At 38.1% G+C, this 72,089-nt stretch overlaps 1 protein-coding gene across 1 annotated transcript; it reads left to right on the top strand.

Moving 5' to 3' along the window:
* The first annotated feature begins 36,459 nt into the window (after positions 1-36,459).
* On the top strand, positions 36,460-44,417 carry CENPW (centromere protein W). Its single transcript, XM_074820733.1, has 3 exons — positions 36,460-36,677; positions 41,648-41,761; positions 43,465-44,417. Exons 1-3 carry the CDS (start codon positions 36,588-36,590, stop codon positions 43,489-43,491), a joined length of 231 nt encoding a protein of 76 aa, XP_074676834.1. The 5' UTR covers positions 36,460-36,587; the 3' UTR covers positions 43,492-44,417.
* The last annotated feature ends 27,672 nt before the right edge of the window (positions 44,418-72,089 follow it).

Here is a 72,089-nt window from a genome sequence, read left to right as displayed (position 1 = left end):
GCCCTTGCCCTCCTCAGCAGTAGCAGAGGTTCAGATCAGATCTGTCACTGACAGGATCACCTGGACCGGAAAAGCGCAGGCAGGATTTCAACACACTCGGTCCCTTGTTTGCCACCCCTCCACGCCTGCTCCCCACTGCCAGGACCGCGCTTCACCACCCACGGCAGCACTGCAGCTGCCTCCTCCAGCTCCATCAAGGTTATGGTCAATGAAAGTCAAAAGGAAACAAAAAAAAGACAAGACACCCTCCTCTGACAAAAGGGCCTCTCACAATGAACAGATCCTGTTTCAGAACAGGTGAGAAAAAATAAGAGGAGCTCCTTTATCAGTCAGCTTAGCCTGGAGAGATGGAGAATGAAAGCAACCTCATGAGGCAGGAGGCAGAATTCGTGAGAACACTTCTAGCACAACTTGCACCCTCCTCCTTGCCATGATGTTGTTTGGAGGTGCTCTGGGGTACCCGAAGCTAGATGGTCTCTACCTGATCACAGCTTTGGCTGTCAAAGGCAACAGGCAGGGGCACGATGAGCTCTTGGGAGAAAGATGCAGCTTGCCCCGCATTGCCTTGCTGGGCTGTACCTCTGATTTCAAGGTCATCTCACATGCGGAGCTTGGTCTCCTGGGTTTCACCTGCCTGGGCCTGAGAAGCAGACCACCTGTTTCTGCTCATTTCCCCCATTCCCTGTGCATTCAGGTTTCTGTCAGAAGTGAAGCAACAAGTCCTCCTGACAGAAATATCCAAACCTGCCTTCAAACAGCTGACTGGAAGGCTGCATTCCTCTATCTGCCAGGATTTTCTTTTTCTTTCCATGAGCTAACACTGTAAATCCCACAGCAAGGCATGAATAAACAAAAACTAGGAAGGATTAGGACATACTATTTAGCGAATCATAACTAACACAGCTCTGAAAGTGTGCCACAAAAGTTCAACAAATATTATTGTGAAATGAACCACAAAGTCTTTACACACTTTAGAAATGGCATCTTCACCCATTTTCCCTGGCAACAAACAAGTGGATTCCGTTTCTAGCTGATGGGAAAATCTCTAAATTTAAAACACTTGATAATTGACACAAGACTGGAGTTTTTCAATTCTTTTCCTCCCTCCTACACCCTTCCTGTATGGCAAATATAATTTAGCAGAAGATTCCAAAAGCCAGAGGGTTTTAATCAAGATGGCAGGCTACTTGCTTTGCCTTTTGCTAAGAAAACACTCAGCAATGAGTCCTTGAAGTGAAAGATTTAGAAGTATTACTGGGACACTCGCCTCTTGTGCGCACAGTTGCTGTAGATGTCAGGGGAAAGAAGTGTATATAAGGAGGTGTTTTCTGGTGCACAAGAATGGGGAAAGAAGAAATACTTCCTTGTTGTAATGTGACCTGAGGTGTTATGAGTGTTTGTGTGCTTATATGTGTATGATGTTCTTCTTAGACATAGACATATCTATAGTTTTGAGACTCTGACCATAAGCAAGTTTGTTTTAAAAAGTAATTGTCATAGTCACTAGGCTTGGGATAGATTAAAAGACCCATTTGTAAAAGAGGTCAGAGAAAATGCTGGAAGGGGATGACAGCCTACGGTTCTAAAATTGTTCATTACGGTATTATTTGTAAACATTTGTTATAAGACTATTTTAAAAACAAAATCCCCTAGAAAATACAGACAGATCCATACCCATGTACATAAATCTAAATAAAGGCAGAAGGAAAGAAAGAGCAAGCACACCTGGTATTGCCTCAAATCTAATTCCTTTTAGTAATGTGGGTCCTATAATTCCATTCCCCTGGCAGCTATGGACACTTTCCAGCTCCATGAAAAGCAATCATAGGATTTTAGCATCTTCAAAAATATGTCCGTGAGTGTCATGATCTTTCAATACTGGGGAAACATGCGTAGGATTTTTGGGCTTGCCCAGATATTGCCTACACTGCAGATGAGTAATTTTTTTATCAAACATGGGATCAATTCCTTTGTGCTAACCCACTCCCATTCCTTGTTCCCTGGCTTAGCATCTCCCCCCAAAATTCTTGTGTCTGCAAGAACCAGATTTTGCAGAGGATAATCCTGTAGAACTGGAAAGGAAATATTAGAAACAAGTGCTAAGAGTGGTGTAGAATAAAAGTTCTGTTTAAGCAACCATTCTTACTGGAGTTTCAACTCTTCCAAACTTCAGAGCCTTACTTCAGACTTTTATTTCCTCTTTATATGTGGAGAAACGTTGTCCTTTCTTTCCACAAAAGGTATTCAGTAATTGTCTTCAAGATCCATTTAACAGTAGCCCTTTTCCGTGCTAAGGAAAGTCATCCCCTGTTCACAACTCAAGAGATCCTGGGGACGTTTTTTATTCTGATGACTCTGTTTTAAGTACAAACAGAATGAAAGACTGAAACAGATGACAATTTATTTGTCTCTAAAGTTTGCAACTATGTTCAATGACATTTTTATGAGACTTTAAAGATTCTTCTTTTCCTGACAACAGTAATCTGAAATTGCTTTTTCAAATACAATGAATCTGTTTGACTCTCAGTGATGTTGGAGTGTGAGAAGATAGCTGCCCTTTCTTCATAGTTTTGCCGTGCTAACATGACTTCTTTCTCTGTATATTTTTTAAGACTACTATACACTTTGATACTCGAGGGTTAGACCTCAGCATAGATTCATACAGTGGTTTAATGAAGTTTTCATTTTCTCCTCTATTCCTTGTGTCTGAAACACAGAGTGGACACGTCTGCAAAGCTGTGTGCATGCTCACTAATTACTTTGAAGAAATATTTAATATTTGAGCTGTGACTTCCAGCCAGAAAAGCAGTTTTGACTCTTCCTTACTAAATCAAATCTTTTCACGTGGCTACTAATTCTAGGTTTTATTACAGTTCCCACAGTTTCCCCTATATGGAAGTGAGACTTATTGATCTATAGTTCCTCAAATCCTCCCTGAGAGCTTAAAAATGGTGTCACATTTGTTGTTTTCTGTTTCTCTAGGAATGAGATTGATTTTAAGTAACAGATTACACATAACATTTTCACATTGCTACGTGCATTCCTTCAGAAAGCATGTGTGAACACCATATGGTCCTTCTGATTTCCTACTTCTCATTTTATAAATTTTATTCAAAAATCTCTTCTGACACTGCAATTTGAAACAGCCCATTGGACTTAGCCCTCTGTAAAGAAAGGCCATGGTGGAAAACTCCCTTACTAAGTAAAGATTTAATTTAGTTTTTCTTTAATGGCCGTATTTTTCTGGAGATCTTCTTTTACAGCTGAATCTGTTGACTCTACAGACTCTTTGACATGCTTCTTGTTTCTGATGCATTTGAAACCTTGTTAATTTTTTTTCACTCCTGCCTCTATTTCATAAGAATTCTTCATGTTTTGAATGCTCCCATGAAACTGTAGAACTTATGCTAAGTATGCAGCAAAACATTGCAATTATGACTAGACAAGCTAAAAAAAGTACATGATTTAAAAAAAGAATATGCTAATGCCTTCTCTTTAAATCAGTGGACTAAATCAACAGCTTGTTCAAAAATCAGTGTTAATAAAGTTTCTACTGAGAAACTGCTAAAAATATTCTTCACAAACAAAAAAATCACAAGATTTGTTTGCTAAAAATATTCTTCACAAACAAAGAATCCTTTGGCTAATCCTTTGGCTAACAAAACCAAAGGATTACAGATATCACTGTGTTTCATACTCTATAAATGAAACTGTTCCTTTCCATATGCACTGCACATTACATTAGTGCTGCAATTCATAGACGAAAACTTTCTTGTTTGGCATTAGATCACATATACACCCAGACACGCAGGCAGAAAGCTTGGATATAAATACACAGCTTTGTCCCTTTCCAAGTGCAAATGCTTGAGGCTCTTTCAGCATCCATTGCAGTCAGCTCCAAAAGCAAGTGTCCTAGTTCATGGAGCTCAATTTATCATGAAATAAAATACTGGAGACTGTCATGGGTGAGTGCTGTTATAGGAAGCTAATCTGACTTGGACAGGAGAGAAACCGAGTATGAACTTTTTGGTGAGAGGGAAGAAGGAAAACATACAGCTTATGTTATTCCACTGTGAGGTCTTCCTCATTAACTCTGCTTTATCACAGATGTACCTCTAGACCAGAAAGATGAACTGCCAGGAACTCTATTTGAAGGCCACATGCAGGCTCCCAGAAGGAGCTGGATCATGGCAGCCATACACACACACACAGAGATTTATGAGCCTTCACTTCTGGTTTTATTGATTTAGCAGGTTTAGGGCCACTCTGACAATGTTACTGGCTGGAGTTCACATTTCCATCTTGCCCTGTAGCCTATAACTAGGCCTAGACTTACTGACAAAGGAGATACCAGACAGAAGATTAACTGGTAAAAATCAATTTAAATATCAGTCACTCATTGTAGAATGGCTCCCAGAGGATTTTGCGATCAGTAACAAAAGTAGATAAAAGCACAGATATGGAGCTGCGTATTTTCTTCCTACCTTTCCTCAGGTCATGAAGCTAAAAACAGATAACCATGCATTATACCTCTGTGTCCTGCTACAGCAATGTGGCTCTGCTCACAGAAAGCGTTGGTGTTTCTTAGACACGCTCTCTGCTATGTCAGCTGAGGACATCTGGATTTGGTCCTTTTAAGTTGCATAACTAAACTGCATACATAATACACACACAAAATAAAAGCCTGGTTACCTGAGTTTTTTAATTACACCTTTACTGAAAAATAGCTCCTGGATTTAATAAGGGCCCATGTGTAAACTATAGAATCTAAATACTCTATCAGTACTATCTCCAAGCATCGCTACAAAGTAAGCTTTCCCGTGAAATAGGCTTATTAACAGCTTTTAGCATAGAACTGATTGTTCTCCTGTTAATATCAAGGACTGATGTGGGTAGATCCAGGAAATGTCAAGTACAATAAGATGTCTCAGCTATAGGTTTGCACATTTAATTTCAGTTTTCCAAAAGCAGCAATGATGTTTTCTTTATGTGTGAGATGCCTGCATCTCACCAATCCCACTCACCCTGCCTCCGCCATCATTCCCTGTGTCCTTCTCTCCCTCCAAATGGCCATAAAGGAAAAAATCCCTTCCTGGTTCAACACAAACCTTTTTTTCTACTCTGACCTTTCATATCTCATCCACCTAATACCCCTCTGACACAGATGTTTTAACAGGACTTTCCTCTACGAACATTCCCTAGACAGAAGTTAGAACTCCAAAGAAAATCAAGAGCCAAAGCAAAATTTTTCATATTATTTTTTGTCTCTGGAAAAAATTATTTTTGCATGACAATGGCCAAGCATTGCTTTGCTTTCCGAGACTAATCAATTTGTGGAAAAAAAAATGTCTGGATTTTTGTTTGTAAAAGTTAAGAATTAGGAAGGAAGCTGAAAACAAACACAAAAGAAGCCAGTTAATATTCAACCAGTTATCTATCATAATCTCCAAACATTTTTAGTAGACTCCTTGTTGAGGATAAAGTGAGTCCTAAAAAGATGTACTAGGTTTTCCCCAAGCTTTTCATTTACCTATGCTGAACAAAATAACACTGATCTGAACCCTACTTACCAAATGGTCCACGTCTGTTTCCTTTCCAATATTTATATATATTTCCAGTATTTGTGTTATTTAGACATTGTATAAATAATGATTTAAGGTTTTCTCCTGGCTCATTGATAAAAGCTGTTTACATTACAGGGCCATGAACTGATTTCTGTGGCCAGGGATGGCTCTTGCTATTTCAGTGCAGAAAATGAAATAAATTTTACTGTCCACTTCTGCATATTCACAGGAATTCAGACCTGGGGAAATTAGTTTGTTTTACCTATGCTGTAATACTCTAATGAAGATGTAAATCAATTAAAAGGTCACTTTTACATTTGGAATTGATCTAAGAAGAGTGATCTTTTCAAAATTAATGACATAATAGCAACAACTTTATGCACTATAGGAAGAAGAGACTTAGGGGAAGGCAATCTAGTGATAAGTAGCCACACCAAGCACTTAGAAGTCATGACTGAAGTTCGGAAGCCTCATTTCTACATTTATTTTAATGGGTAATGAACATCTCATTCTTCAAAACAAAGTCACTTGACTGGGGTCTTGGAGAAGAATGAATCAGATTAAAAAAACCCCTATGTTAACTTTGTCCTATCAATTTCTAGCAACATTCTGCAAAGATGAAACCCACAGTTGTTTACATTGTCAAAGAAATATCAACACATAAATGGTGATCAGTTATATAATATTTCATTTCCTTTTCTGTCATCCTAGGTAGCTATGTAGTCTGCCCCTGTGACACACCATCTTTTCCTGAGGGACCTCTGGACCGTCACCTCCCCTGCATTGCTTCCTACTTTGAAATTTCACTTGAGGGTCTATTACCCAGTAATTAGTGCATTTAACTTGACCTGTATGTTTCATATGCTGTAGTGTCTCAGTCAAAATGTTCCACAGTACTCAATCAAATATCCCACCATGGAAATTATCTTAACACTATTACCTTTATCAAAAAACCCCATACCCTTATTTTTAAAAGTAGTTTGATACAGGTTCCTGGGAAAAGGCTATGTAAATAAGAATTCATTGGACAGCACCTTCTTTTAATCAAATCCAGTATTGGTCACATCATTTTGATTAGGACTGAAGGTAGTTTGCCAGGCCTGCAGATTACTTCATCACCTGGTTTACCCTTTTGAGTAAGCCCATCAGATGGCACTGTTGCACATAGTCTTGTAAATTCTCTCCCAGCCTATTTGAGCAAAATTTTAGTCCTGTGACAAAAGGGTTTTATTCAGTCTTTTTTTCACCAGATATATGTCCTCTGTGGGATCCATAAGAAGCAGTCACTGCTTTTTTTTTTGGACGTTCTGCCATAGAAAGGCTTTCACCAGATAGAGCTATCTGACCTTGAGAATCAGGCACAGGTATTTTAACAGTGGTCCTCAAAAGTAGAAAGAAATTCCTAGAGTGGTGTGTAGGTGTATTATAAAACTAGTTGCATTAAGACAGGACTGGTATATCGTTGGTAACAGTGGCAAGGTTGCAGAGCCATGGTGAGAAGGAAAGTCATTCTCCCTCTTCCCACTTCCTCTCTTGCCTGCTGTGCCAGGGGGTCTCTGCCATACTTTCCCACTGGCCAGCCTCCTCTCTCCAGCTTCTGGGGATGCGGCCTCCCTGGGTCAGGGGAGGGGTTAGGGTCTTCATTCAAGACAAACATGGAATATTAGAAGAAACAATTGGGGGAGGAAAAAGCAAGGTGAAGCTCAGGAAAAGCCTGATTTGTTCTACATGGCTTCAGCAGTTCCCTTGTCTGCCTTAAACCAGCTGGTGTCACACACATGTTCATTTTGTATGTGTTCTTTACACTTGCTTTGTTACTTGAGGGAAGAGGCATTAAAAGTTGATTAAAAAGTGCTCTATTAGCCACTGAGGGACCTATGTACTGCAGCAGAAATACCCTTAAGAAAATATAAAACTTCAAACAAACCAGACAAGTGAGCAGCTGTGTCCTTGCCTACAGTATTCAAGAATTTTATTTTGTTAGAAATTCAAGAGAAAGTTAGTAAATAGTCAATTTGACCAAGGCAGTCCTATTACCTGCTAGCAACATCTCCTTCTTATGCTAGCTGTTCTTAGTTTCTTCGCCTCATGAAAGCAAACAGGCTTGAATCATAACTAACAAAGATTCCAAATGTCCTACAAATTGAGTTCCTTTCCTAATATAGTATTACATTGTTATGGTTATAATAGAACATTCTCTGTGGCAGATATTCAGCATCTGAAGAAAAAGCCCAATCATGCAAGATCCTAAAATAAAACTGAGGAAATTATGTATGTGTATGTGTATGCGTGTGCACTGGGAGGACATAGATCATCTTTTGCCTGAAAGCTGTGTTTTAAAATATCCATTATTTATTAATCCAACCATAAGGTCAGTGATTTACTTCTCTTTCATATTTATTCCCAGGAAAAATGCCGTGCTAGTCAGAGAAAGCACAAGAAATAACCCATACAGAAATGATTTATCCAGTCATTGGAGGCTCCAATATTCTTTAAGTGAAGACCCCAACTAATTTTGATGATGAATGACAGAGAAATTAAAGTTGCAAATACTGGGCCAGACCTTCACCAAGCAGAGTCAGTGTAATGATATGAATATAACCTGGGAAAGAGCTGATTTGCAGAATATATGACATACATCCAAAATTGGCTTAATTGAGTGCAATAGGTCAGACAGTAATATTAGCATGGGTTTAGATAAAACACAACTCAGAAGCCTCCCAGTTCCATTGGCTTTAGCCTGACTTTAACCATCACCTTCATCCATTTGTTTCAACTGAATAAATTCTGGTTTACACCAGTGTGGCAGTAGGAACAGGTCCCTTGCTGTGGCCAGACACTTCAGCAGTGAACTCAGTGATGGATCACAGAGTTATTCTTATGCAAGAAAACATTTATAAACTGTTTGTGAGCCATTTGTTTTGTCTGTAGTCTTGAATTTAAATTAATTCCATGCTCTTTTGTGAAACACTCATTGACCAGGAAGAGAAGTTTGAACTTTAAAATAATCCCATAGCTACCCATTTCTGCATGGGAATTGCATTACTTGTAGCTTGAGGAGAATGACTTGCTGTAGCTAATTCCTTTTTCTTGACCCTGAGTTTAACAAAGATCTTTCCACGTTGCCACTTTCACAGGCCAGCATGGATTTCATTATGCCTTCTTTGAAATAGAACCAGGGTCTGAAAAGTCCCCTTGGAAATAAGAACGTGTCCTGCCATGTGCTCCACAGGGAAGGAGGAACACCAGGGAGATTGATGGAGGTTTTGGGTCCTAATGTAAAGGTATGGGCTTTCTGCAACGGGGAACAGAGGACGGGGCTCTTTTCCCATATGTGGTCTATTAGAAAACATTGGTTATAGTCTCACGGTAAACCTGGATTGCCCTCTTCCCACCACCCCCCTCCCACCACCTCACTCAAGACAGTGAATGCAGCAAATGACCCACTGCACAGGAGTTAATGTTTTAGCAGTCTCACAGATGGGCCCTGCAAGAATGTGAGCTCTGCACAGGACAGGCACAACATAGCCATCTCTGAGGGTTCAGCTGAGCACATGGTATCCTGGCCCCAGTACCAATCATTTTAAACTGACTGTGACCTGAAGATACGAGATGCTCATTAGAGGCCTTAGTAGCCTAATATCAACAGTAGATTGAACAAAGCTGTTCTAGTCTTTGCCAGCACAAACATTAATAAAAAGGACCATGTCAATAAAAGTTTCCAAGATGAACCCATAGAATGAGGCACTTATAGACTATTATAAACAATTTGCCCCTTGGTGGTTGTCCGTTATCAGGCCCAGTCAAAGCCTTGATAAGCCTTGCCTCTTCAGGAATCATTAATTACCTTGGAAATTTAAACAGCTGTCACTTGTGATATTCTTCAGGTGTACATGTGGGAAAGATTAGCTAGTGTTTATAATCCAATCTGTTCATTAAGTGCCTGCCCATGTGGAACCTCCTTCGCAGGCTGAGAGTCGGGCTTGCAAATCTCCCACAGATAATTGGAGGCAACCATGAATTATGCGAATGAGCTGTCGACAACAGGGATTGTAAGGCCTTACTCGTATCAGCTGGTCTCAGTACAACATTTAATGATTTCTTGCAAATGGGAGTTGGCCTCTCTGGACACATATGCTTAGTCCTTATGAACAAGGAGAGCCAGGCTGATGGCTTGCGCTTCCTGTTTGGGCTGGTGTCCTTCCGGCTTGCCCCTGCTCTCTGACACGACATCTTTCTATAACACAGTGAAATGCCTCATGCTAGAGTTAGGGCCATGCGAGGTAACTGTCAGTGCCTTGAAGGCACTGATAGGCCTTAGTGGCCCCAAGCAGCCTCACTTGGGACACTCACCGATGCTCCCTCTGCTCAGGGGCCCTCTATAAGGTCAGGAATGGGCATCTGGTCCTTTTCTGACTATATTGTAGGTGTGCCTGTCTCCAGCTCTGCCTCTCCAATGGACCCTGGACCTACTCTGCAGTTAGCTTGTATCCTGGATGGACCCCTCAGTCATATGTCACAGCTTATTTCCAGCTCTATCTTCTTTTGCTCCTGACTGGAGCCCCTGGGTGCACCCTGGCCCTGGTTCATCACTTGTGTTGGAGGCTGTTGATGGTCCCTGCTACAGACCCTGACTCTCTGCCTGCTGTGCTCAGCCCCTGTGGGATGGTGCCTTGTTGGTGGAGGGCATGGCTTGTGCCAGGGTCACTCTTGGCTGCTGGCTTGTCCTCCTTCATGAGGCAATCCTGTTCGTGCTGCTCCCTGACTGTAACCCTCTGATAGGTACAGGCTCCAGGGCCTTGTCTGTGCCACTTCATTGGGAGCACACTTTCTCTGTGTCTCTTGGGTCACACTCTAGTCTTGAAGATTTTTCTGAAGCTCCTAGTTCAATGGCTGTGGCAGCAGGCCAGGGGACAGGTGTCATTGGGTAGCAGTGTTTTCTAAAACAGTGCTGTAGGTCAAGAAATCAATGCACAACCATGTCCTTAAGAGCGTAAGTACTTTTAAAAACCTACTTACTTCCACTCTTGCTCATTGCGTAATTCCACTCAGGCAGCAAGATCAGTCATCATCACAATACTTGCCATATGATCATTTAGCATGAGCTAAGTGTTTCAGATAGCTCATGGTTTGGCTAAAGAAGGGGGGGAACAGCTGACAAAGTACAGGCTCTCCCACTGAAGCTACTGGGAGTGGAAGCTCTTAAATGCCTTGCAGAGGATGCTTAGTATTTAAATAAAAAGTCATTTTCTCAGTTTACTCCTTCATTATTCTAAAAAGGTAATGTTCAGTTTTTCATTCCCCAACCCTTACCCTGTCTTGAAGTTCTTACCATTCAGTGTGAATACAATTCTCTCCATTTTCCTTCTCTTTCACTGCTTATCTTTAAACCATTGCCTCTACAATGAAAAGAGAGAGATTGTATCTCATTTCAGGGTCCACCCAAGCCTGGCTTAGGCAGACTGCAAGGACTGCTGGGCCTTCAGCCAAGATCTCTCATTTAGGCCAGGGTGAAAGGTTTGGGTTTTGAGTGAGAGTTTTTGAAGGGATGGGTGGAGGTGCATGTCAATACTTCTAAAAGTCATGCTCTGACTTTGAAGTACTTTTCTGGAGATAAACAGATTCTGCATATACCACACACCGATTCTGGAATTTGTGTTACTGCCTGACCTCCTTGACTAAGAAAGATTGATCTTTGATTTTCAGATGGGCTCCATTCTTACACCAGAAGTCTGCTCTGACCCATCATATAGACCAGCAGAATAAGTCAGTGCAAACTCTGAAGCTGTGCCAAGTATCAGACTGGCTCAGCAATACTCAGTTTGATTGAACTATTTTATTATTTTCTGTGATGTTAATTTATTGTGGTCAACAGATTTGCCACTGGAACATTAAACAGTAGACTCTGGGGTATATCTTTCAAGAGCAGTATAGGTTAACTATGTCATTACACTTACTGATTCATTACAAACAATGGTTAGACATTTATGTTTTAGAGCAAGGCCAGGATTCGACTGAAGAACAAATGAGTGAATAAGGCAGACTGTATATTGGACTACATTAAGAGGAGCATAGCTATTTGATCAAGGGAAGTTATAACTAATTTTTACTCAGTGCTTGGGAGCCCACACCTGGGATACAGAGTCTAGTTTTGGCCCCAGTTCAAGAGGGGGAAACTGGAGAGAGACTAGAGGGGCTACCAAGCTGGTTGGGAGCCCAGAACACATCACCTCTGAGGAGAGGCTGAGGGAACTGGGCTTGTTTCTTCCTGGCAAAGAGAAGCCTAAAGGCTGATCTAATAGCAGTAGAAGCAGAGTTACAAAGATGACCAAGCCAAACTTTTATATTTTGTGGCAAAATATATAAGAAGGGTCAATGGACACAAAATGTGGCTTGGGAGGATATTAGGAAAAAACTTTTTGACTAGGAGGGTAGAATAGGGGAACCAGGTAGTGTGTTATACGAGTCAGATGCTTCTCATTAGTGCTCAGTGAAAGGACAAGAGGCAATCATTGCAAACTGAAGTACAGGAAACTCCATTTAAACATAGGAAAAACACTTTTTTACGGTAAGAGTGATCAAACATTAGAACAGGTTGCCCAGTGAAGCTGTGGAAATATCCATCCTTGGATATTTCAAAATCTGACTAGGGAAGGTCCTGGACAACCTGCTCTAGCTGACCCTGCTCTGAACAGCAGGGTGTAGACTAGATGATTGTGAGGTTACTTCCAACCCCAGCTATCCTCTGAGCCCCTGAAGTTTGTCTGTTGTTGCTAGATTGGTCAGAATTTGGAACCTTCCCCCCCGCCGCCTGCCCCCCCGCCCCCCCCGCCCCGAGTATATGATAGATACAGTCAGCTTTTGATTATCCAAAAGGGTATTTTCAGCTTGTGCATTAACTATGAAACTCATGCAGAGACATCAAACCTAGTTCAGTTTGAGCCAGCAAAGTTCCAGAACAGCCTATCTGAGTTTGTGCGGTGCCATACATCACTAACTTGGGTTGGTGCTAAGTGAATGACTTTTCTTGAATATATTCTCAAAGTACAATCTGATCATTTATATCAGCTGTATTTTTATACTGTCTGGATAGTATTAGCTCTGTAATAACCTCAAGAAATTAAGATGCACCTTTATTTAAATCTCCTTACTCATACTGAAACAGTACAAGTTTGGAGTTTGTTTAAAAATCAGGTTTTATTGGTGTCACACCTTATTTTATCTCCCTGCATATATCAGATTATGCTCAATTTTTAAGAACACAATTTATGAAGGAAGCCACTTTTCATAAGAGGATATAAAATGTAATCTACATGGGTCATCATTGTGGAACTCTTACCTGATTCTTCTCCCAGGTGTACCTGTACAGTCACAGGTGTACCACAAGCTGCTGCTTCTGAATTTTCCTGTAGCTTCTTAAACATAGAAGAAATAACCTAAGCATTTTTATCTAGTTTTCAGGAATTCATTTTTTTCTAGCTAATTTAAATTTTAAGGTGCCCAGCTCCCTTTAAAATGTACTACTTTAATTGCACTATGCATCTGCTCAGTTTCTGAAGCTGCAAACTTGGGAAACTGTTCCTGGTGGGAAGACCTCCAGAGCCTGCAGTATATAGCTATACTGTTCATATAACACAAAATACAGATCTTTAGCATATACACTGATGTCAATACACTGATATTGCACTACATATTGGAAATTACCTGATTAAAAAAATAAATTGAAATGATTGTGCAGGGTAGCCAGGAAATAGTGTGAGGATGGCCATTGCATTTGCACAGAGCAATTAATACCAAATATGAACACCTAGGCGGCTGAGCCCTACTAGTCTTTTTGACTGTGTGCAAGTGGGTGGTCAACTTTTCCTCAGCCACTAAAACCCAGTACCTTGCAGGAAAGGTAGCTTATATCAAATTGCCTTAAAAAAACAGTTGCATCCCAAGACTGCTCACTTTGCCTTTGACAGAAAGGGTTTTAGAAGAAAGCTTATCTTAAAACTTGTTTATTTTAACAATAGTGAACAACTTATAAGAACAAATTGGGTGAAAGAGGACCTAACCGCTTCTTCTTATACAGTGATCTTATCAGTGCATCCTTGCTTAGTGGCAATGTCTCTTGACACTATGCTGCTACTGATGTCTTTGCTGCTCTGGGAAAAGTCTCCATCCCAGCCAGAAGTCAGAACCTGGAGCTACATAAGCCTCTCCTTTTAGTCTTTACTGAAGACAATTAATTAAACTTGTGAACTGACGGAGGAGAAAGACACTACCTGACCACTTTTTTTTTTATAGTGATTAGTAAGTAGTTCAAAAGAGCACGATACATTGAAGGCTTAAGTCAACTCTAATATCATTTCAATGACTCAGTTGCATTACACTGACAGTTAAATGGTGAATAACGAACGTTACTTCAAAGCCTGCACACACTGGAGGAAAATACTAGTACAGTCACAGCATGCTACGTGACCAGGTTCAGTCTTCATAGACCCCAGGTCTCCTTCCCTTCCTCTCACTGGAGGGGCAGTTCTGCATAATGCCGAACTATCACGGGGTGTGAGGAACTGCACTGAAATGAGTTCTTGGAAACTGCTCAGTCAGTGGAGATGAGGCTTCATGTTCTACCAGCAATGTGACTTGTTAGAGGAGATGCAGCTTCTTCTGGTCCTTTTAACAGAAAGCTCACACGGAAGTGGAGGGGCTGACACACCTTCCCCCTTTCTGGTAAAAATCATGCCCATGTCTCCTACCTCACCTGCAGTCAGACAGACTCCTCCAGGCCACGTTAATCGTGTGCTCTTTTCTGTCCTTTGGTAGGGTCTCTAGGGAAAAGGCTGCTGCCAGCACTAGCCAGGTTTCTGGGAGCAGGTGGCCATGCTGTGCTACATGCTGACCTCAGCGCTCTATGTGTGTTGGAAGCAGGCTGTAATGGACTGCAGCTGTAGACGGACACCCTTATCTCTGGATCATGGTAAAGCATAAGTAAGAACGTGCCTCATAGCTGAGGCCCTACTGTGGATGTGCAGGCACTTAGGGAGCTTTAAGACCATGAAAAGGCATGATAGAGGTGCCCACTAAATTTTAGATGTCTTCATGATAAGGCACTGCTGGATAATAGCTTTCTTCATCACTTTTCTTGGACCTAAGTTTTGTCTACATTGCACTCATCTTGGGTCCTCTCAATCCTTCTCAACAAATTGGAAGCAATTTTTTTTCGGTATAACTGAGTTATATTTTGATACATTCAGCATAAGTATTTTAATGAAGTTTTGGAATTCTGTTTCCAGGATGAAGTTTGAAATTTTGATATATTTTCTTTTCAGTTCCTCCCTTTCCTTGGCAATCCCCTGCTAGCATTAGATTAAAGTATTTGCCTTTCTGAATTGTAGCCTAAATGGTTACAGCTGTTGAATCATCCCAGGCTAATCAGGATGAATTATGGTATCTGATATTTGAACAGACTTAGCTCTCTCTTTGCTTAGCTTTGTAAATCACTTTGCCTATGTCTATACAACCTTTGACACAAAACCATGCTCATGGCATGCTCCCTGACACAGCTGCCTCCCAGGCGGCTCACGGATGGCCTGTCTGGGCAAACCAGGTGGTGAGATCAAGGTTATGGGATGCCACCTGTTGGGATGGTCTCCAAGATTGCCTGGGGCCGCCCTTGCAGATTGGCTGCCTGTCCGTGGGAACTGCAAAGTTGGTGCTGCGGTCAGCCACAGGACTGTTCTCCAGGCTGTGCCCCATGGGAGCAGTGAGGTCCAGTGACAGCAACCAGGGTCACTCAAGAGTCCAGATCACCTGAAACATCCATACAGAGGAGGCATGTTCAGGGTCAAGCTGGAAGTTGAGCCAGTTGGCAATGGTCAGGCTCAGGCACAGCTGCAAACATCACTCAGGAAGAAATCAAGGGTGAAAGTCTGAGTTTAAAAGCAGCTCCCAAGGAAAGAAGGGTAGAAACCTGCTTCTCACAGCTCCTTCAGCATGGCTCTCTGGCTCAAGGCCATATAGTTGTCTCAAAAGCTGGCCCTAAGACCAGGCAGCCAGGCCCTGGCAAAGAGGTAGGGGAGAAAGAGGGTGCACACAGGGCCCTGAGAAGCAGTGTAGCCTTGCCCTTGGAGATAGCTGGATATAAGATATTGTGCAACATGGCTCTCCCATGCTAAAAACAGGTTTGCCAATATTTGCACTGCACTTGGAAAATTCAGCACAGCATGTATACACTAAACTTTCTTATTTTACATCATATTGTCTTTCAAAGCACAACTGGACCTGGCTTAAGACCATTTGGCTTTGTGGGTCATAAATCTGTATAGTACAGACCATACCCCAAGACTAACAAATAATTTTAATCAAGCTTTGAATACTTGCACATAACATGTCATTGATACTTTCTACAGGCTGCTAGATTCTCCTGAGAGTGATTCACAATTCTTATACCCTAAAAACACCCAGAAGTCCAAGTTTTCTCAGATGGATTGCATGAGTGCTGTGTTTTTCTTCCTTACCATATTTAACTATGGTAATGATATAGAAGAACTTGCATTTGAGGTAAAGGATCAAAGCACTGGCTATTTGGATGGCACTGTTTGGACTCACCTCAATTATCTGCTGTGCAATTATTCTGTCTTCCTTGTCTAAATGTTGAGTTTTGAACTCTGAGGTGCTGGAACCACATTGCTACATTTTTCTTTTTATTTATAGGCTACATTGATATTGCTGGTGATATTCACACCAAAGAATGCCTCCTGACCAAATGTGTGGATCATCTGTTTCTGCACTGCTTAAGTCTTGGCCATTTGGAAGGATAGGTCTTGTCCTTGCTGCACAACAGCAATGTGCACTGTGCTACAAGTACAACCTCTTCCTCCCTTGTGCACAGACACCATTGGCCATGCTAGTTACTATGACAATCTTCACTCCTCTCAGAAGGTGTGAGGCTTGCTTCATGAGAGACTTGGAGAGAGACATGTGCCAAGAAAACCAGAACAGGGATGGATGATTGGCAGCCTGTCCATAAAGTGTATACCCCAGCATGAACTGGCCCCAGTCAGTGCTTAGATTTTTCAGCTGAAAGAACTGCTGATAAATACTAAAGCAGAGAATGAATGCAGACTATGCTGTATTCAGGGAGAATGTGGAGCTGGCATAGGGATGTTGATTAGTATTGCACAAAGTGGTTCCATAAGGTCCCTGACTTGCAGTGAGAGAGAGGCTCTGACATACATGTACACTGAGCGTTTGTAAGGGGAAATCCAGTGAAAACAATGGTCAGCAGATGCCCAGGGAAAAACAACAGGAACAGGTAAATATGAGCATGCCCTGAGGACTTCCAGTTTTATACCATCAACCAGACGAGAGATTTCCTGAAGCAAATGTGGTTTCTACATATTTAGTAACTTGTAATGGATTTTTCTTCCATGAACTGGTCTAGTGTCACCTCAAACCCGTTTGTGTACAACATCCACTGCTGCCTATATTGCATTAGGAACCACACTTTCACATTTGTTTGGATCAGAATTCACATCTTACTTGATACCTTCCTGGTTTTGCACTGGAGAAAATAGTGAGCAGCTGATCCCTATTCACCTCCATGCCCCTTATGATTCTGTAAACTCTTCATATTTACATTCAGTGGTCTCTTTTCCAGAATAAAGACGACTGGTCTACTCAGTCATTCCGTGTACCTTTAAATGATCTTTAAATGAGCTACCATTTAAAAATATAATTATTTTTTTCAGTTCTAGGGCTGTTGCTTATAAGCAATTTATGGTTTCTCTGGATAATTAATCTTTCATGGATGTAGAGCCACCACTATTAAAGGTCATCTCCTTGTGCTGACTCTACTTACACAGAAAAATATCCATAGCATTATCACTTCAGAGGTAATTGTTTATGATATCCTTTGAACTTAGTTGTAAACAGGGGTAATAAGAATCTTTTATTCCTATACCACAAAGACATTCCTATTTCTATAAACTTGGAGGCTTCCTGTAATGCAATACAATAATTTCACAGTTTAATAGAGCATTCTCTTGTGTCTTGTTTGAAGCAACATACTAGGAAAAAAGGCCATGTCTAAAACTCTTGGAAAGTACAGCTTGAGCTACAGCAAGCACAAGCCAAGTGCCTGCAAATGTTTGCTTGTGTTGTTTCTCTTGCAGCAGTTGCAATAACCATATAATGTGCATGTGAGCATTCAAGAAGGTTTCAGAAATAGTGGTTCAAGTGCTGGTGGTTCAAGTGCTGCTGCCCATAAATAGTATTACCTCCTGTGACTCAAATTTACTGGCCTTGAGCCTTCTGTTCTGATTTTTGCTCATTTGTAAATGTAAAGCCCCACTGTCAAAGAACTATAAGGATGCCCTAAGAGATTTCCTTAACCACAGTAGGCTAAAGGATCCATTTTATAGGATCAGACTGTATTTTTTGTAAATGGTGTTTCTTTTTATTGGCATGTGAAGCTCTATTGATTGTGTCTCTTTAATGATATGATATGTAAATCATCTTGCCTAAGAAACAGGTATGTGAAAGCGCTTTTGCAATTAATACTTCTTGCCCTTTGACCATTAAAAAACAAAACAAACAAACAAAAAATCCTCCTGTAGCTAAGATGTGATCTGTTTAACTCAACAGGGGGTTTCCAGGACTTGGGTGAATTTTAACCATCCTTTCTGACATAAGTCAAGCTGTGCAAAGCAATGAAATTCTGATTGCCATGTGGTGAGACGACTGGATAGTGTTACAGTTCCCTCATTAAGAGGTACTGGAGTTAAGCAGGGGGAGTTGAACTTTCCTCTGTATTAAAATAACAAGTGTGGGAGACTAAGAGAGCAAACTGGAGTAAGGGAGTTCACCTTATAACAACAAAGACTTAACATGCAGTATATCAAGTCTCCTGAACTTTGTCCTGCTTGGTAGTTTATCAGACAACCAAGATGAATAAAATAGCAAAGAATGATTTAAAACTATCCTGATTTCAATCTTCTGGCCTAATTTTCAGCTTCATTCTTTTTCTGTTCTATCATTTCATTGCTGTGTGTTCCTGCCCCTCAGGAGATGTTCACAGTCTTAGAGTTCAAAATAACAGATACCATTAGTGAAATAAAACACAGTGAAGATGGATAAGATGTAAGGCAGGAATTTTGCTAACCTAGTGATGATTTCCCCTTTTTCAGCATTGTATCCAATTTACACTAAAAAAGAAACATCTCAAATAGTCTCCACTAATTCTTTTTGTTGATGTTAACAATACTTAACCACTGTTAAAATCCATGACAATATATCTGTGGCTTTTTGCAAACAGCAGATAATTTTCAACCCACCAAGACATGAACAAACTTTATAATATGAACTGACAAATTTTATAGAAAGTCTGAATGAAAATTGGAAGAGTGACATTTCAGTTCACAAAGTTAACATCAGCATATTATGTTTGGGGGGGGGTTGGTTCCAGAAAAAGAAAAAGACACCACAACTCATAAGACCAATGTTCAACCTTGCTGAATTACTTAGAAGCAATCAGTCCCAAAATAGTTTGCCCTGGAAAAAAACAAATGATCGCAGTCTTGATGTTGAAGCAAAATCAAGACACTGAGAAACACTTCTGTTGATTACAGCTGAATGCAAGTAAGTCAACGAAGATAATTATGCAGTAAGTGAGCAATGGAACTGGTGAAACTTGGTTTCACAAGGAATTGTGTCCCAGGTTCTGTCCTATTCTCCTTGGGAATTGCAGCTCCTTCTCGTATCTCCTACTCTTTCTTTCCCATGTGCTCAGGCTCTGTTACAGCCATGCATGCACTGACTGGCTCCTCTAATATGCACAGATTGATTAGATGAGTATATCTTCTTGGTTGAGCTGTAACAGTCATTTATTCACAGACATCATTAATTCAAGGTTTTATAAGTATTTTTGTGAGGATAGTAAAGTGTAGAGTGGGATACTGCAGTTTATGAAGAGAAAATATACACAGTGGTAGAGAAGGGAAAAGCTTGAGCAAGGCACCGGTTTTCCCAGCCAGACCCTATGCCTTGCTAATGGGGCCTGCAACAGCTAGCAGCTGCAAGGGTCCTCTTCTCTTCTGCCATCGAATCTTGAACAACACATGGGGACTTCATATCTTCGTGTCTAAAATGTGCCATGGAGTTAGAAGTCGGTAACAGAGGCATGATGAGCAGACTAGAGCACAATCTTAATCACATCTTCTCTTCCAAGAAAACAGAAACATTTTGCTCCGTGATACTCCCTCAATGCTTGGAATCACTGTTTCCTAAACAACTTATTCACTTGTGGGTTAGATAGGCTAATGTCTGGGCTAATAGCCAGAGTATAAAGAGGAAAAAAGCAGTCATGCACTTAATTTTTCCTTCCTAAATTATCTGCTTTTTGATTTGTCTTGGTGTTTCATTGTGGCAATTGTATGGCTCTCCAAGTACTTAGCCCTGGCGTGCAATGTTTCTTAAGAATGTAAATTACTTGGATCAGGGACTTCATGCTTCTCTATGGCACCTAATACAATAGGGCATAAGAGTGGTTTTAACTGCTGGATACTACAGCAACATAAATATTTAACTGTTACTCTATTATCCTGTCTGTTTGAAGTTTGGCCCATGTAGATCCTCTCAGCAGTCTGCAGGATCTGTACTGAGGAGGCAAATTAATATGTTTCTCCAACAGAACAAGAATGTATTCTCCATTGCCTTGGGTAACATCACCTGATAAATTCATTGCAGGCGCTTCCAAACGTATTGTGTGACCGGACTTATCTGTGGTGTAACTAGGAAAAACAGAGAAATTTTTAGCCTGGATGCTTGACCTAGTAAATTCTTACAACCTAACATAAGCCCCAATTCAGCAAGGTACTTAAGCACATACCTAAATACCCACATGAATAAACTCAGCCACACTTTTAAGTGTCTTGTTGAATCTGGGCCATTACAGAAGCTGAACACATCAAGCAACTACCCACATCAAGTTCCCGTAAAAGAAAATTGATTTCCAGAGTGTATTCCCTCTGGCTGTTAACACTGAAGAAGAGTGAGTGATAAAATTTCTGCTGCTTCTTCTTCTTGGATAAAGGCTGTGCATGTACTTGCTTTCACTGAAATATTTTCTCTCTGGCATTAAAAATGATTTGTGAATTTTGGGAACTAGACCAGATAATGTGAAATAAAGATCCATGTTTTTTGGTACTATTTAGTCCCTGAACCTTTCATAATATCAGAAATAGTCAAATAGGAAGATCCTAATAAATATATTAAATAATGAAAGAGATGAAAGTTAGTAACAGGAAAGCCTGTTGGATCTGGTTGAACTTTGTGGCATGTCTGTTTAAGTGGTTTTGCAATCTGTGGACTAGTCCTACTTTTATATGTGGAGCCTACAGCTTCAAGAGTGAGGAAACACTGCTCTGGAATATAATGGTCTGTTAGCCAGTGACTGGTCAGTATTTTGATGTGTGTTTTGTTGCTGTTTTGAAAAATATCAGTGCACCACAATTGCCTAAGTTATCGCTTACAGATGCTTCATGGATGCAATACAGAAGACTCTATCTGTAGATCAACAATTTATCATACATTCAGAGATAAGTGGAAATTTGGACCACAGCCTTTTTAATTTTTTTAAGGTGACTAAAGTTCTCTCTTGAAGTACATTGAGTGCTATCTTGGGATTTATACTAGCACTATTGTTCCAGGGCATGAACACAGCAAAATCACTGCCTTTAATGAAATGATTATTTGCAGTGCATTATAAAATAGTCTGGTTATGTGAAATTGTTAATTCAGAATGCCCTCTGGCTGGAATCTACAATCAAACACTATTGCAGTGTATATGATCAGAAGGATCATCACTTTACTACTACTAGGCACAGATACAAAAAAATATTTTGACTACTAGCCACGAAGGAGTCAGAATGAATCCTCAGAACATTAAGTCTTCTGGATATCAGTACTGAGAGAAAACATCAGGCTTTTAAAATTATATTTTTTCTGACTCAGTTTAGTCTGATCTGCATTCACCTGCCCATCTTTAAAAGTGTCTCCAGGTAAACCTGCTGCTAGATCAGACAATAGAGCTATTCTAACTTGTACGGATCTCAGAGAAATCTTGCTATTCAGCTGTGTAGACAAACACTCAGTTACCAGGAATGCAACAGCACTATTATTGCTGGTTTATCTGCATTGTGATAGTGCCTGTGGACTGGGGGATCATTATACTCTGTTCTAGCCAAATACAGTAACATGGCAGTCCCTTCCCAAAAGGGCTTAATCATCCAGTTAAAGCAATGATTTAATCAATGTGTTGAAAGCAGTGATGATAGTAAAAGAAAAATCAGTCTGCATGGTTTCTTATTATACACCATTTTTATATATAACCCAGACATAAAAAGCTAAGAGATATTAATGACTCTTTGAATGGGATGATAGCTTGGTAACTTCAGGGCTTTGATAAGAAAGTGACCTTGTGGATTATGTATAGCTGTAAATGACTGCCTGAGAGAGAGGGTGAAATGATTTGGACTATAAAAATTGCAGAAAACACTTCTTTTCCACACTTCTTCAGTGGAAGTTCTGTTGCTTGGATCTCCTTGGGTATCTCTAGAGTGGCCCAAGCTATATCTATGCTTTCATACTCATGTCTGTGAACAAAGTCACTCTTAAGTTAGTCTTTTATCAAAATTTTCAGTATAGCAATTTTTTATGTAGGGCATAGTCAATCTCCTCAGACACCTAAGGGTCCAGAAGTATCTCCTCACTGGCAGCCAAGACAGACCTCATTCCTTACTTCCCTGGTCTTAAATCAGACCTGAAGGCTTCCTCTTGTACCTCCTTATTGACTTACTGGTCTAGGGAGACCATTCCTCTGAGTGACTTTGTTTCTGTGTTGAGCACCAGTAGCTATCATTGACTTTGAGAAACAGCAGCTTGAAAAACTGGACTACTGTGAGGCTGAGCAAGGACTTTGATCTCAGCTTGTCAAATAGTGTTCATCTGTCTTATTATGAAACCTGAACACATTACTTAGTTTCCCATTTTACAGTTATGCAATGTTTTCTTATGACCATTATTTGAATCTTCCTCTGAGTTGTGAATTAAAAGGTAATGCAAAGGTAAGATCCATTTCACAATTCCCAATGAACGGGAAGATTTCTGGACATGAAAGGAACTGGCCTCACATTTTTTGGCTGGGGACTCCTGAAACCAGATGGTATAGATTTTGTACCTAAGCTTATTCAGCGTTTACTGCTGGCTGCTATATTAGTCCTGGCAGCTGCTTGAAAACCTCCTATCCCCCTGAAAATTAACACCTGGTTTCAGAAATACTGAAGTACAAGTGATGGAAAAACTATCTAGCTTCATAAGAGGAAAATTCATGCATTATTAAATGGAAATTTGTTAGCCAGAAGTAACTCCTCTTCTAGAAGAAGCAAAAGGTAAATCTACTGAAAAAGGTAACCTTGTCTCATGGAAAAAATTTCTAAAAAATTAACAAATTTAAAGTGTCTGTAAACATATTCAGATAAAGAAATATTACTATGCATGGTTTAAATATTTGGAAACTAAACATGAACTTAAACAGTGTTATCAGACTTGGGCATCTATCTCCACAGACCTTAAGTAGTAATTCAATGTTTTCAATCTTGATAACTCTTATACCACGTTTGTTATTAAGTATGTCTGCAGGTGTTCAGATTTAGGGTAACAGTTTGGTCTTAATGTCTTAGAATCAGTTACCTTGTCTGCAAAGTGAGGATCATGATTTCTGTATCAACTTTATTGTAGTTTTGTGATGTCTAGATACTTGTTTGTAAAGGTCTGATAAGTGCTAAAGCCATCATTGTATCTGTGTAGGGTAAAAAAGGGCCTAGATCTTACAAAAGGATTGAAGCACCTTCAATTTTGCTTATTTCAGAAGGAATTAAGAACCATTCTGGTTTTTAAATTGTTTTTAAAACATAAACTTAGATCAGAATTAATCCACCTCAATCTTAGAAAATAAATAGATTTTATGTACGTGAATGTCGAAGGTCTCTTTTTGAAATCCTGTTTCCCTAAAATCTGCATATCCTCCTACTCCTGCTCAAGCAGTGCCGCACACACCTCAAGGCAGCCCTGACAAACCATCAAGTGCAATGAATGCCAAGCCCATGGAGCTCATGCCTCAGAGACTGCAAAGATTTACAGGTTCCTGCCTATGGGGTGTTGTTCCTTTTATATACTCCAACATTTTTTCAGCTGAACCTGCAGTTAGGGGGAATATGAGGAGAGTTAAGGTGTTATTGGTGCCTTGAGGGTGTGGGAAATTCTCCTTTTGTCCTTCTCCTTTCCCCTTTTTGTCTCCTGCCCATGATCAACTCTCTGCACCTCAGACTGTCTCTAAAGATTTTGACAGTGCAGTATGCACTTCTACCACCTTTTTTAGGCAGGTAATAGAAGACTGTTATATTTTTTGGCTCCCCACGCTGCTTCTTTTGAGCATGTGGGCACCCACATGTCAGGCAGTGACTTACAGAACTTTACACAACTTGATTTTGAACTAATCACCTATTTTTGACTGCTAATATATGTCATTCAGTTAAGACCTCAGAGAGCTTAAACACCACCATTAAATTTACAGTCTTTAGTTTGCAAAGTTGAATGTGGTCAAAATCATGTTTAAAATACACTTTTGCACTACAAATCAAACTTTTAGATAACTCGATAGGAAAAACACATGCTTTTTCTTAATAGCTGCAATTGCTCTTCCAGCTGTGCAATATGTCCAAGTACTGATACAGGGGTTGGTGTTTGGCTCTGCATCTGCTCACAGAAGACATACACATTCCTGAGTTGCATTTGAGCACACTGTTTTACCAAAATGGAGTTGAGCTGCACATGAAAGCAATAGAGAAGGTAGAGAGTGGTACAGTTTAGTAGGACATATTTGCAAGAATGCCTCTCCAGCACTCTTGTCCTTGCACTCCACTATGAACTATGTTTTCTATTTTGGCTTTGACATGTGAATGAGTGCTAGTGCTCAGTCCATGTTTTCCTTGCCAAACATTTTACTGATCTCTGGGGTAAGTGGACAACTACTCATGCAGCTATTGAGGATTCTTTTTTAAACATTTTTGTTGTGCTTCATTTGGCAGTCAGTGGGAGAAGACATCTTGTAAAAGACAAGCTGTCTTTATTTAACATATTACATAGTGAAGATATTGATTTACAAAGATAATAGATGCTGAGGTTGCAACTAATCCTCCAGAATTCAGAAAAGATTCTGATTCTTTTGCAGACTGTAGCCTTTATTTGAGTAACAAGAACAACTGGTTGCATTTCAAAAACAAACTTTATGAACAAGAAATGCAAGACATGAATGTGTATTAAACTTTTATCTCACTAACTTCTGAGCACATTGCTTTATAGAACTGTATGACCTGAAAAGGTCCAAGTCTCTGAGACACCAAATTAGATGTCATGTGCGTTTTATGTCTTAAGCTATATTTGTAGCTTTGTTTGCATCTAAGAGGAAAAACTAAGTATATGAAAAAACTACTGCAAGTGATTGGAAATCACCTGATAAAATCTATTAATATATTTCCTGATGGGAGGAAGAGTTAACCAGGGAGTGGAAAAGTTAGTCACCAGCAAAGTATCCTCAGTATCCTCATTGTATTTTGCATAGGTACAGGGTGAGAACTTTGCTAATAATTTTCAGATTCTTACTAAACTTTAAAGATTGGAGGAATATTTGGGATCACATGATGCTCTTCATTTATTGAAAAATGTATTAAAGTATTAAAATTTCATTTAGATTTGGAAAAGGATCTATACGTTCTATCTGCTTGGAGCAATGGCTTTCAGGAGGTACCATAAGGAGAGGCTTTTTTGTTCATGTGTATGAAGATTTGTTGACCTTAGCAGGTAACAGACAAATCAGTGCTGATAATGGAAAAACAGTATTTGTGATATTAATGCATGTATTTGGTTCCACTGATGTATGATATGCCAGAATACAGGTAATACTGTATAAAACTACATTAATCATCTAGTCATGCATATAGCAATTCATATCCCTCATAGGTTCAGTCAGTCATTTTCTATGTGTAATACACCACACTCATATATCAGAGAAATGCTAGAACTGGAAATCTGCAATCAAATCTTCCCAAATTCAGAACTTCCAAACTCAATCTCGTACTTTGATATGAGCAGGTATTCATGGGCTCAGAATGCAGAAGTTCCCATTTAATTGCTAAATTCAGTTGTATATACATATGGAACAGCGTCCCCAGAGAAACACAATCTAAATCAAAGCTCTGGATCCAGCCACTGCTGCTAGAAGAATTCAGATCTTCCACATGTACAGCTATACAAATACATACAACACATTATCCCATGAATTTATGCTCATACCCATAGCCATTTACTTGCAAGTTTAATTTTGTGCTGTGCTACTGCGCTATTGTTTCCCATTGGAGTAAGGTAAAGTCAAATTTTCAAATAAAACAGATTCCTGGAAGATTTAATAAATTTCTTATCCTGTGCTTGCCTCCTGACATCAAGCAACTCTGAGCGTCAAACAGCATAATTCTGAGCTCTGCTTAAAAACTGAAAACAATTTAGTTCCACAGTTGATACTGTCTAAACCAAACCAATGCAAAGCAATGAATGAAATTGTTTACAATGGCTGAAGTGCAGGGCAGTGCCTGTGGACCAGACTCTGTATCCCTGATTGCCAACTGGTACTTTCTACTTACTCTTCTGTATGATACCTTTGTGGTGAGTACATTTGTCCTGGATCAAATGGGATCTTTAGTCCATTTCCTCCTTAAATTCTGGGAGAAGACTGCATTCCCCACCTCCCAGAAGCATGTCCCAGCCACCAGGCTATGGACAGGCAGAGACATCTACTTCCCATTCTGCCTCTTGAAATACTGTTGCTGTAGCAAACAGCATGATTGAGGACTAGAAAGAAAAAGCACAAGCAGCTGAGATCCATGTTCTGGACCCTGTTCCTGGCTAGTTGGAGCACAAAATAAAACCCAGAAACAATCCTGACGTGGACCAGTCTCCTTTTCGAGTATGACCATTGGGCTTTTCTAATTTTGACATGCAACTTCTTGTTTAGGATGTTAACTTTCAGCCCCACTGACAAACATTCTGCAATCTTTACTGCATTATTCCATGGCTACAGGTACAGTATACTAAACCAGAGAAGGGACAGGCACAAAGTCTGACATGCAATAGTAGTAACTGCTCTGTTCATAGCATGAGACTAGCAGGCACAGCTCTGGCCTCAGCCAACAAGCACTCTCCCAGACAACTCCTGGACACAGCCCAGAGGATGGTGCGTGGCAGGGTTTGTCCCCAAAAGTGGGGACTGACTAGATCACCCTATATTTAGGAACAAGAGAATTTAGCCATAGGTACCTGAGGTATAGCCTCTTGCTCTCAGACTCAAGACTAGGCCTAACATTATACTCATAGGTACAGATCTAGCCTACAAGATCAAAAAGGAGAGTCTTATTCTGAATGAACAACCAGATTCTGCTGTTTGGGTCTACTGAAAGCAACTGACTCACAAATAAAGAACAGATGCAAAAAAAAAAAAAAAGAAAAAAATTGATAAGTAATTCAAGTTGTCCTCTGTTCTGGGAATCACAAAGAAAAGCAGTAAGGCTGTGAACTGTACATCAAGATACTGATGCCTGTGGCTTCTTTATACAAACATACATATTTCAGGACCATATTTCAGGACCCTCACAGCTGAAGGCAAATGAAGATTTGTCATGCACACATAGAATTCACAAGTGTAAGAATTGTGGCAGAAGGCAATTGTTAAATTTATTTTGGAAATAAAAATCAATTTACTTCTTTGTAAAAAAAATGTAATAGGCAAACCTAATTAAAGTGCAATCCTGGTAATTATTGAAATCAGTAAGAGTTCTGAGTTCACAAGGCACCCAAATTGGATTAATCTGCTCAAAATATAATGTTACAAAGAAACATTTAAAGTCTATGCATTTATGAACATGTGTTCTATGGTATAATTTTGTTTAATCTTCAGAGGCCTCTCAGAGGCCTCTAAATTTAATCTTAGACAAACTGGCAAACTTTTGCCTGACTAAAGAATGCCAAATAAAGCCTAAAAAGGGATTGTTAGGATCAGAATAACTCGTTGTCTCCAGCTGCTTTGTTCTGCACTGCTATTGTAAAGATGTCATAAATTCTGCTTAATTGGAGAGTTAAGTTAGGTTTACAGCTGTTTTGCTTACTTGTAGCACTGCAAAACAGTTGAGCATACCAACGAGTATGTGCCTTCAACCGAATCACATTTACACTAGAACCCCTCACAAAAGAACTGCGTCTCGGTCTGGCTTTCCATGTTCTTATATATGTTGTTTGTTTTTTTTTTCTCCTGATGGCTCTCTTCCGGAACACTTTGCACGTAAGAGTAGACCTAGCAATATCACTACATCATCAGATAAAAGTGGGAAGAATGCCAGAGTGATGAAACATGTCTTTCAAATCAGCAAATATCTTTAGACCAGTTTGAAAAAGATGCTGGGAAAAAAAAACATCCTGATGTCAAGCATAAGCATATTTTTATTCACTCCTCAAGTCAGGGCAGCATTCAGTATCAATGTATTACCATTCAAAAAAAAAAACCCAACAAAAAAACAACTGAAAAAGCACACACCTGCCACCTTTTTAGGCAAAGAGCTGCCTTGAACAGCAATTTTATGTTTCCCTCTGCATTGTTTAATGCCAGCATTGAATAATTGGTTTGTATAGGGGCAAAGTGCCATCAGTCCGGATGGTATCTAGCAGCAGCTTGAGACTACTGGCCTGCTCTAAGGGAACTGTTCCACAGCACATCTGGAAGATGGTGCATCACTGGTGATATTAAGGAGACACAGCCCATACTCAGGTGAAGGTACTTAAAAACCTTATTTACTATGAAGAACATCACTGTACACTGAAAAACCAAGCTTAATCTTTGCTAATATTCAGGCTAGGTAGTCTAAATATAAAATACCTATCTGCAACACCTGGGATAAAGGTTTGAGACCTTAGAGCTGACTTCTGTTTCCCAAGTGTCAGCTAACATTATAGCATGCTCTTTCAAAAAAATCTTGCATTTGTGTTATGATTCCCTCTGTGGTTTTGTGGGGTTAGTTTTGTTATAATTGTATTTGTGCTGATGCAAGAGGTGTGGCTTTCAGTTTGAAATACGCCTTCTTCTTAGCTTTGTGGTACTTAAGTTACACTACGTAAGCTCAGGTAGGTAGCCTGATTGTGTCTAGAAAAACAGTATGGCACCTCCATTTATTAAATCAGTTCTACTACATACTCTCTTTCCACGTACATTTCTGTTTTAACAGCAGGCTTACACAGTAGTCTAGGGTAGATGAAGAAAACTTGATATTGCTTTTCTTTTCCACAGACAACATGGTTATTCTAATGTTAAGGCTCCAATGCAGTTTCTTACAGCAGAGAGCAGCATCTTGCCTCTCTGCAAGGCCACAGCTACAGCTGCTATCTTTTGGTTTTATTAACCTGAAGCGTTACACCCTCGCTATTTTTCTTTGTGTCAAGCACTGTTTGAAGAAAGTGTGTTTGTTCTGTAGGAAAAGAAAAAGATTGTATCAGCAGTTGTTTATTTACAAAACTGTGGTCAAAGTTAATTTATTTAAGCAATACTTACTGGTGTTGTTTTACATTCAAAGAAGTATACACAGTATCTTTCACTCTGTAAACTACCACTTCCATTTCATCACATTTGAAACTGCAAATGTTATCATCCCCAGAAGGCAAAATGCTTCTAAGCTAATAAAAGAATTTTTAGCTCAATGGATAATTAATGTTTGAAGCCTCTTTCTATATACTATATAGCAAGATACTAAAAAACCCTCCAAACCTACATTCCTAAGAATAAAATTTGCAGTTAACTAGCCAAAAAGAAAAGGAGTTAGTAATTCCTATACTTCACCATATTCTCCGAAGAAGTATTTTTCCTTTGTCTATGCTACAGCAGCAGCAATTTTTAAAAATTTATCTTTTTCATTTAGGTACCTTCAGAAAGCTACTGATTCTCAATATAATCTGGATGGTTTCAGATGGTTTTATATTTTGCTTATTATTGTTGTTTAAAAAAGGTGTTTGCAAATTTGAAAAAAGCATGACATATTCAGGAAGATTTCTGTGTACTCAAAAGGAATGAGAGCGCTTCTGTAATGACGGAAACTAAAGAACAATTCTGTCGTTCCCCAGAGTGTTTATTCTTTACTAGTACAGAACTAACATTAAAATTTTCAATCACTTTTTTCCCCAGAAAAATATATAGTTGAACTCTATGCATCCCACTCTTGATAGCTTGTATTAGATTAATTTCTTAACATAATTTAGAAGACCAATGATTTTATGTCTGCTTGCTAAAGAAGGTGGATCACTGAGGAACTATTTGTGGTAAACTGTTTGGCATAAATTATACCACCTCATTGTCAGGTGACTGTATTTTCCTTTTGGCAGTTAACAAAACCTCTCCACTTCTGAAAATCTGCATGGAAAAAAATATATTCTGATTACAGCCGATTCTGAATTACTCATATTTTGTCTGAAATGTTCTTTTTTAACTTCCATATAAGCTATGATGGTAAAAGAAATAAATAGAAAATACTGCAGAATACATACCAACTTTGTGCACTAAAGACCACTCCTATTGCATTATAGGTGTATTTCATGCACCTGAAAGCCAATACTTAAATTCTTGCTCCACTATAGACGCCATTCTTCTTTTTTCTATTATGTTCACACATAACAATGTTATGGCTTGGCTTCTGTCACACAAAGTGAGATTTAAGTAGTCAGCAATCAATTTACCTCATCTGAAACTTAACCAGTCTGCCACTTTATTGGTTCTCTTTCAATTCAGTTTGCTATAATCCATCATCTGGGGCATCAGGGCACATCAGCTGGCAGGCAGGCATCCCACTGGTTATCAGCTACTGTTTATTAATTTAAAAAAAAATAATTAACTGCATTTTTGGTTTTGGCCTGAGATATACATGTGGTCAGTTGTCCTAATTGACTTTAACGTTAACAAATATGCATGTATGTCCCTTTGTTTTAGTACATTCACATGGCATTACCAGGTAGTACCAGGGAAGAATTGGACATTTTTCATTTACAGTGGCCTCATGACCACTTCCTCCACTATTTTAGGAGAGCTGTGGATTATCGACAATCAGAAACACCAGGAACAAGCTAAATTTTATGCTGCAGGAGTTGATCTCTCAAATTGGGATCACCCATTTTCCTCTCCGGCCATGGCCAGAAAACTGGTGGAAAGATGCATAGCTAAGCAAGCTATTCTGTAGTACATCATTCAGCACTTCAGAGCTGACATAACTTGAAGAAAGTCAGTGAAGAGGTAGGAGAAATACTGTTGCATATCAGATTTCTAGGGGTTTCTTTCTGACTGAAGAAAAAGTCAATGAGGAAAAAACATGGTCCTTGTGGGAAGTGAAAGCTAACGTGTCTTCTAGTGGGGTTAAAAGGTGTTGCTACCCTTCATGTGAAAAACAAAACAAAGAAAAAACATTAGGCTCAGGCTTTCTTGCGGTCAACACCTCTGATCTACTCTTCCTGACAAATACAGTTAAAAAGTTGGCAGTTGAGTAATATGTATCCATCTGTTAATCTTTGAGTTCTCTACTAATGCCCATTACTATTAAACATGTTATGCTTATTAGATCAGTTTTCAGTAAAGCAAGATCCCAGGGAATGTCATTAAGTTTTGCGCTCCCCTTCCTTCGCTATAATACATTTGCAGCAAATATATTTTTTAGAAGGCAAACGGGTATTTTTCAGAATATTGTTTAGGTTTGCAAAAGTTTCTCAAAGAGGGTGGTCTTTTGGCAAGTCTGGATTAACTGATCAGAGTAGAGGTGCTGGAAGATCCTTCTGGCTTCTCTGTAGTCATGGAAGGCATGACATCTGCAGAGGGTAACATTTCCTTCTGAAATCTGGGGGAAAAAATACGACTGGCATTAAATAGGTATAGTAGATCCAGGAGCAAAATGCAAATAATGTAAAAATCTAAAAAAGTAATGAGAAAAGCTACGTAAACGCAGACAAAATGGGTATCTGAAATATTTTTTTTGGTGGTATTTATTCATCTTTATGGATTTAACTGGAAACACCTAAAATAAATAATTTTCTCTTACAGAATTAAAGTATTGGACATATATATAAATGTGATACTGCATTAAATTACTTCAAAAGCAGTGAAACTGATACACTTTTAGTTGATGGCATGTCCAGTGCATGAGGAATATCTCTGAAGGTAAGAGTGACTGCTAATCTGTGATTTATATGCCTTTCCTTTTTTATGAATGCAGTTCCAGCAGTTACAACAGGCAGATGGTATCTGGCTTGTGGAAGCCAACTGACTTTAGGCAGGTTCTTCACAGACTGATATACAGAGAGCTGATATACAGAATGTCCTGAAAATTGTAAAACCTAAAATCAGCAAATAGTCTGAATTTCAAATATACTTTATGGTGTTTTGCTTTTCTTATTTTCCACTGTTCAACACTGGGCCTGAAAACAGATAGAAGTAGGGCTAAATAAAAAAAAAGTAACTGTTAAAATAATTGATCCTAGAGACTTCTTTCTTTTCTTCATTAAAATAAAAGGTGAATGTCAAACACATCTTTCAGCTCCTAATATTTACTACTGCAATTAAATTATTGCCATTATATTAATAGTGACAGCCACAGGAGAAAACTTTCTTGTTAATATTGCTATTTCCACCTTCTTTTTCAAGCAAGAGATTTGTTCCATGGAGGATAGGAAAACATACAATTTGCTCCTTTGTATTCTCTCTTTTCCAGTTTCTCTACAAAAGTATTCAACCACACCTGAATTATCCTACATACAAGAGAAAGAATATACATATGTAACAGGAGAGTCAGTCTATGTACTCCAACCACTATGATCAAGCCTATCAGCTACATTATAGAAGAGTTTACTTTTGCTGAATTGTTATGTTCTGTTTTAGAGATATCTTTTCATCACTGACGAAAACATCAAAAGATTTTAGGCTTGACATTCATATCCAGGATAAGTTTCAGAGTCTTTCATCAACCACGGAAGCTGGACTAGCACCAGAAAGTATTTAACAGTCTCTACCTGACTAGAGAAGAAACCGAGGGACCTTTGGCTTAACAAGAATCTATAAAATGTGATTATTAATTTCAAGGTATCACACATTTAAAATGGAATTCTTCAGCGTTCTTTGGGAAGGTTGACTCTAAAATTATGAATTGATGAAGAGCTGATGAAGAGTCTGACTGAAGATAATGTCAAAATCCAAAACCAAAATAATTAATAGTTACAAAGGACAGGCTGGGAGAGACAATTTAACAAGTTAAGATGGGCTTATAGAAGCTTCAGGTCAGAAAGGAAATACTGCTTTTCAAATTAATTCCCCAATATTACCCTTGTTTCAATTTACAGTGTATTAGAGGAGTGGATAAAATTAGTCTTTAAATTCATCTCTTTCCTTACAGAAATGGAGAACAAAATGTTTACTGGTTTGCAGTTCAGCAGTGATGGCCCCAAGCTTGGCCTCTTTTTAGCCACTGAAATGTATGGAACTGTTTTCAAGAAACCCACATAATTTGGAAGCAAAAGTGACAAAATAATGTCACTGAAATTGCCTTTACTCAAAAACACTGCAAAGGTTGTTTGTTTTCTTGAAGGCAGACCTGGATGGTGACATTTTAATTGCCGAATTTTCCTGGCTTTTATCATCGGTACCAGATGATGTATTTAGTTCTAAAACACAGTTCAGTATTGCTGGCAAACTGGGAAGATGCTGTGCTGCAGCTGAAGTCACAAAACACATCCAGTTCACAAAATGAACTACTAAATGCTTAAAAACTGCAATAGTTAAAAAGCAAAAAATATAAAATTCTTGAAATACTGTTTGAAAATAAGGTAACTGCTTGTAGAAAATGGATGCAAAACTGCTGCAGCTTTTGAACAAGCAAAACATGAAAAACTGCCTATAAGGCATAGAATCACTTTTTTTATAAAGCTCCATGAGCATGGCAAAATTAACAATTTCAACTTTTAAGAATTCATTTTCAATACATTTTGCAGCATTCTTTTAGCTATTTAGATTATATTCCATAATGGCATTATACAGAACATTACGGATTCTATCGGAAAGACAGAAAAGGAAAAGTCATGTTCAAACTCACATTATATTTCTGATTTTGCAGTTTTCTGTGATTCCCTGTAATGTAATCATTAATCCATGTGCTAATACAACTGAAATCATTTAAGCAGCTGTGATTTTTATGAAATTTAATAATTTAGTTAACTTACCATTTTTGTCCATTGCAATGCATAATGTACAGCAGTATAATTTTTTCTTGTTCTACAATATTCCTGTATTAAAATTAAACTATTAAAAATAATATTTACAGAAATATTTACTGATAAAGAGATTAAAATATATATTCAAGGAGAAATTTTAACTACCGAAGTTCATGTTTGTTCAGTAAATCAGAACCTACAATTTAACATTTTTACATTGGATCTCTGTTACCCATTGCTTGCAGTAACTAATGTCATAAATTTTTCAAAACATGAAAAAAAAGGAAATCTGGTAAATAACTAGATTTGAGACAGCACTTTATAATTATTTTCTGTGGCTAAAACCAAAGAATAGTCCACTAGAGATATAAAACTATCAGAACCAACAAAAGTCTAATAGTATTAGACTGAATAGTAGATTTTATTATTCATTGTCTATATAGCAAGCACACGACTAAAGATACAATTCCTAGTCTTGAGTCTCAGTATCTGTCATTTTATGTAGATCACTGCACAGTTTCAAATTTGTGTGATGTATTCTAATAGTTTTAGACCTATAGTGGAAGTACTTTCGCAACTCATACAGTTTGTAAAATGCTTGCCCATACCAGTTTCCCACAGACAGTGTGAAATTACAAGGCCCAATTCTCAGCTCAAGCAAGGTCCGGTAGAGCTACTGATTTCTCCCAGCTGTAGATTTGAATCTGTTGACATGCTGAATTGTTGTTGATCCCAATGCAGTTTCTATGTGTGTATTATGAACATTACAGAATATGACCCTATGAAGTTCCTGATCATTGCCGTTAACTAAAAAACCAAATGTTTACTTCTAGCAGTGCTGCTGAGCCGTTAACTGTGATTATTATCAAACTGCAGAAAAAACCCCTGTGTTTTAGTGTGCTTACCCATTCACAGAAAAAATGTTAAGGCCCTGATTTTAAGATCTGCATCGCTGTTGATGATTAATGGCAAGTGACAGTCGAAGCTGAAAGAACAAAGCATGATTTTCAAATACCTGACAGAGTATGAAAAACTGGCAAATCTTAAATTCTCTCCTGCTGTCAGATATCATACTTCTATTTGGACTACATTTTGTGCATATCGCAAAATTAACTAAAATACCAAATCATACAGATTTAAGAACATACTTCAATAAAACTGATTCATATCTGGGTGTGGATAATTTTGAATATATTAAGACAATATATTTATCTTATTGATTTAACTTTTAAATTTGCAAACATCCCATAGGCCAAAGAAAACAAAAAACTAATAAATATGCTGAAAAACTCCATACCTCAGTATGAAATCCTGACCCCTTCTCCAACTAAGTACACACAGTCCAAATACACTGAGAATGCCAAGCTACAGGGGCCCCTCTGTGGGGAAACCTGTATTTCAGTCAGCAGCATCCGTCAGCCAAAAGAGAAGTGTAGGGACAGATGCGAGAGGAAGGATGACACTTTAAAGTGGTGGCCGATTTCAGAACAGTGTTTCTGTGTACAATTAAGTCAGTGCCATAGTTGTGCTAATGCAGTATTGTATCCGGATTTATGTGTGGAATGTAACTATCACTCTAGGCTCATTTTGGTATAGGTTTACAGCGCTAATTAGGCTCCCGGTCCTGCAGTCCACACAGACTAGGCCATTTGGTGTCACACCTCCAGCAGGGTCACACAAGGCCATGAAGGAGACAAGTGCGGTGTACAACTCCCTCCACTTCTGCAGCAAATAAATTCTATCGCGCTTGGGAGACAATTGCCAACTTAAAATCCACAGGTCTCGGCCTGAGGCTCGTTCAGGCAGCACCGTGCCCTGACGGGTGCCACGTTCCCTCCGTTTTGGGAAACCTCCGCACACGGCAGCGGCCAAGCTCGAAGGCCAGGTAAGGGCAGCCAGGGAACTGCCACGTCCGTTTTCCTTCTCGATTAAAGAAGGCCTGGGTGGAGGTTAGCCAGAGCTACACCAGTTTCAGCCTGCGTACAAGGGCAGCGGTTTGACACGGAGGGCTTGCGAGGGGACGCCCCGTGGCGGTGTCCGCCTGGCAGGCGTTCAAGCGCACAGCTCTGCTCGCCCCGCGCACCCAACCGCCGCGGCGCGCCTACTTTTGAGCCGGCAACCTCTGCAGCTGGGACGCGGCGGCCTGCGGCGGCGGCTGAGGGCGAAGGCCAGGCCCGGCACGCCCGAGGGGCTCTGGGGAGCGCCCCCGGCCGCCACCGCTGCCGCCGGTGCCCGGGGAAGGGCACGGGGTGTGGGGGGGTGGGGGGTAGAGCCGCAAACGCAGGTGGGATGGCGGCTCCCTCCCTCTCAGCTTTCCTCCGCAGCGGCTCGGCCGCGCGGGGCAGAGGCGCCGTCCGGCTCTCCCCGAATTACTACGATTTCATGCGGTTTCCAGGGAAACGCTGCAGCGCCGCTCCGAGGCGGGCGGGGCGGGGAGGGGCGGGGCGGGCGGATGGGCTCCCCTCCTGGAGGCCTCCGCGCTCCCGGATGGGCAGTGCCGCGCGCGGCCGTTGGGAAGTGCGTCACGGCGGGGCTGCGCCTGCGCCAGGGCGGTGGATTCGAACGTCGGAGAGCGGTTGGGCGCGAGCCGTGGGGCCTGTTCTTGGTGGCAGCGGCGGCCTCAGCGTCAGGATCAGGAGGAGGAGGATGAAGCGCGTGGCGCCCCGCAGCACTTTGCGGAAAATAATCAAGAAGCACAAGCCTCAGTTACGCCTGGCGGCTAACGCCGACCTGCTGGTGAGGAAGGAGAGGGGCGGGCGCCCGGTGAGCGGCCTGGAGGAGGGGGCGGGCCGCTCCGCCCCGGCCGCCTTCGGCTTGCCTTCTCTGGGCACAGGCCGGGGGGCAGCGACTGCTCCAAGTAGCCGGCCGCGGTCCCCAGCCGCTCGAGCAGCGCGGGGAGCTCAAGGGCTGGGTCCTCCGGCTCCAGGAGGGCTCCCCTGGGGAGCCTGGGGTCGTAGCGCAGGCCCGGGACCAGTTGTGCTTTTGGCTATGACGGGCAGCTGCAGCTATTCTGGTTGCCTGGGGGCAGGTGGCCCTGAAGAGGGGCGTTTAGTCTCTGTGTTCCGTCGCTTGAAAGACGTGGGCCCATGGATTGTGCGCACTGGAGCGCTGTGGAGTTGCTGGGTGCAGTGGAATGTCAAGTTGCTACTAATGGCGTTCCTACAGTGACCTACAGGCAGAAGGGAGGCAAAGTTTGTGGGGCGACAGACGATTGGTTAGCTAATAAAATACTAATAAGTAGTGTTTGCAGCTTTATGCTTTGCTGGTGGCTACTGTATTGCAGGTTTCTATCAGTGAGTTTGGGGACAGGCTGATGCATAAATACTGTGTCACTACATGTATGCACAGCTGTTCAAAGAGTTTGATGTAGACTGAGAAGTAGGAATTTGGGTTATGTGGCTGCAATGTGCAGGTGTTTCTTGTTTATGTAGAGCAATTCAGGTATACAGATATCAATCAACTGAATTGTGATTAATGAGTTGCTGAGCTGTTAAAACATCTTGAATGATTGTATTTTTGTAGAAGGTCATCAAAGTAGTCTCTGTTCAAAACTAAGGAAGGACAGGTTTTGTTAGTAATCTACTGAGGAGAATAAGGCGTTGGGATCCTGTTTGTGGTTTAAAAGCACCCGCCATAAAGGTGTAGGGATAACAGCCATATCGAACATGTCTCAGAAAGCTGCGGCCAACAAAGCTGGATTCCTTCTGGCTTGCAGTAAGGGATTTGTGGCACAGGCAGGGTTTGTCTCACTGAGAAATTACTACAACGAGGAAACCTGACCTCAAGAGAGCTTGTGGTAGCTGCCATATTGAAAAAATGTGCATAAAAAAATTTTTTTTTTGAAGTGACTTAATAGGCTTAACTTGCTTGACTGTCATGCCCTCCTGTTTTCAAATGTGTGTGATTCTTGGAGCATTAATGCATACTGTATACTAGTGTAGTCCCTGACTTGAATTGTAAGTCTGTGTTTTGTATGTGTGGAAAAGTTGTGTCTTGAAGCATCTTGAAGGTTGATATCTGGATATATGAACCTAAATGTAAATATACAACACTTTTTTAAAAATGACATTAATATCAATGAATATGGTAATTACACGAGAGGATTTACATTTGAATGTAAACAGTACATATTTTTCTTTTTGGTCTAATAAAAATATGATGTCTTCCTACTGCTTTTGCTATCTTTGGAGTACTTTATGGACTTTATGCTACTCATGCTCAGACTCAGAGCTTACGCGGTGGAATGCAGTAGTCAACTAATCAGACTTACACAATCACTAATAACATTTTTTGTAGTCATTAAAAACAGTTGGTCTGTGTTCCTGTGGTCATGTTAATTTGGCTTCAAGGTAGTGTAGCTGTCTGAAAAGGGGTAAGTGGGACATCCCTCCTAATCTTGGCTATTGGTTCCCATCTCTTCTTCATCCTGGCACTAGTGTTATGTGGGCTGCAAAGATAATCAGTGAACTGAATTGACTGAAACTAATGAACAACAGTAATCTGATCTAGTTTAAAACATGGCTCTGCAAATACTCATTCCAACACAAAGGATGAGAATGAATTTTAGTATTGTGGTGGAAGCTTAGATTATCTCTTCTGGTGATGTCAAATTAAATGGCGTTTAACCTTAGGAGGCTTGGCTTTTTTAGTTTACCTTTAAACAGGAATGTCCAGGGGTGGTGATCCATGATGTTCTTCAACTAGGCATGTGGCTAACAGCTCTTTAGGTCTTTATTTCTATGAATAAATAATCAACACAGCTGGAGTTTTGCTTTATTCAAAAAAAAAAAAAGGGGGGGGAGGGGGCGGTGGGTTTATTCCCGTAGTTAGACAAGTAACAAGTTTCGAGAGTATGTTTTTTAGTGTCTGTTATTCCCTACAAACCTTTCAAGAGGGATTAGATTGCATACTTTAGAAATGTATATAGTAGCTGTCTTAAGATGAAACCATATACATTTTGAGCAGAGTGCTTGTGTCTTCTGCAGAGAAATAGGGCAGCTGGCTAGTTCAGTTCCTGGGCTATCTTCCTGAATGATCCATGCTTTATGTTTGAATCTACTGTGGTACTTGGCCAGTCCAGTGAGGAGGTCTGCCTACCTGATTCATGAAATAATACAATTGTTTTCCTGACCTTCAGCGATTATTGTTCCTCAAAAACCAATGTCATCTTACATGATTGTTACTAACAAGTTTGAAAGATGTAAGACTCCTGAAAGACTCCAGAAGGGAGTTTCTTCTTCACTTGTCAGATTCTTTTGATCAAGTGTCTTTTTGGAATTTGAACCTTTGTCAGAACCCATTTCCTAAGCAGTAACATCTTTCTCTGTGTACAGTGTGGCTAAGAAACTTCATCACTTTCTCAAGAAGCTTTTTTGAAGGAGTGTGATAATATCTTTGAGTGAAGAGACAGGAATAGTGTTTAAGGCTTTTCCAGTGCTCTTAGAACTCAATTACTTACCTTTTTGAAAATAAGAGGTAAAGATTTTAGTACTGAAGTTCAGATATTACCCCCCTCAATGGTCTGTGAAGAAAAAGCTGTGAATTTTGTTCTAGCTTGAAGTTATAGAAGAAAAGCAGGAACTCAGCTGCTTGTTTTATGCTAGAAGGGCAGGTTTGTATTTACACTGCAGAAAAAGCTTAAAGTATTGCATTGAATGACCCCTTTTTTCATCGTTATTGGCATAGAATGATGAATAACTGTACAGTGAAGGCAAAATGTCAGTCTAAAGAATTGTTCTGAAGTTATGGCAGCAAAACAAAATTACGGAGCTTGTCCCTACTATTCATTATTTCTTTGAACAGGTGTGTGGAAGTCACTCCACAAGCAGCATTGTGATTCTTTCAATACGTTCTTAAAACTTCACAACCTTTCTTTTAAATAGGCATTCTGTTGTGTAAGGTGGTTTTCATGAGTAGTTCAAAACTGGTTTTACATTTTATGCAGAGGGACAATAATCTAATATGTAGTAAAGCGGTGTCTTTAAAGAAATGTGGTATCGCTTTAGGTATTTGTCAGTAACTGTCCCGTTCATGGTATTCAGTCATTCTGCATTTCATTAGCCTTTCTCAATTGCCTTGAATAATCTGGAATATTTATTAACATGTGTTCTCCTGTGGAATGTTCTGATTTTAGTTATGTGACTGTTTAAATCTGTAGAGTTCAGGGGAAGCTTCTCCACATGCAGCAATTCGCTCTGAAAATAGGAAAATAAAGGTACAGTAATTCTGAGAGAAGATGCAGTTTTAAAGGCAGTTTTAAAATTAATACTTTTCCCTTTAGGTATCTCAGCAGGAAGACTTGCAAGTATGGAAGCTTTTGTTCCGCCTCTCTCTTCTCCCCCAGGTTGTTTCCAGAAATCTAACCTCCATGTTGATAAGTCTAATAATGAGAGTTCTAATGTTGAACACTCTTTTAGTGCCACTGCTTGATTCCGTCGGAGATTATTTCTGTGTAACTAAAGACTAGTTTAAAAATGGCTTTGATGTTTTGCTAAATAAATCTGCAAGAACATCTGCTTTTTGTGTAGTAGATGCTTCCAAATGATGCCAAATATTATGTAAATTTATCTATTGCATGCTGGCTTTATTTAGTTCAGGAGATTAAAAAAAGACCCGAAATTGCTTGTCATGTGGACACTGAAATGCCTGTCCTTTAACTGATTCTTTGTGCTGCAAACCCACTGCCAAAGTATTTCCTATAGACTCTTAACTTGTAACTTTCTCTGTATCTTTCTAGGCTTTGCAGATCAGGCATAGTGGAATAAGTAAATCACCTAAATAAAACTTTCATGTATTTCAGTAATATTTTTCAGAGATCTGAACTGAAAAAGTATTTTTGTACACTTTACATAGCAAAGTTAATATTGTTTGAAACTTTAATTTACAAAAGGTGCAATTACCAATTTTCAGGTTGGACTATTAAAATAGTTCACATAACGTCTGTATAAAGTTAGATGTTTGTGTTATAGGTCCCTTATTACACAGGGGTGCTTTTGGCTGGCAGTTTTTAGTCCAAGTTGGAGCAGTTCCTTGCCTGCTGAAATTTTTGCTGCTTCTGTACTAGCAGGGCAGCATTCTGTATTGAGTGGAATACTGCCCTACTAGTTCTTTTCATGTAAAAAGGTTAAGTGATGAGCTGGGAAAAAATGGATGTAACCTCCTGACAGCAGAGAATTTCTTGTTCTGAAGAAATTAATGTCAATGCTCCTTTGCACTGAAAAGGGGCAGAAGTCCTTGAACTTGTCTGTAGTCCATTTGGTGATAAGGCAGGGGTGAATTTGCTGTTCATTAAAAGTCTGGCTGTTGCAGTCACCGAAAGCTGACTGTATTTACTAGTAAGCAAAAAGGCTCCTTCTTATGCTCTGATATTTATGTTTATATTTTATTATCAAAAACGGGTAATAAAAATCGGATTTGATTTCTGTTAGATCAGTTGTTTGTATGATCATTTCTGGAGCACTTTTATGATTTAAGTATACTAAATTTAAACTATATTTACAGGAGTCTTGCAGTAAGGAATGTCATGGGAATTTAGTAAGACTTGAACTGAATGATGTTTTGTTTTCCTGAGAACACCTTTCTGGAATTTGGAAGCAGTCTAATATGTGAATCCTCTGTCTCAAACAATGAACCCCTAAAAAAACCAAACTGCTTAAACAGTTTGAATCCTTCTTGATTTTTTTTTTTTCCCCTTCCCTCTTTTTAAGGTACATTTGAGCTTCTTACTGTTTCTCCATCGGCTAGCAGAAGAAGCCAGGACAAATGCTTTTGAAAACAAAAGTAAAATAATTAAACCTGAGCACACTATAGCTGCAGCAAAGGTAATAAAGCATTTCTAGTATTTTTCTTTTTTTATTTAATGTCAAATGTATTATGATAACATATATAAAAGTTTTCTGTGTTAGTGTTGATACGTTTTTATTTATAATGCAAAACCTGCAGAAGCATATTGTTCTTTAATCCATCATTGGCATAATTCGCTGTTACCAAGACATCAAATTAGCTCTCCTTGCTCTGTTACATATAGCTTTATTCTTCTTGATTATTCCATGTTTAAATTCATAGTTTCAGTATGTGGGAGAGTTTACACAGTAGTCTACCAGCAAGCATCCATGGGCTGAAAGCCCAGGGAACAAAAGCAAATTTCAAAGTTGGAGGATCGTTACTTCAGATGATACTATATCAAGGAAGCATGCTGTCTTAACTTCAGTAATATAAATGAAGCTTTATGGAACAAGTGAGAAATAGTTCAAAGAGGTTCAGATATCTTTCTTATATGTTCCCTTCTTACCTGCTTAGTCTGAAAAATGTTTGAAGTGGATTCTTGCAGCATTGCGTGAGTACTACTTGAACAAATACTTTGTCTGATGTTGTGTTCGGGAAGGGAAGAACTAAGTGAGGATTAAACTGTGGATCCCTTTGTGGGTAGTTCAGCATAACAAAAATTGCATGAATATCTGTGGAGGAGGAATCCTCTGCATTACAGAGCATGGTAAGTTTTGCATACCTGCAGAAGAAGGGAAGGAGGAAGGTGTTATGCAGCTTTCTCTCTCTAGAAAGAATTGGAGTAGTGTCAAAGTGTGACTGAAATCCTTTTGTATTATGTAGCTCATTTCCCTCGCTAGAATATAGCTGCTTTACCTAGGTTTCAGAAGGAACTCTGTCTCTTTGTTATTTGTTGAACCACCTACTACTGCTGGGCAAATTGGAAGAACAAAACTCAGTGGTATATGGTATTTGGGTCCTGTGGCTTCTGTTTATCTTCAGTGTTTTGTTTTTTTTTTCCTCTGGTGAAATATTTAGTTTGATACTTTCTATTACTATAGTAACAGAAATATATACAGGATGTGTAGGGTAGCCAAGTGAATGTTGCAGTTGGAATCTTATGCATTTGTAATTTCTTTTTAACTGCAATCTTAACATTATTTGAACATTTTTGTGCTCCATTTATTTTTTTTTTTTAGATGAGAAGAAAGGAAAAACTGCCTGTATTTTAATAATGTTAACACTTAAATGGTCCCACTTGGGCTTTGAAGTTCATTTTTCAACTTAAACTCCAAACCAAAAAATGTCCTTCCAAGGGTCTGGGCACTCTTGATAGAGAAAGAAATAAGGCATTACAAACAAAAAATGAGCTTAGTAGCTGTATAATTGCAAATCTTATTTTTTCTTTTTATCTAGGACTAGCGGGGTAAGAGCTTCAAGGAATTTGCTGAGGGCTTGAGAGCGCTATTAACATTTCTCAGCATTCATTTTTGAAATAAGCCTTTTATTTTACAGAATTCTTGGTTATGAATGTTCTTATTTAAAAAAAAATACTTTCTGATATGGCATTTTTCTGTATGCTTTTGCTTTATTTCTAACCTTTTCCCTAGACTTTTACCCTTGGTGACTCTACTCTTGGAAACAGATTGTTTGGTTAGGTGAATCTTTGGTCTGAGTAGCCTAGTGTTTTTGGAGCTCTTATTGCTGCCTGGATTATAGTGATAAAAGCAGTGATGAATATACTTTTTTCTTTTTGCAGGTTATTTTAAAGAAAAGCAGAGGCTAGAAAACAGACCATTGGAATTTCAAAGCATGTTTTTCTGTGTGTTCTTGCTAACGTGAGATCCTGTGAGCCAGCTTTTGCGCTTGTGGAAGTATTTAGTTTTATTGATGTCTATCTCCTGACTCTGAGTATCTTGCTGTCTCTTTAAAAAAAAAAATTAAGAATCTTACAGTGTATATTTGCATACACTTCATGCATAATTTTAAAATGTGTGTCACTTGTCATTTAAGACTTTTGATGAAGTAATTTATTATTAGAAGTGTGAAACTTTTAAAGGAGAACCATAATAAAAATGAAGGTTTCACTAAATCCATTATAGATTGTGCAGTTCAAAGCAGATTTACTAGCTAGACAAAATCTTGGCTTTCAAAACAACTGCTGTACAAACTATTTTATTAAATATCTTGGCTTCAGTTTATTTATAAATGTCTTAATATTTTTTAAATTACTTTTAAAAGTGGAATAAAACTTCTGTGTTTTGGGAAAATAATACATATTTTGTATTTGTAAATCATGCACTGAACTGTTAAGCTGGCCTGTATTTTGATGTGGTATATGAGACAAGTTGGTGGTCTCTAATTCAGTTGGTGTGGACAGATGCACATTATGGAAAAGATCTGGCACAGCTGATGTTTTTGAAGTTAGATCCTGTGTAAATAGTGAAGATAAGTTGGCATGACTGCCAAGATACTACTTCCCTTTTAAATGTCATCTAAACTTGTCAGAAGTCTGAAAACAAAGATATTTTTATATCTTTTAAAATCATTCTATTCCTAATCTGATATCTTTAAACAGTTGCTGAACACTTAATAAATCTTTTAATATAGTTGAATCTCACAGTTTGAGCTGATAATACAGTTTTGTGGAATATGTGGTAGCTTCATATGCACAGTGAGCTATTCTTAAAATAAAGAATTTTTAAAACATTATGTATTGAGTAGTATAATTTTGTTTAACACATTACTGAGTATATTCTAGAAACTCAGCAAAATAGAATTACATTTTATAAGTTTTTGTAGTCTAAGGAAACTGGAGCAATGCCAGAACTTAATTTCATATGTCTATGTACTTTATAAAATCCTGTACAACCTAGGAAAAGTCATCCTTTTACAGTATGTAGAAAGGAAGGATGACTCTTAACTCACAGGGCTTAGTTCAGTCTGCTTCTTGTAAGGTTGACTTAGATTCCTTATTCTGCATTTTCTTCTCTTACTCCCTTGGAATCCACAAAGAAAGCTGAGAACATACATGAGTAAAGGATATTTGGACTTAATAGTCTGAAGTACTTTCTCAAGAATAAGGGAGATCTGATTAGATATTTATATTTGTCTGTAATTTTTGTCTGTGATTTAACAATTTTATTGCAACACTAGATTTTCCTTTGTTAGAAATGTTTTCTCTTAATTTTTCCCTGAAATATTTTCTTATAGTCTTGTATATAACCACATACCTTTCCTCATTTTACAGTTGTTTGAGTGCTGTAGCTTCTTTTGGAACTTTTGTTGTCCACTTTAACTTTTTCTTTTTTGATTTGCCTAGGAACAAGATCCACTTTGAGCTTAGTGGAATGTTCTCATTCTTGTGTAGCAGATGGATGACCAGCTACCATAGGGGAAGAGAAGCAAGAAAGGGTTAAAACCAGCCACCAGTGTACTTTTAAAATATTTTATGCGGTGGTTTTGGCCTGTGTTCATGGTTAAGAAGGTGCCTTTTTTTTAATAGGAGAGGGACTTTTTTCTCTAAGCCCTGAGAAGTTTGAGTCAGAATGTGTCCTGTGACTAGTTTGCCAGTACTTCGTGAACATTTCATAATAGCTGAAGCAGGCAAGTAGTCAGAAGACCTGAATAGCTTGGCAGGTATTCAGGTTTCTCTCTTTCAGTAAGCATTTATTTAAAGTTTAAATGAATGTGGTTGATGTAATGTGGTTAAGCATTCAGAAGTATAAAATGCTAGTATGTTTTTCTAGTATATTCTTCTTGAATGTTCACCATAAGTTTAATCAATCTGTACTCCTTCATGTACATACATAGGGTCTCTTCTCTACCCAGTACTCCTTATTGGATTTTTAAAATCAAAACTCCTTATAGCAGTGTTGTCTAAATATCCATGAACACTTCCAATTAATATAACCTTGGAGGATATACTAATAATCTATTTTCTCTTATTGAATCTCTAATGACAAAACGTCAAAGCACATAGTTCTAGAAAATGTCTTTTAAACTAGATCTGTGGTAGAAGGCCTAATAAGTACGGGTTCTCTTATTTGAATTCCTGTGTTGATTCTTTGCCATTAGGAGGAAAAAGGCAAGGATTATTAAGGGGAGAGTCATGCTGATACATTAATAAAGTGTCTCTTCTACTCAACTGTTTTCATAAAACCTTGAGAAATTTAATGTTCAGAAACCATTGAGACTATTGTCTCACTACTGAATTTCCTCAGGTTTTAAAGGTAAGAGATTTTGAGAAGGAAGGGTGCTCAGACAATACAATTATGACTTTTCATTTCCTCAGGAAGGCAGGATAGAAGGCCTAAAAATTAAAGGCACACTAAGACATTATCTAGTTTTTTCCATTCTCTTTCTTGGAGCTTTCTCAGTGTTCTTCTGTTTCACATTCGGTTCCACCCTTCGCTATGAACATCAATGAAAGAGGGAAAAGTCAAAATGAATAAACTGAAGAATTTGGCAAAAGTACTTTTGGTGGCCCTTGTCTTGGTTTTCAGCTTTTCATGTAGCTAATGTTAGTCTCTCAGCCAGTGAGTAGTATTGCAAGTAATTAAGGCACAAAAGAAGAAGAAAAATGTTTATTGATAAGCAGGTGACTATGAGGGAAGAGTGTTTTCCCTTGTGAGGTGGTGCTGCTGCTATTTTTGTTTCATCTTGTGTATGGAGTGACTGATGAAAGAGCATCTGCTGTTTGCCAAGTTGAGTAAGTCTTATGAGGAGTATGCACTAGTCTAGCTCTCATGGTCACATCATTTTGCTTGCAAGATACATGAAGAGAGGAGATAGTTGTGAAAGCTTTGAAACTAGATTCATGCATAAGTTTAACTTTTAGGGCATGTAAGTTTAATATTTTTGGAGTGGTATATATCACCTGATTATTAGGTTTAAAACTATAAAAAAAAAAAAGTATGACTCTTAAGAATGGTATATCAGTGAAGGTTAGATCTATGGAGAGATCTAGCTGTTTAACTCCTAATGGAGTCCACAGGAATATAAGGACTTTTTGTGGGTCAGGTCTCAAATAATCAGTGTTCTATTTGAATCTAAAGTTATGTTGGATCTTTAAGTCTGCTTTTGATTCAGAAAATCAACACAGGTGCTAGAGAGGACATTTATGTCTTGGAGTTTTATTGTGCTGGTATGTGGAGTGCAATGTTACTAAAGAAGCATCTTAAGTTGCATAATACACATAGTAAATATTCTCTGGCTATAGTAATACAGTAAAGAAAAAAAATAGAAATTGTATGTTGTAATAGGAAAATTATTTTTCTAGCCATAAGGTGGAGATAGAGCAAAAAATGTCTTTCTTTCCTGCAGTAACTTCCCTTAGAGAAAATATTCTGTTTATTCCTACTAAAAAGTATACTATAGGTTGTGACGCTTTCAGATTTTTTTTTTTGAAGACTACCAGGCCTGCCCTGCTGACATATATATGGCAATTAATGTTTTTTAAAAAAAAAAATCCCATTCACATAAAAAAAGGTTGTTCTGCTGATGTATGCTGAGAGGGTAAAAGTTAGATATGCAAGGCTTTGATGAATATTAAAGATTTTTCTTTCTTTGAAGCTCAGTGTTTCAGCATCAGATAGTTTTCTTCGTTCTAGATCTAGCTATTTGTACAATATAGCCTTGTTCTTAGAAATTGGTATGTTCTATGGGCATTATGCAGGAGGCGTTTGTACAGGACATTGCTCATATAGCAACCTTAACTATAAAACATATAGCTCATATTGGTTGACTTACTGACCTGGCGTTCCATTAGTCTTATTATCAGCTTAGAACAGCTAATGATAGGGCATTGTCACTTCTAAATACATAGGGTTTTGAAGTGACTGATGATTATGAGTATATATTTAGAAGGTGTGACTCATATTTCAAATAAAAGTGCTGATTACAGTAAAACAGAATTCCTTTTTCCAGAGCTGTAAACTATATGTCAAATCTAAGTTCTTCGGATTGTTTCAAAGCACTGTGCGTAGTTGTTTTTCAGTTCAATATACTATATATATGCATTGGGATATGGATTCCTGGATATGTTTTAATGGTACTGTACTTGTAGCTGTGGGTACCCTACTTGGATATGACAAAAGAGCATAATAGAACAAATTTCTTACATGTTTGAGTAGTTTCAGTTATAGGGTGAGAAGATGCTGACAGCATTGTTGTTGTGCTAAATACACAATTGCAACTTTTTGAGGACGTTGGTGAAGTCTTCCCACCTGACAGCTTGTGTTTCTGCAGACATAGTCAGTTGGAATTCATTAATTTACTGTTTAGTGAACAATGTTGGGGGTATGTCAGGTTTTTTTGCAGTCCACATTGATCAGATTCACACGGGCTTTGGTACATAATATTCTCCCGTGGGCTGGATTGTTAATGTTAATCCTGAACAAACTGCTGAAAGATCTTTTTGGGTCATTTGATACCTGTAAGATCAAGTTTCTTACTGAAAAGGTCACTTTCCTGAGGGAATGATTTCAGTGTGTGGAGAACTTAGTAGAGCATAGAAAAATGCCTAAACAACTCTAAAATGACTTCTGGTTTACAAAAGAAACCTAGACACAGCCTTACTACCAGGTAATAATGTGATTGCAGCAGTTAAATAAAACCAACAGCATTTCCTACAGGAATGGCTTGCTCTTAACCTCCTAGCACTAGGTCAGGCTCTACAGAAACAGACCTATTTTGTTTCCTAAGCGTGTAGAAAGCAAAGAAGGATATATATTTTGGCAATTAAACAGATCCTGAATCAAAAATTATGAAGGGCAAACACTTCCAAATAAATGTAATAAGGAATAGGGTTGGATTAGCTGGAGCTTCTAATCCTGTATATCAGGTTTAAATTGGTCTAATTGTATTTGCCCTAACTTCTAAAATTGACAGCCTAATGTGAATTTTTTAATTTGTTTAACTTCAGCAGGTAAGTACACACACAAATTAGATTATATAACTGTAATCAGTTTTAATGAGATTTGTGCAAGTTTTATAAATAAACCAAGTAAAGGAAAACATTTAAGTAATAAGTAAGCCAGTTTTAAAATTCTATTGCATAGCTGAAATCCTCTTAGTACAGGCAAGCCTCTAGTCCTAGCTGTTGGAGGGTACTCACAGGGTAAAAACTAAACTTAACATACTGATGGTAGGTTGCATTTAAACATGTTTAAATTCTTTAGTTTGTTTTCACTCTTCAGAGAAGATTCTGTGCACACCACGCTGTTTTTAAAATTGGTAAGCTCTTTAAATATTACTGATTTTTTGAACGGTCAGCAATTAAAAATGAGTTACAGACAGACCCTAATTTAAAAAAAAAAAAAGGGAGGAGCAGTTAAGGAAAAGGGAGAGGTAAGCGCACAGCATAGTAAATGGCTGTCTGGCCAATCTTAACTGTGTTTCTCTAGTTGCATAATTTGTTTTTCACTTTGAAGTTCAATTGTGGGTTCCCACACTTTCCAAATGTAAAGGGTTGGGTTTTGGGGGAGAAGGGCAGTAGTTTGCATACAGTCTAAGTAACAATGCTCTTCTGAAACTTCCAATAAAGTTAGTGCTGTGTCTTTTCAACCTTAACTTCAGCTTAACAAAGGTTTTCTGGGGTATGGGATATCTTCCTAAATTGTCATCAGAGTTCTACATGGTAATTAATTTTGACAGTACTTTTTCTGTTGCCTATTCTGGATTTTTTTTCACAAAGTCGTTTGAATAAACCTTGAAAATTCAGATCAGAAGTGGACAAAAGTAGTTTATCTAGTTTAGTCTAAGAGCATTATAGGAAACTTTTCCATAATTACTAAAATTTTTCAAAATGCATAAGAGTGTATGCAAGTTTACTTACCTGCTTTTCAGTTAATTAATCTTGATTTTGTTTTCCTTACTGTTTCCCTTTCCTTTTCTGGATAAGACTGGAGAGCATACTGAAGTTTTATTTTAGGGCAGCAACAGCATTTAAAAATCCACTACTGCAAAAAGAATGGATTAACTATCAGTTTTCTTTGAAGGACATTAATATTCTTTATGTGAATTTGGTCAATAATGCATTTTTCATTTAAATGCTTAAATGACCAACAGGTTGTTCACCTATAGATACTTGTCACAGATTAGTAAGTGTGTATGTGTGTGTGTGTGTATATATATATATATGTCACTGCAGAATTAAGAATGAGAATACCTCTTCACCACTACTTGTCATTTTTTTGGGTTGATTTGTGGGGTTTTTTTGGGGGGTGAGGTGGTAGGGGTGGTGTTTGTTTTTTAGTGGAAAGAAGGGAAATTTACCAAAGATGGTTAACTTAAATAGGCACTGCAGTTAGTACAAGAACCCTTCAGCAGTCTGTTGGCTTTTCAATGTATACCAAGTTCAAGAGAATTTAAGGAAAAAGTTTCAAAGGAGTCAACCGCTAGGTGAAGTTCTCTTCCTCTCTTTGACAGAAGTTTGTAAAATGTGAAGGAGAGAAGGAACAGTTGGCCAAGAACGGTTCCCAATAGGAAAAAAACAGAGTCTAGCTTCATCACTGGTGGTATTTCAGATTTATACAATGTCTTGCAGTCAAATGATCTGAAATTAGTTTGAATCCACTGTCTCAGAAGATACCCGTGCAGAAGAAAGCTTCAGTCTCAGAGTCATGGCAGAGTATGACACTTCCCATGGTCTCAGCTATTGTGGCTCTGTGGCATGTGCACTCCTCCTAGCCATGGGTGTGTGAAGTAAGGATCTGCTCTGAGCAGATATCCAGGTCTTGGGAGACACACTGCTGTATCTGTGACATCCTGGGGGAATTTCTTCAGATGTCAGTAGTGGAATGGCCTTGGAGTCTTTCCACATGATTCTATAGCAGGTCTGCCCTGGAGAATTTTCTAGCTTTTTCTAACCTTTCCTGTAGGTTTTTCTGTGCTCTTATGGACATTAATATAGAATATTCTAATTAATTTGCTTTAGGCTATCCTAAATTGTGAGTAAAATTCAAATATTAAACATTCCCCAAAACCATTAGTCTTCAGGGAGAAACCAAGCATAGGAGCTAGTAACCCTTACACAAGACTTCTGAAATATTGCTTGCATTTCCCTGTTCACTTCAATATTTCTGTATATATGTAGCATAAACACAAACATTGTGAGGTTGTGAAAGTAGGACCTAGGGTTTGATGGTACTTTTTGTTGCCTGCAATTTTTGAAGTTAAGTCTCAGCAAGGTATAGAATAACTTACTGTCTTGAGAAGGCGTTAATTGTACTATAATTTTGTACCTACAAACAAAGAATTTTTAATGTTACTGCTCACACTACCATGCCTTATGTTGAACTTTTTTTATCTGCTAAACAGCTAGCTGGCAGTGCAGCTATAGCCAAGAGTTGGAAGAATAGGCAATATTAAAAACACAGGATGAGTGCAAGCACAGCAGTTTTACTTTGGCATATTATTTTCATGAACCTAGCATCTTTTGCACGGTTTTCCTGGAAGTAAAAAGAAAACACCTTTCCAAATCATCTTTACTTGGGTTGAATGGATGCTTAATTACACTGAACTTCTCCAAAACAAATGTTTGTGTATTGACCTGAATTGTACCTTGGGTATTTCTGCTAACACGTTTTTTTCCTACTTCTTGCTTGCCCACTTTCACAAGGGAAGAGGATGGGATAATCTGGATACTCCTTTCTTCTAAGAGAACTCTTCTAATGGCTCTTTTTTGTGAAGTTCCTGGTGAAGCAGAAAGCCACGTATTTCTAAAATGATGTCTTAGAAATTTGGTGATTTACCAAGAAGGTATTATTTTGTCTCTACTAACTGTAGTTTAAAATGTTTGTTCTGATGTTTAAAGACCTTCTCTGCACATACTGGATTTTATGTATACACCTTTTAGGAAATGTAGATTTTTTTTTTTTCAGCTCAAATGCCACGTATTTTCTAATGTATAAAAGTCCAGATGGAACTTAGACTACCTGGGGCTATGTTTTATTCTCTGAAGAACCCATCAATTTAAAATATCAGGCTACTTTCCAGTTGAGAATGGATAAGATTTTTGTTACATTATTTTAAATTTTTGTTCAGGTTTTTAGTTTGGTTTGGGTTTTTTTGCTAACTACAGGGGGCTAATAGATATTTTAATGGGTTTTTTTGCTAAATATTTAATATCATATTCATTTATTCAAGATGAAAATCCAACTATGACTCATATCCCAGAGAAGTCTTCCAGTTTCCGTAACATTCCTAATATTCTTAAATTTGAAGACTAAGCAGAGTTTCTTCCCAGTATTTTCTGCTCCTTTTTTTCCACCCCCTAACTTCAATGTTAAAGGGAAGAGAGGGAAAGGAGAGGATGGTTGCATTGTGGCAGAACATTTACACTGGAACCAAAGTAATGCCAACAGGTACTGGGCTTTAAATAGTGAAAAGAGTAGGTGAAGCAAATGCTTCATGTTCCTTATCAAACTTAGATGGTCCGTTGGGGAGACAATTCACAAGATGAACCTTTGTTAGCAATGCTGTTACTTTTGCTTAAAAATTGTGGAAAAGCTGCCTTCCCCCAAAAAAAGCTTTTTTTTTTTTTTCTCCTTATTAACAAAAATTAAGAAAGCATCAGATCCAATGTAAACATGAATAAAGACAATTTAATTTGTTCTTTAGTGTGTTAATTATTGATTAAAAACCATTTTGTTTCATTTTCTTTATATTTTTTGAGGAATGCATATTCTTTTGAGAAAACTTCAAAAAATTAGAACTGAACATTTAAAGCTGTACCACAACTGGGACTTTATAAATTGTACTAATATCAGTTTGTTAAAAAACTAACATGCAGTTACTGCACAAACAAACGAAATACTCCTAATAGTAAAGAAACACTTTTGAAATACTGTTTTCAAGTTTTCTCTTGCAAATTTCATGTAAAATTATAATGTTTGTTTAAAAAGCTTGTGTATAATATTTTTAGAGCTTAGTAAGTTCAACTCTGCTCTGCATCCCTCTTGAAAAGAAATGTGGACCATGTTTGAGACATAATTTGTGTAACAAAATATCTTTATTTCTGAGTTAATTTAATTTTTACATGCCTCTGTTACAGAGGAAGTATACTTTTAATAAAAGTCATGTGTTTAGAGCAGTAATTTTTGCATTCAACATAAATTATTTTTATGTTGTTACTGTTTGATGTGAAGTCTACATTTTCTATGAGTAAACTTAGCAGTTACAGTATGGATCTCATCTTACTGTATCAGTACCACTGTGTTACCAGTCACTATATTGGAAATAAATCTTTAGAGTTTAATATCAAATTTCAATCAAAACTGTCTGTACTTCTAATACAAGATGCACTCAATCCTTTTTTACCTAGGCTGCTTTGTACTATGCTTGGAAACCCAGAGAAAAATAAATTTCAGTCTGTTCTTGTAATTTCCCATTTAAATAGAGTCTAGCACCACATGAAACACTTTCCTGACCTTTACCAGTGTCAGAACATGAAACAGAGGAGGAGGATATCCTATGGTGTATAGTACATTAAGGGGATTACCTCATCAGCATGAAAGGTCCATAACTAATCTACACCAGAGACATGTGAACTGTTGGAGGAGGACATTCTTGAGGATATAAAGAAATACATCAAAACATTTTCTCTGAGAGTTGTTCAGCACATAAGTGGAGCGACTGGCAGGGGAATGTTTCTGAATTGCAGAGTCAAATTTGTTCTCTGTTTCCAGTGGTTTTTATTCATATACATAACTACTCCCCAAATTTCAAGGCTAAGACAGCGTTGATAAAAGACACAATCAAATTCTGCTTCTTGTGGAAAATTAAACTGGGGGGCAGGTTGTTCCTGGTATTTTCCATACAGTAAAAAGCAAGGTTTTCCCTACATTGTTAACTGTGGAGATCTAATAACAAAAACATTGCAGGAGGTAACTGATTAAGAGGGAAGCAAAAAATTTTTTTTTTCGAATTTCATAAACTGGTTTCAAACTGTATCTTTACACTAGTTTAATGTATACTTCAGTCTTTCTTGAACTTGTATGAAGTCAGTAGAGAAACTAATGAAGATTCAAGCTCTAGCACTAGGCAAATAAGATGCAGTTCTACCCATCCATGACACACAACCCTATAACTGCTGCAATGGTAGACTTGCAGCATCTGTGTTACCATAATACATGTTTTTCTATGTATAATCTTTTTTTCTAACACAACACTTGGTGATAAATTTGAAAAATTGATCAAAAACCAGATACAATTTTCCAGAAATAAAAAACTCATGTAAATGAGTCAACCCAAAGTTTTATTAGCCATGCTTAAATCTTGTAAATAACATGTTTTTTAAATCTTTGGATTTGAAAACCTGGTTGCAATTTTGTGTGTGAATCCTTGTTTGAAAGTGTTCCTTATTAAGAGAAAAAAGTATCCAATGCTAAATCTACAGAGACTTGCCAAAAATTGTTTAAATTATTCTTATTAGGTCAGAGTAATCTATTATTCAAAGATGTGCTAGAATTGTTGGCTCATATATGTTACAATATATCCCTTGAGTAGAAGAGCAAGATAACAGTGGAAGGCATCTGAAGTAACTGAAAAAATAATTTTTATCCTGTTTCTGTATTTTTCAGTTTCAGGTATCTTTTTCTGTTTCTCTGATAAGAAATTAATTTTGTTGCCCTACAAGACTGTGTCATGTGCTGATTGATCAAATTTTGTAGTATATCTGAAATTTTTATCATTAACCATCCATTTTAATTATATTTTCAACATCAAATGTCTCTTATTTAAATGTTTTCTTGCAGCTTGCAGTACTCTAAAACATTTTTGAGCAGATAATTCACAAAATTTTTCTTCTTCACCATGAATTGTTAATGAATAATTCAGTTTCTTCAAGTGTATTTGCCATTCAGAATTGTTTGTTGAATATTCCTAGTGAGTCTCGGTTTTTAGCTCACTGATCAGCCGTCTCTTTTCCCTGATTGCCATTTGAAAGGCAAGAGTCTAATCAGCCAGTTAGTTTGCATGTTATGTTTCTTTGTCCTGATTGAACATATGTAATAATTCTTAGCTGGAAGCTTGCAGAAGACAGATGTAAACATGCCTTTCAGTAAATACTTTCTGAAGTGTGGTTAAATTGCTTAAATCTATATTCCTGATGATAAACTTCATTAACTTGAGAAAAGATAAGCTGAAATATATATATCTTTTTCAAAATCTGAATTGACACTTGTGGAAAATATTTCACGGTAGTTGATCGGTTCTAGCTGCAGAGCTATATAAGTGTAATAAATAATACAGCCTTACTGAAGTTCAATTTTTCTTTTTTGTTGGAGTGTAATACCATATTTATATAGAACATAAGTAGTAGATGAAAGATTTGAGCAAGTGCATCGGGGAAAACCCTTCCCCGTAGGAAAAGTCCAGGAAGAACAGATGTAATCTGCAATATAAGTGGTTCTAAGAACTGAAGCCCTTTGATCTGAAAGGAGGCCAGCTACTAAAAATTTGCGGACAATAACTTCTTTATGATACTATACCATCAGTTATGATTTAGACAGGCAAGCTACTTTCTCTGTTTATCTGTTATCTGTTCTGCAGTAGGATCCAAATCTTAGTTCAACTGAGGTAAATAACAGAAGTTATTAAGATTTAAAAGGTTGGTATTAAAAATGTAGAATTGTGTATCTTGTCTCCGGTAATAAGAGCCATTCTTTCCACTGCCTTTAAGCATTAGATTTTCTTAGAGGCTCAGCCAACTGAGCATTGCAGTTGCTGAAGGGTAATGATCAATTGGCTGAGATAAAGAACGTTTTAGGTGAACTTTTTGTAATGTTCATAATTTTTACTTTTTAGGATTATTGACGGGTTTTTTTGTCTGTAGGTACATTCTGGGCCAAATTTTCCCCATTTAGACTGGTGTAAATCCAAAGTGATCTATACTGCTGAAAATGGGAGTAAGGTTTTGCCCCAATAGGTTTGACTGCTGCATCTTGCTCTGAAGTGCGGTCTCCAGACTGCGCTTAATTTTTCTGATACTCGATGTTAACTAACAGCATCTGTACTACTGCTAAATTGAGGGTTTTGAATACTAGACTTCTAACTAGCAGATATTTTTGGCACGTATGTACCTTTACCGCAAAGTTGTTGCTATTATGGGATTGTTTTAGTCATATGCTGAAACTCATTTTCTTAAATGCACTTTTAATTCTTTCTTTGTTTTGTTTTTATTGTTTGCATAAGAACACCACATGCTAATTCACCACATGATGTGTATGTGCCGTCCAACTATCACAAAGTCAGTTCCAAAGTCCAGACATTTACCAGTCTCCCTCTCATAAAGCATATAATGGCAAAATCCTTATTCCAAATTCAAGTCAACCAGAACTTTGGAGTATCTTCAGAGTAAAATACTTTTCAGAACAGCTGCAGGAATCTTGATATATAACCCACAGTGGGGTGGACATAACCCTCTAATACTGAAAATATACTACATAATTTACACATGATGACAAGATAAACGTTTTTATAAGAATTTCTTCAAAAGAAGAAGGAGTAAGAAAACAACTAAAAATAAATAGAAACACTTTCCTGTTCTTCTAAGCCTGCGTTGGGTACAGCCATGATGGCAGCCAACACCTTTTTGGCACAGAGCCCTGCCAGTTGCTTCATCCCAAATTCAGAGACACAAAACTCAACTCCTCACCTGGAACTCTTCCAACCATTTTGGGAGTTTGCTTTCCTGAAAGAGGCTGGGGGAAGGAGAACATATAGTCCTTTTTCTCTTGCTTTCTGCTTGTTAATAAATTGAAAATGACATAGTCTAGAGACACTTGGGTCCCCTCCTTATTTTGATGGATGCCTCAAAAAACATAAATCATCAGAAACTTAAGTTAAACTTAAGTGTTATTAAATATTTTTATACCAGTTATTTTGTCCAAGATCACACAGTTCTCATGTAAAGCAGGATTAATGCATTTTAAAAGTATTCACTATAATTTGTGAGAGCATATAATAAGCCATATAAAATAAGCTACTTCAGTTAATGTCAAGAGGAAAAAATGGTTTTGGAATTTCCTAGGTTTTTATACAGCCAATTTTGCAGCAGCATACATCCATGATTTGATAAGGGTTTAGTGCATAACCTTTTCAACCAATTTGGTCTCGCTGTGTTAGAATGACAATAAATTTTTAAGAGCAAAATATTTAGAGACCTGTTTCTAGCAAGAAACAGTGCTGAAGAGTTCTTCCAGAACATTATTTTTAAATCTATAAATATTGTAACATATACGGGAGAGAGAGTGAAATTTTCACACACATATGCATATGCTAGCACATATACGTATGGCTACTCTTCCATGTGTATGCATAAAATGTGTCTAGCCACCCCACTGAATGTCAGTCCTGGCAAGATACAGCCTCAGATCCCAGTCCTGTATTTTCATTCTCATAGCTGAGAACTGTAAATGTCTTCTGAACTGAAAGAAGAGCAAGAGTGGAGTTCACATGCAGATTCTTGAGACCCAAAGGCTCTCTGCTGTACACTGCAAAGTGAAAGGTAGTTGATCTGTTTCTCTAGTTCACTCAGGTCCTTGTATGTCACTCTATCAGCAAAACGAGTTAAATTCTGGTCATGGGGGACAATGAGGTCTGTGCCATTTCACATTACTTTCCCACATCAAAGGTCCTAGCACAGGGTGAGGTATGAGCTGGTGTTGCTGTAGTTACTCTCATCTGCTGAATGATGTTTTGAGTCCAGTTGACATCCAAAATAGAGTAGAACAGGTTCAAAACTTCCCTTACCTACCCCAGAAATGTCAGGCTGGACAATCTTCGTAGTTCCCCTCTCCTTCCTCACCTCTTCAGGTGAAGAAGTTGAAATCATCTGCTCCTCCTCCAAAAGTCTTGATAAGGTTTGTTTGATTTTTCTAAATTTTGAACTGTGATGACTGGCAATTTATGAGGGGAAGAGTGCTATTCCATGTTATTAATTAATATTATTAAGGAAGTCTGGAAGGTGTCCAAGGCAGAATCATTGCAAACTCACTGGAAATCTGGATGACTGACTCCCTGACTCCCTCACTTCCAACCTTTCATCTCCTGATATGAGTGAATTTTCTGAGTGCCAGAAGGTTCTACAGTCCTTTGTAGTGAGTAAAACATCTTCATTTTGCCAAGATGTGTTACTTGGATATGCTTCTGAATTGAATCATAATTAAAGCAAGATAAAAGAGAGGTGAGTCCTGTTGGAATTTATTTCTCATCCTTCCTCTGAGGAATATGACTTAATTGTGTTAGCTACAGGAAAGCACAGTTGCTCTTCTGAAGGCAAGAAAGGGAAAACTAATTTGGTTTCAATAAGAGGTGCTGGAAGCTGTCTTGTGTTCGGTTACATACAGGTGAATTTTAAGTCCCCTCTATTAAATATAGTTTGATGTTGTCCTGGTTCTGTTTGATTATATATCTAGAATATCTGGAGGATTCTTATGATTCTGTAAAGATGAACTGACTAAAGAGTTGTTTCTTGATTTCCTGGACCCATTTTTATCAGATTGTTACACTGAACGCACTAGGTTTCAATCATATGTTAAATTTCAGATTGGTTAGATTATCCAACATTGTATTTTCTAATTCATTTGGAGGGTCTTGCTGTTAAATATTTCATATTAACACCTGATTATCTAATTGTTTATGTTAAAAAGTATTTAGTCATATTTTTTTCACTTTCTAGATACTACGAGTGCTAAGAACATTGTATGTTGTGAGAAGAAATATGAGGAGCTTGTCCTACATGTATGGACAGACTGGGTTAAAAGGCCACAGTGCTTTCAGCCTTAGCTCCTACAACAGAGGAGTACCTAAGTCAGCTTTTGGATATGTTAAGCGCGATTTTCCCAAACAAGCATTTTAAAGATGGGTCTAGACTACATTTGTTTAAGTAAAATATGCATGACAAATAGAAAAGAAATGGTGGAAGGATGGTCCAGACATAGCAAAACATTAATTACAGCATAGTAAACTATGTTATTAATTTCTTTCATCTTACTGTAAATGTGATACAATTTACCTTTCTGCTATTTTGATCTCACATTCACACTGTAGCTTGTAGCATGAAGCCAGTTTCAAACTTTAATGGATTCTGTCTTTATTAAAATATTTTCCTGCTCTAATTTGTTTTGGTAAATTTAAATCTCTCTTTAAAAAGACCATATAATCCTGTACTCCCAAACATCCATTTTATTGGGTTAGATTGTTCCAAAGCAAAAGGAAGATTTTTGTGTCAACCTGAATTTCTCTTGTTTGATTTGCATTTCATCCTGGGTGGACTAGTAGGTTTGTTGATCCAGAGTTTTTCAAATTTTAACTAGCAGTCCATTTGGAGTTGGTAAATATTCTGGTTTTTAAAGTAAATGCTACAGAGCCATGAGATAATTGGATTTCCTTGTATTCTTTGTATTTTATGACTTTTTTCTCCATAAAGGTAGAGGAAGGAGATAATCGCAAACCAAAATGTTTTGTAAAAGTGTTTTAATGAAATCCAACTTAAAAAGCATACATTTTCAGTAAATCTCAGTGCATAAAGGTTCTTTCCCTTTCTCTCTCTTTCCCTTAACATATGCAAAGGATTGGTAGCTAGATGGGGATTAGTACTGGAGCTGAGCTCTGGATCTTGCTTTACTAAAAAATCTCAATTTTAGGGGTCTGCTAGAATTCCTGAAAGCTTTTAATCAAGAGATGGATATTGAGATGGGTATCAAGTCAGAAGAGATTAGTTTAGTTGATAATCCCCTGTAAAAGGTTATCTATTTGTGCTTTACTTAAGCTTGTATGTCTGTCTTACTTCTGTGGGGTGCTGGAAAGTACAAGAAAGAAATAAACATTAATTCTGAATCTGAACTGACTCACTCAGGCAAAAGCCCCATTAAGAAACATACTTTTTAATGACAGTTATTTAAGTGAAGCAAAATATTTCATCATCTACCATTCTTAAAGCTGTACCAAAATTGTGATATGTTATTCAATTTCTTTGGATTTAAAAATATTAATAAAAATACTAATGTTTGACCCGACAAAAGCATTTTCTGATGTTAGACTCCAGCACTTAGTGTACTATCATAAAGATTAAGTAGATGGCTCATCCTTCCCGGAGACTGCTAAACTTGTAATATGCTGAAGCTGCAAAACCTTATACCCATTTTGAGGTTTTCATGGCTACTGTAACTAAACATATTAGATATAGCAAGAGCAGCTGCATTAAAAACATTGCTGGAAGCAAGTAGAAAATGCAGTAGTGTCCTTTTCTTAAGAAATTACATTGGCATTACTTTTCAGTGGGTATACAGAAGCATTGGATTATAAAATATTGAGAAATAAATATAGATTTTTTTTTTATTCAGATAATTATTTTTGTCCTTTTAGAATTATTTAAACACATGAAGCAGGAACTCTGATCATATAAATGCAGACTGAAACAATTCTTTTAACCTTCCCACCTCTGAAAATCTTCCATAATTGAATCAAATGCTGTTTTCCTGAAAGAAGAAGGTCAGGCTATATCTTTCCACTGCACTGAGCATAGTTCCTTTCAGGGAGAAGGGAAAGATTTGGGTTATACACTAGTCATTACCTTTCAAATGGAATGCAAACTCTTTCTGCCAAACAGGTGTAAGAAAACAGTTGGGCCACTCGCTCACTGCATTCTTTATGATATATAAATCTGCTCTTTCCAGAAGTATTCAGATATTTTGTAATGGGAGAATGGTCAAGGAAATAGTAAAAGTTTGAAAATGTATTTCAGGAATTGATGGTATGAGAACGAGTAAAGAAGGATGAGAATTATTGTTTGGTTCCAGGGACAGTACTATTAATATAGGGGAAAGAAACATGCAGTAGAAGAAACTAGCATAGTGCTGAGTCTTTCCTAAGGGACTTTAGAAGCAGGAAAGCACAAAAAGAGAAATCTAGTGTGAGTTTATGTCACAGGTTTTATATAAGTTCAGGGGAGGGAGGAACAAATGTGGAGAAGGGAGTAGGTGATGAGGAGCAGCTCTGCTTCAATTTTTGTACAAAATTTAAAAATATTTTTGCTTCATTTTAGGAATAATAAGTTGGATAAGAGGGTTATTTTCCCCTTCAACATTATTTTTTATTTGATTGAAACTATCAGTTCTGCTTCATGACCAAAGCAGGCACATCATAATACTGTTATGATGGGGTTACTTTGGTGTTTTTGAACAGAAATCTTATGAGGAGATTCTTTCCTTATTTTAAGTCACATATTCCAGACCTTAGTGAGTCTGATAGATATGGTATGAGTCAACACCAAGATTTGCAGGGGCTTGATTGGGTGAGTGATCTCCAAACATTTCATTTCTAATTTTCAGTCTACCTGTCTGGAATTTTTGAGTACAGTTCACAAATACATATTTTTCAGCTAAATGTAACTCTTTCAATCAGCCTGTGCAGACTGCAGGATTAGGCCCTGTTTTAAAAAGGGTAAGTATCTTATCTCCTGTTATACTTAGCTGAAAGTAAATCAGAAAAAAATTCAACTTTAACCATTTTAAACCAGATGATCCTTTTCATCTGGAGTAAGTTTATCCTTAGGGGGACTACACAGTACAGCCCTTATAGTAATACCTCATTAAAAACTATGTATTGAATAACCACATTTTCAAAAGAAACATTTCAACTGATTGCAGAAATACAGCTGTCCTTGCAAAGTCAGCATGCGAGGGAGGATCATGCAGATTAGCAGAGACATAACAATGTGAGCCTTTTGGGTCAATTTGAGGAAATGGCAAGAGTCGTAGTGGCTGGGTGCGCACCTATTCAAGGAGACCACATAATCATTTCATCCTGATGATATCATTTCATCAGCATGCTAGTATTTAAGCTGCTTTTTCCTCCACACATTTTACTCATCTAGTTATAGCTTTCTTTAGTCAAGTAAAATGATAGCCTTTTCCTTTTACAACAGAAAACAAACTGGTCCAAATAGGATTCATTTTTCTGTGCAGTAAAAATTAGCTGATTAATTATTTCTCAACTGAAGACTAAAATGTGGGGAATTCTTCTATATGAGGACTTCCAGGGGGAAAAAAAGCCAAGAACAAAAAGACACTCCACCCTCGCTTTTAAAAGGCTGTGTTCTACATCATTTGAAATAGTCTATTTCTCTGGTGTTCCAGTGAAAATTGCAAAGCACCTGGTCACTTCAATTGAATTACTAATCAATGACATGCCAAAAAAAAAAAAGTCAGTATGGTTTCTTGGAGCCACATCTACTAGTCTGATTATAGCAGAGGCCAAAACACCCCCTGCCATCCCACAAATGAGAAAGCCTGGTAGAATATCCTGGCAGGATAATGCAATGCCATGGAGAGGTGCACTTGGATAGTGTATTAGCTCTGCTGAACTGTAGGTTTCATGCCTATTTGGGAAGTTCCCTCTTTTTAATTTATTTTGAATCTGACCAGATAGCTGATCTGCTGTAGTCTATGCAGTGCAAAGATCAGAAGGACTTCTAGGGTTAGGAAAGAAACTGGAGAAGAGCTACTTCAGCTAGCACTGCTGCTGAAACTCTGAAGTTTATATCTTCTCTCCTGTCCAGTTCTCCAGCTATGTAGAAGCATGGGGTGAATATGTATACTCTGTGCAAATGAGCTAAACCCATGTCACAGCATTATAACTCATGATAAAAAAGCTTCTTGCAGTGATAACTCTTTAAACATTTGGTATCAAAAATAGTGAATGTAAATAGTTACTGAACTAATTTTTGCGGTGACACAAAATATGGTGATCAGGTCACACAATGAGCTTATAAAGCTCTCTGTATGTAGAACCATATGTTCTTTAATGATGGAACTGATTTTGCTACTATCAATTTCTGACTAACGCTCTGAAGACAAACAGTCTCATAGCTACCATCAAACAGAATATGACTGATGGGAATCCAGTATAGGAACCAAGCCCGTGAATGACTTCAGTTAATTTTATGGTATGTTTATAAAGGTTGTCATCAGGGTGAGATCAAGGAAAGAATTACAGATTGCTTAGAAGAAAATAATAGGAATTTCTGTTTCTTTGCAGCCTCTGAAAGCAATGCTCCACCTTTGGTTTAAAGGTATTATAGGAGCAAGACTGAAACGGAGTTATCTTTCCAGTAGAAAGAGATCACCTTGTAAATAAGTAAAAAAAGAAAGACAGGGGAGATGATTTGTCTGACTAACAAGTAGATAGTCCATATCAAATATTAATTTATACTTTCTTCTAAATTATCTTTGTGATATTTTTATAGTTTCCTTTCTAAAAGTTTGACTCCTAAAGTAATGAGTGAAGTCATTCAGTTTTTGTCTTCTCACTCAAAATGTTTTTTTGTCTGCTAACTTCCATTGTTTAGAAATAGGGCATACTCTGCTGAAAGTTGAACTTACATGTTATTACTGTATGTGAACCTTTTGAGCTAGTAGAATTATTTGCAAGTTTAGAACTTACTTCTAGGCGAGTAAATAGAGTTGATTAATACAGATAAAGAGAACTGTTTTGTAACAAAGTCTTTCTTTTGCTAATACTAAAGAAGGAACTGAACATTAGTGACTTACAAATTCTGAAGAATTAAACAGAGTAAAATTAGATGAAATGGCAATAATAGAGGAATGAAAGGTATATAGTGAACTTTTGTATAATAGCATTACTGACACCTCTTCAGATATCCAAATTATTCGTAGTGCGATGCTATAAGCACCCATTTATGAAGATACCAAACTCTATTTTGGAAAGCAAGTAATTATTTTGCTTGAGAATACTGACTAATCATTCATTTAAATGCTTACAAGCTATAGATTTCAAGAAAAGAAATCTGCCCCTCACAGAAATGAGGTGAACATGGCATGTCAACACATGACTGCAGCACAAACCTGAAATTTGATTCCTATTGTTTCTTTTAACTTGGATGGCTAAACCAAGATAATCTGTATGAAAATATGTTCAGACACAAAATCTGGTCTATTTTTTCCATAAAAGATGAGGGAGCAAAAAGCAGCCAGTGATGTACCTGTTGTCCTCATTTCTGGTCATGTGCAGGAGCTTGATCAAATACTACCAGAAACATCCCTTTGGGATGTTGGGAAAGTTTATCTTTTAGTCTTAAAGCAGCAGTGGTCCCTTGTTTGTGTTTTCAGCCAGTTTAGGTGCTCTACAAATTGCTTATGGCTGTAAGAAACAAACAAACAAATTAAAACCTATGGCTATTGCTTTTATTGCCTGGATTTAGAGGGAGAGAAAGCATGATGTTGTCTGTGGCGGTGTGCTTGCTCATTCAGTGCTACTGACCCTGAGCCAGAGAAGTTCTTGTCCACTGCTCTGGAGCTGTAAGAGTTCAGCCAGTAAGTTCAATAGGATCACAGTTTACCCTTGACAATAATGTATTTGACAAAAGGACTTTGCCAAAAGCAGAAAATAGTCGAAAGTGCACTCACTACCACTCCTTTTACCAAAGGAATTTGCGAATATGTCTGATGGCAAATGCCAGGCAGTGTTGTGACCTGCACAGTGAGCCATGAACAGGTTTCTTCTCTGATCTTGAATGTGTTTTCAGAGACTGCTTTTAAAACTAAATATTTAAGTGGCATGTTGCTCATCTCTCTTTCACAGATGCTGGAGCTTTCAAAGATACTGAAAGGGTTTTGTCTTTTAATCTAACGGATTTAGGAGTTTATGACAAGTCTTTAAGGTACCTAGGTGACGCAATACTTAGTGAAACACCACCTACCTCTTAAATGCATTGCATGTTGTGGAAGTTTCAGTCTCAGCTTAGGTGTCCAGGCTTTTTAATCATTATTGTGGTACAGTTAGGCACTCAAGGAAGTGATCTTGAGAAACAAGCAGGGAGTTTCTGAAGTCTCCAGGAGAAGGATGGAGAGGACAGAGGTGGGAATCTTGCTCCAGGGTATTTTTATCCTCTTGTAGCTGCTGGACATGCAGAAAGGTAATTTTCCTGTCTGTGAAAAATGAGGAAAACTGTCTTTGTAAATTAGTGGTATGGAACCAGAATTCAATCCCTCTCCCAAGAGGAAATGTTTCTACAAATGGAACAGATTTGTCAGGAGAGACTGAGAGACACTACCCAAACAGTTAGGGCTCTCAGCTGGGACCAGGCAGCCTGCGATGAAGTTCCTGTTCTACTTGGAGCATGGCAGAGGCTTCAAGCAGCTCACCAGTTGTGGCTCATCTTCACATACACAGCCCAGCAGAAATTTAGATCCTCTCTGGATTAAGTGGCAGTTAAGTAGCTGAAGAACATCAAAGATGTCAAAACAGGTTAAGTGTGTAAGCAGGAATGCAGGCACCCATGTATCATGGAAGGTCTGCACCTAAACACTAAACTCCCTGAGTATTTAATCTCCTCAACAGAAATGCATTGCAACTCTGCAGCTACCCTGGGATAAATTCATAAACTAAGAATGTTTGCTATCCCAGCAAAAAAAATGTAGCCAAGTACTTGATTAAACAAGTGAAACTTTATGTCCATCATTACCTCCAGTTTGTACTACTTTTATAATCCCAGAGAACTACTTGTTTAAAAACTATACAGTAAGCAAAACGTTTAATAGAATCATAATCTGCAATTTTTGCCACAGTGCACTGTAGACAAGTCGTGTTATTGGAAGGAACAGCACATTGAGGAATTGTTTCCAAATTATTATAGTACTTTCTTGCTCAGTTTTTCCATACAAATGTTGTATGTATACTGTCATCATCCTCTCTTGAGGATTATGAGATTTATAGGAAAAGCATCATGATAAGTTTTGGGTAGAGTCCCAGTTATATGAATATGCAGTAATGTTCTATGGAGCCTTATCGCAAGACTTTCCCCACAACTATGCTTATAGGTGGCATATTTATCTCATTTGCTCAAACACCATTTGCAAGACAGAAAGAGTTGGCATCATCATTTGCCTTGGAGGTTTTGTCAAGCTCGAGAAGACAGAATAAAGTAATTTTGACCCGAGGAAAAGCTAAACAGAGAACATGGCTAAACCTTTTAAGAGTTGTGGAATAGGAAGCCCACACAGAAATTTGATTGTCTTAGAAATTATTTCTACCACATAAACTTGTGATTTCTTTTTTTCCCCCTTTCTATTAAAATTTTATTTGTCAGTTCACTAGAGATCTTTTCAAGTGTATTTGTTCCCATTAACTAGTGAGTGTATTTGGTTGTTATGCTCCTGCTGAAGACTCTGCTTCCTACACCTCTTTCTCAGATATACATGCAATGAGGGTAATTAAATTTTAGAAGATGAATGACTTTTTCAGTAATACATTGCCCTCGTTTGTGATGCTAGTCTCTAAGTTGTTTACCAATTTTAATCTTTATGAACAATAGTAAATTAAACTTTTTTATTATAATTTCAAAAGGTTCCTACTCCCCGCTGCTCAATACTGTCCCTGTGCCTGTTCGAGGCTTTCAAGTCCTGTGTTACAGAACAACCAGTTAAAATGTTCACCTGACATTTGGCACAACCGGAAACCAAGAGAGAGTGGATGCGAAAGGGGAGGTCCTGGAAGGGGACCTGCCACCAGCAGAGCCGTTTCCTATTCCTCCAGCAACTGATTCACTGTAGGAACTTTCCAGCTGCTTGCTCTGACTTGTCTTTCAGGAGGTTTCTGGCAACTTTGTTGTTTACTCTTTCATATTGATAAATTTCACACAACAATTTAACAACCTTGGTTTTTACAGAATTATATTTCCTACTGAAACTGGACAAAGCTATATTATCAGGAGTTAGATTCTGATGGCTTTGGAAGGTACACAAAAGAATAGTTATGCCATAAAAGTTGGTTTTCTCTGATCTTACATATACTTTGCAATATCTATCTCTAGGGGTGACAGAACAGTATAATCTACCTTTCTGTTTGCGTGTTAGCTTTGCTGATAAGAGGAAAAATAATGTCTTTGTGGTCCTACCTAATATTCCATAACCACCTCTCTGGCTGCTCAGTGGTAGCACTGCTGATAATTTTAGCTGTTCTGACATTGCAAACACACATCATGTGCTTAGCTGTCCTCTTCATGATCTTCAGTTTTGTGCTTTCACAGAGAAAGATCCCTAGAGGAAGAGTAGGGAAAAGTAGCATGTCTCAGCTTTTTTATCAGAGTTTTTACAGTCTGGTTGAACAAACGTGGGCATCTTAGCAGAAGTAAACACAGATAAAGCATATTTTACTAGGTAAACATTCTGCAAACCTGAATTTTTGGGACTGTCTATACCCAATTACCACAGTGTAATATCGAATGATGTCATCTAGCTTTAAAAAAAATTAGCTGCTCTTAAAATTTGTCAAATATCTGTAAAAAGGGTGTACCCAGCATTACTTTGGTTCTCCTGCCAAGAAAAGGGTTTGCTCCCAAGGAACAGGTAACAATAGTTAAACAGAAAACTAAGTCAAGAATTTTGAAAGGTGTTAAAAAAAAAGGAAGGATGTGGGATTGTGCAGAATGGTCCAGGACACTGTAACTAAGAAGAATAACAGATTTAAATGTAGCATAAGAAAATCAAGTTGATTTATGGGATTTTTTTTACTAATAATGATGTCTATTAAGGTGTAGAAAGTTTTCCAAGAAAAGTGGTAGAATACCCATCCTTTGGAATATATAAAAAGACCCTGAACAAAGCTCACTAAACCATAAAAGAAGGAATATTCTCATGCTGACCTGCAATATGGAAAAAGTGAAGAAATAGCTTTTTCAATAACTAATTTCCACAGGTCTATGAGAACATAAAACTAAACAACTAAAAAATAAGCGAGGCAGAAATATTGCTGTAAACACAAGAGATTTATCTGGAAGCACTAATTGGTTGTCAATAAATCAGTTCCCTCATGAGAAGAGAAAACTTCGAAATTTCTGCAAAATTTCCACAAAATTGTCCTCAACTGAAAACAAATAGAAGATTTATTTTTAGCAGTGTATTCATCAACTGTTACTTGAATGCATGTTTTTCTCCTTTGCCTAGTAAAATGATGCTTTTTGTTTCCTAATAGTAACTAAAGGAAAAGGTGATCTCTGAAAAATTAATGTTACTTTATGAGTAGAAAAAGGGACTTTTGGAATACAGGTATAAAGCTCTTTGTCTCTCTTCTTAACCGAAGTGACAGCCCTCATGAATTCTAGCAGTATTTGGACTGCTTAACAGTCTAAACATCACTTAACAGTCTAGACATCGTACAGGACAGCCACTGTGTAAAAGAATGAGATCAGAGCGAGTCTTAAACTTACCAAAAGCTGCCTCTAGTGATATGATCTCATTTTTTTTCCCCACAAGAAAACCTAAATGAAGGAAAAGCTGGCCTTAGAAAACATCATCAAAATAAATACATTGTTAACTTTTTTATTGTCTGTGGAACTGGTGATGGAACGGAGATATAAATATTAGGAAAAATATGGTTACTGCAAGTGCTTTGGGAATATAAAGTCCCTTTAATTCTTTTTTGACAATGAGATTAAAGGTATAAAAGCATTTTATTGATTTGGCATGGAAGGCCTTTACACACTTGGGTTTTACAGTGCTACCACAGTTACATGGTACCACCTTTTGTTCCTTTCCTGAGCTTTGTGTTAGAGTTCAGCCTCTCCAAAGATTTAGCCCTGAATCTCCTCTGCCAAAGTGAGAAGACCACCAAGATTTTCCTCAAAGCCCTGTGAAGTAGTGGTCCCAGCATGCCATTATTCATGAAATATTTTCAATTTTTGCAGTATGTACTGAGACCATTTTGGCCACAGTTAGTATATTTCAGCCAAATAAGAAAGTACTCCTGCTGAAGTGAGTGAGTAAATTCTCCCCGAGGCTATATGCATCTCATTACCCATGATTTCCATTAAAGAAAAATCAACTAAAAACCTAACTCAAGAACTAAAAAAAGAGAGTCACACTCTTTGTCACATCAGCCAGCCCATTACTGAAAGAGACTCTGTGAGTTTTCACATCTCTGGCCTAGTGGGGAATAGACTTTTAAAGCATTTGAAACTGTTAGTTTAATAATATTAAAATGTTTTAAAACCACTTTTATTATGAGGTAAAGGATATTGACTTTTCTCATGATTTCCCAGTTCCAGCGATCTATTATTAATTAAAACATTGTGTGCCACTGGCTTTTCTTTCCTTTTCCACTTCCCTCTGCTCTTTACTTTTCAGTTGGCCACAGGTTTTATATATTTCAGTGTTGAAAAAAATAGTTTATGCTCATTCTTGCCATGACAAGCAACCAGCACAATCCTAAAGAATCCTAAATAATCATCTAGTCCAACTGCCAACTGCCTAATCCAACTGATTAGGTCTATCTCTATGACTAGGCATTGATCTGAACTGGCCGTATTGCAAAACAGGTCTCTCTAAACTCCCTGTTCTTAGACTCTTGTTCTGAATCACTCTCTGCGTCTTTCACCCATGCATGCTGTGGGTAGGACCAAAATGATGATTAAAAAAAAAGACTTGAATTGGAGTGGCAGCAATACAGGTAAGGATTAGGAAAACCTTTTAACACCAAGAATTACTAACTGTTAGGTTGCCTTGGGAAGTTGTGAAGATTTCACAGAATTAGCAGTTTACAAGGACAGGTTAGACTATCAGGAAGGCACAAGTAATGACTGATCTTGTCTTAGGACAAGAAACAAGCTAGATGATCTCTACCTTTCCTATTTTTGAATCAACCTCTGGGCCTAACTCCCTTCACTGACTAGAGAGTAACCTGCTGACTGGGCTAGCTGCCCAAGGCTGAGCGATGTGAATGTTCTCCATGTAAGTCTAGCACTTAGTAAATTCTGTTACTACACTGTGTCATTAAATTTCAAGGATGTTTGCTGATGCAAAATGTTCTTCTCATTCATGTCTAGAGGCTGATTCACACGGAATATAGCAGCTTTCAATGTCTCCCAGTTACTCCATTCACTTCCAGTTATTTCAGGTAGCAGAGATTTTTTTGCCAAGCAACCAAAGATGCCAGCTCTACTGTAAAGCCCATATGGGCTTTTATGAGGAGATTTATGTGGGTTTTTTTTCCTCCAGATTTCCCAAGCTTTGAGAGAAATAAATGCAAAATAAAACCAAAACCAAACCAAACCTGAAACTCCAGTGTATTAAGGTTGTAAAGGCAAGCTATTATAAAAAATGACATACCAATATATTCCTGTGGAATTATAAACCATTGTTCTTCTGTATGGCTTATGATAACTTTAATTTACCACAGTCTGTAGTCCTGTTTCCAGAAGACCACTGTCCGTTCAGTACATTGAGTGGAGCTGCTCTGGAAATGAATCAGACTCGAGTATTGATTGTCTAAAAGGCCCGATCTTTGCAGAAGTTGGAAAGGACTGCCAAAACCAAAAGCACTTTTCCATTATTAAGGTGTTTGTCTACTGCAAAACAGAACTGGATTCTATTTTTTCATCTGCTACAAGGGGGTAAGATGGTGGAAATTTCATTTATTCCTAGTCCTTTGCATATAGTTACTGCATATGACTCATTTTCTCTGTGTCTGACTGGAGAGCATAAGCTCTGATTTGCAGAAAAGATGAGTCCTCATATGTGTCATTGGAATCTCTGATCTGCATGCCTTCAACATATGAAGAGTTATGCCATGCTTAATATGTTAAAAAATTTGGCCATGGATGTCTTTATTTTGACACCAAAAACTGGTGGCTTGTTTTCTTTTACATCCGTGTCTCTGGTGCACTTGCGTGAAAGTAAACTCTTTTCTAGTAATTTAGGGAGCAGATACCACAGTGATAAGAACCACAGATAAGTTCATGACAAAGAAGGCCAGCCTTTGAAATTCAACATCTAACATTAAGTTAGATAGAGAAGGATGATACTAGCTTGTCTTGTCATCAAAACCACTGTCTCCTGGAGGGTACTTTACACAGAAATTCATCCACCTTTCTGGAAAAGAGCTTAAGTTTCTCCTTTAACTTGTTGGAGAACCTTGATCAATAAGCAGGTGTTTCTGAGAAGTGCAGTGAGAAAGAAAGAGATATAAGTATAGCAGAATCTAAGTTTGCTGCCATTTCCAGTTACCAACCCTCTTGTACTCCACCTGCAAGATGGGGAAATTGGTTTGAGTATTTGTTATGTTTACTATGAAAGCAAAGGTTTATGCTTAAGGAAATTAAGCAGATGTTGAGTTGCAGGTCACATGAAAATTATCCTGAACTGACATCTGTCTAGAATTCTTTTATGCTCATCCAGCTAGAAATTGTTGCCTTTGACCTAAATGTACAGAGAAAAGAAGAATTATTTTGCCTTTGACTACTTCAATGAGTTTCAATGTGGTCTTTTAAAACTCTTGTGATAGGTGAGTGGTTTGGTGCTGCTGACCATGCAGAATTTTTTGATCTAGGAAATTAAAAAAGGGGTCTACAGCAGTAGGCTGGATCTCACGGTTTTGCTAAGCAGTTTGCCTGATGAAGGACATGCCAGCCAGGGACGCAGAGCCATAGTTCACTGCTACATCTCCTGGAAAAGGTGATTGTCTTGATGCTCATTACTGAGAGTGTAGAGGATAAGCTCAGTAATCAAAGGTATTTTTCCTCTAAAGGAAAAGACTTTTAGCAGCTGTGTGTTAATTTTAGCTAGTTTATAGTCCTACTGCCTTCTTATCTGAACGGCTCATTTATACTGACTAGAAATAGAAGGGAGTTTTTTTGGTGAAAATTTATTATTTTAAGAAGTTTTTTGGGGGGGATATTATTTGGGTAAAATACTTTTACTGTGTCGTTTTATAAGCACACACACAGATGCACACATATTTATGAAAGCTTGATTTAAGTCCCTGTTTTCTTCTGCTACATTCTCTCTGAACAGGACTTTCTGTAACCATGGCAGCAATTGTGTAAGAGATGGTGGTTATCACCAGCAGAGTTGCTATCTTTTAGTCTTCAGAAACAGCCTTTTTTTTTGAATCTTGGCTCCACTAGCACCAAGAAAGCTGTATCTTGTCAGATTTCTTGGCTGATTCTCTTCTTGATGTGACCTCTCACTTTGAGATACGTCAGTGACATTGAGTTCTAGTGCAAAGCGTAAAGTTCTGGAATCGCCACAATGTGACACCACAGCAGGGCTCTTTTAAGCTGAGAAGATTTTCTTAACTGATGAGTTAACAAGATGATAGACCAGAAATACACTGGGACAGATGCAGTCCCACATGCTGGCCTCAGGAATTGAGTTGTATCTGGCCAAATGAAAATTTCCCAGATGAAGGGATTTTTTAGTAGATATTAGATGGGCATGGTTCTGAATTTTGCCAGTCCCAGCTTATACAATAATTGTGCCAGAGGCTGGAGGGGATGAGACCAGAGTGCTACTGTGCTCCAGATAATTCCATCTGGCAGTTTGCCACCTTAAGACCACTATCATCTGGTGTAGTTTAGACCAG

This window comes from Strix aluco, chromosome 3 (genome assembly GCF_031877795.1).
Source record: "Strix aluco isolate bStrAlu1 chromosome 3, bStrAlu1.hap1, whole genome shotgun sequence".
Classification (NCBI taxonomy): domain Eukaryota; kingdom Metazoa; phylum Chordata; class Aves; order Strigiformes; family Strigidae; genus Strix; species Strix aluco.
Note: the sequence above shows the minus strand (reverse complement) of the source record. Positions and strands in the feature narration are given on the sequence as shown.

What these genes read in the sequence shown, in the direction of transcription:
- CENPW (XM_074820733.1), top strand. Translation starts at nt 36,588, where the DNA reads ATGAAGCGCGTGGCGCCCCGCAGCACTTTGCGGAAAATAATCAAGAAG. An exon ending in CGGCTAACGCCGACCTGCTG is followed by an intron (nt 36,678 to 41,647) that starts GTGAGGAAGGAG and finishes CCTCTTTTTAAG; the next exon opens with GTACATTTGAGCTTCTTACT. An exon ending in ACACTATAGCTGCAGCAAAG is followed by an intron (nt 41,762 to 43,464) that starts GTAATAAAGCAT and finishes TTCTTTTTGCAG; the next exon opens with GTTATTTTAAAGAAAAGCAG.